At 43.4% G+C, this 72089-nt stretch overlaps 4 protein-coding genes across 4 annotated transcripts; 2 read left to right on the plus strand and 2 right to left on the minus strand.

The window, feature by feature from the left end:
- Window positions 1-3419: 3419 nt before the first annotated feature.
- LOC115366881 (probable tRNA(His) guanylyltransferase) lies at window positions 3420-8668 on the plus strand. The gene is given in 8 exon segments (XM_030062541.1): window positions 3420-3659; window positions 3955-4161; window positions 4289-4465; window positions 4646-4815; window positions 4923-4982; window positions 4985-5010; window positions 6947-7054; window positions 7518-8668. Coding segments are annotated over 8 exon segments (915 nt in total). The 5' UTR covers window positions 3420-3657; the 3' UTR covers window positions 7683-8668.
- A 1022-nt stretch (window positions 8669-9690) lies between these two features.
- adam19b (ADAM metallopeptidase domain 19b) lies at window positions 9691-31703 on the plus strand. The gene is made up of 23 exons (XM_030062540.1): window positions 9691-9927; window positions 10293-10408; window positions 10576-10646; window positions 17629-17707; window positions 17858-17934; window positions 19633-19846; window positions 19969-20034; window positions 20782-20853; window positions 20988-21154; window positions 21389-21473; window positions 22379-22518; window positions 22631-22808; window positions 22889-22978; window positions 24856-25051; window positions 26523-26631; window positions 27198-27411; window positions 27550-27627; window positions 28562-28670; window positions 28786-28915; window positions 29064-29166; window positions 29721-30110; window positions 30249-30343; window positions 30438-31703. The coding sequence occupies exons 1-23, from the start codon at window positions 9804-9806 to the stop codon at window positions 30442-30444; spliced, it is 2910 nt and encodes a 969-aa protein (XP_029918400.1). The 5' UTR covers window positions 9691-9803; the 3' UTR covers window positions 30445-31703.
- Window positions 31704-34709: 3006 nt separating this feature from the next.
- gpr151 (G protein-coupled receptor 151) lies at window positions 34710-37183 on the minus strand. Its single transcript, XM_030062118.1, has one exon. The coding sequence runs from the start codon at window positions 36735-36737 to the stop codon at window positions 35415-35417; it is 1323 nt and encodes a 440-aa protein (XP_029917978.1). The 5' UTR covers window positions 36738-37183; the 3' UTR covers window positions 34710-35414.
- Window positions 37184-37689: 506 nt separating this feature from the next.
- Window positions 37690-59540, minus strand: ppp2r2ba (protein phosphatase 2, regulatory subunit B, beta a). Its single transcript, XM_030061530.1, has 10 exons — window positions 58737-59540; window positions 50315-50412; window positions 48985-49150; window positions 47987-48099; window positions 45072-45249; window positions 44042-44206; window positions 41604-41773; window positions 40640-40731; window positions 40405-40528; window positions 37690-39872 (listed from the first exon to the last, which is right to left on the minus strand). The coding sequence occupies exons 1-10, from the start codon at window positions 58804-58806 to the stop codon at window positions 39717-39719; spliced, it is 1332 nt and encodes a 443-aa protein (XP_029917390.1). The 5' UTR covers window positions 58807-59540; the 3' UTR covers window positions 37690-39716.
- Between the last annotated feature and the right edge of the window lie 12549 nt (window positions 59541-72089).

The raw sequence follows: 72089 nt of genomic DNA on the forward strand, positions 1-72089 counted from the left end.
GTAAACTGCAATTTGACAGGTTCGTGGAGGCATGCAACTGGCGGTAATTCAAAACGCCCCCCCCCCCCTAGTTTTTAAGCATGTTGCCATGACAATCATGACACACTTTAGTCTGTTATTCTCATTGTCATTTATAGGAAAGGGGACAGAGAGATGGGAAATGGACATGTAACACGTGGCTGAAGCTTGATGACATTGTGGCATGTGGTTTGGCGGTGCAAGCTGACCTCACTCTAACCACAGTGGCCCCATTTCAAATTCTTGATGTGAATCAGAGGCCCTCTCCACCAAAACGCTCAGCGTCTTCTGCTGAATCCACCCATTCCCAGTGTGAAGCAGTCTGATGAGTACTTTTGATGTGACAACAGTGGGAAGCCAAGGAGGTACCTTCATGCAATTCGAAGTCAGTCGAGGGGGATGAACTGTGGTCGTGGTTTTCAGAGTATGACGTGTTGCACTGTGCCTCTGTTGGAATTCAGCAGCTCACTTATTTACTATGCTGTATGAAGCAGCGTGGTGTGGCCGCCATATCCTGCTGAGTTTAAAGGTTAATTATACATAACAGAAAAAGTTAATGATTTCAAACATTCTGTATTATAATTAACTTGAACTACACACATATTCAAAGAAAAATGTAGCTCATCTCCATCCAACTTACACAAATGTATCACCAGATCGTCCCTCGTCTGGACCTGATTCAGTCTCCATGTCAGTCTCACCCTGACAGGCAGCACTTAGCGGTGGTGTAGTATCTCTGTGACTTGTCTTTGTTGTCTCATGACAGGGTGCAGGATTCGCTTGATGCATTTTTCAACTTCTAATGAAACGTGTCTGTCTTCTGGGAAGCAGACATGACCCCTTTGAGCTTTATCTTCCTTGTGACATTCGCATTATCAAAAGGCATTTTTTTCATGCAGCATGATGTGTAGATCGACTCCCATACTCCACACATCAGAGGCTTAGGGACTGTAGGGAATTCTCTGCAAAACCTCGGGTGCTAAGTATGAGAGGGTGCTGCAGGTTCACTCAGCACCATCTACGCGGCCGTGTAACTAAGCCACCTGCAGAAGCTAAAGTCAGCAACTTTTAGGTTGTGCTGTCTGTCAAAGAGTAGGTTTTCACGTTCAGTGTGTCTGAACCAGCTCCCTGTCATCGAAGTTCTTCATGACCTTGCATAGCTGTTTGAATAATTTGCTGCACTACTTTTCTGTCAGGACCCTGGATCTTATAAATCCCTCGATGTTCCAACCTTCACAGCTCCATCACAATACAGACAAATCCAAGAACATGGTTTGTATTAGTAGAACATGTAATGCTGCTTATTGCTTAGTTTATAAATGTAGGGATCTGACACCGCTTCCCGATTGAGCAGCATCTGAATGAATAAGCATCAAGTGTAGTGACTTTCAATCAAACAGTCTGCTTAAATAAGCCACTGAGGTGCTCTTGTTCTGATGCGTGCCTGGGACTAAAGAGAAACCAATGTCCAGGGTATGTCTTTGGATTCGAGATTAATTTGTTTACTGTGATGAGCGCTCACCTTAGCATAGGTATTTTGCATTTGTCCGTATTCAATCCAAACAATAAAGTTTCCATTCATGAACTCAAACATCAGAGCAAACAAAAGTTCTACGCTGCCCACAGAGACGGTCAAAAAACTGTTTGCCTCCCATCTCACACACCTGATTGTCACCATCCCCAGCTTAACTACATGCACCTATATCAAACTGTTTTGTTGTTGTGTTTGCTTTTTTAATCCTCACACACATGCACAAATCATGTCTATAGAAAATATGACAAAGAGAAACTATCATTTAAGCCTAAATGATAACAGATCCAAACTTCACTTATTTATTTATTTATTTATTTATTTTTAAGTCAGTCTCTTGGATCCAAGGGACCAAGTGCCTAGGGACCACATGACTCACAGGGGCCTCAAGCCTCCACAGTCAGGGGTCCATCCACTGCACTCTGTAAGAAGGAAAGAGGACACACCTCAGTCTCATCCTCTGGCAGTGTTTGCTCATAAAATGCATCTGTCATCATTTTACATCATTCGTTTGTAAAATCTGGAGTCTTGGCCTTCATGATGTCACCAGCTCAATTAATTGGGATATGGTTTGTAAGGCAGTGGCCATAACCTTCTATTAAGACAAGAAGCCTTTGTGATTTTCACTTTTTTATGTTATGAATATTGCGTAGGCCTATGTCATGAGCCAAGTTGGCTATGAATTTATGTGCGGCCCCTACCCCATACATCTTTTCTATGATCATGGACCTTAAATTCCCCATCTATTTATTTCCTAACTGCTGTTTTATTCTGTTATCCAGGTTCTGAGGTTTAGCTAAAATGAATCTCACTGGTGCTTGTCTTTATTGTTTGTGCATAGAAAATGCTCCTTTGCTTGTATTTGACTTGTTTGACTTGACTGTTTTGTGGTTATTAGTAAGCAACAGAATTATTTCTCTATAGTCAGTGTGGGACTATGTGCCAATTTTTTTTCTTAGGCTTGTAGTGTGGCTAGATCACTTGTCAAAGTACAAGCTCTTGTCAAGAAAATAAGTCAAGTGAAGGTAGAGGAGAAGGTAACTGTCATTCCCAAGTGAATCTGATTGAACCACTAGGAGGCAACAAAGGACCATGTAAACTCTTCTTGATCGCTGATGAAGTTCAGTAGCAGGACTTAGAGATACACACAGACATACACGAGAGTATTGAACACAGAGCAGTGGTGGTGCTGTCAGTAGCTGAGACTGGCTTGATAGTGCTAGATTAAACAGTCCCAGACTGAGACAAATGTCTCACTGGAGTTTTAACAGAAGAAAAAAATCTGAATTTGTTCCAGTTTTACTGCTTTGACTTGCAGTTTAAAAAAAAAAAAAAAAAAAAAAAAGACTGTCAGATGGTAAATACTGAATAAAATAATGTGTCGAACACAGCATGAAATCTGCAGTGCTATCAGTTTCACCATTAAAGGACCATACCAGTGATTTTAAATGTCTGGCCCATTTACTACAATTTCGCTTCATTTTACATGGCCACAAACCATTTTGTAAATCATGCAGGTGAGTTCACATCATATAATCAAATTATGAATTTTTGTTTGAAATACCCACCTTCATAATGTTCCGCTTCCACAGCTAACTCTATCGTAACCATTCACAACTTATAAATACTAATCATGCAGAATCACTCGTATGGTTCTTTATGGGATGCTGAAGTGGCATCAAACTTTAATAATCTGTGTGTTAATCACCGCTGCAAATACTGTAAACAAATATCCCTCTGAATGATAGACTGTATTTTCTTTGCTCTAACTAAAGTTTAGTTAAACATCGTCTTATTCATAAACGATCTTTGGTCGCGACCTCCTTATCTGCCACTCGGTGGCGCGGGAGAACGGCTGAATGAGCCACAGTGAACGGATGTTTAGTAGGTTTTAACCTGTGATGAACATAGGATATATAGGATAATATACTGATATATACAGTTGGTAGAAACAAACGTCGTAGCTTCTGGTGATTCATTGTTTATACTTTGACATCTCTGTTCCGCCGGAACCCCCGTTTTCTACGTTCACAGCACCACTACGACGGCATTGGCTGATGGACTGTATACAAACCAACGTGTGTGAGCTGACGGACTGATAGGTGAAAATGTCATGCAATGTGTGGCATTTAACATGGTCAAACGACGATTGGTGACTTAGACACCACATGAATTGTCGATATTTGCACAGTTAACAGATTATCAGTGCATGAAATAAACGATGTCCCAAAAACGAGTTAGACCAAAGAGAAACATGACAGTCAGTCGTCAACAGTAACCTTATGGAGCGAGCCACGTAGCTGAAGAAGTGGAGGTGGAAATGAAATGTTAACTGATTGTTTTGGAGTGAATCCGGTTCATTCATTACATTTAACTATCATGTTCGTGTTTGCATCATCTTCCAGGAGGATCCTCATGCTGATTCAGAGGACACACAGAATCCGTCGCAGCATCACCTCTTGTTTTCTCCCTCCTTTGGTCCGTCTATTTCACAGCAGCAGCAGCACTATGGCCAAGAGCAAGTTTGAGTATGTCCGCAACTTTGAAACAGATGACACATGTCTCCGAAACTGCTACATTGTTGTGCGACTGGATGGACGCAACTTTCACAAGTGAGTTTCTCATTCAAGTCAGAGAGCTCCTCTGTCAGCACTGTCAAGATATCTCCCATCCAGTTTGAGCCCCTGATTGGCTTGATGTGATATTAAAATATACATAAACTGTTGTTTTGTGTTTCAGGTTCGCAGAGAAGCATAAATTTACAAAGCCCAATGACAACAGGGCCTTGGGCCTGATGACACGGAGCGCTCACTCTGTCATGGAGGAACTAGAGGACATTATTGTTGCGTATGGACAGAGTGACGAGTTCAGTTTTGTTTTCAAGAGGACCTCCAACTGGTTCAAGAGGAGAGCCAGGTACTGCTGCTGTGTACATCTCAGAATCAGTTCATTCGCACAGGGTTTTAAATACATGCAGGATATTCTTGATCCTTGGTTGACGGTTGATTTTCCTTCCTTGTGTCTCCTGACTTTGTGTGTCTCCTCCACCCCGACATCCCTCTGCCTGCTGTACTGTCAACGCTGCTCTGCTGGCAGTAAGCTCATGACGCATGTGGCTTCCCAGTTCTCCTCCTCTTATGTGTTTTACTGGAAGAAGTTTTTTGGGGAGAAGCCCCTCCTGTACCCCCCTGGCTTTGATGGGCGGGTGGTCCTGTATCCTAGCAACCACAACCTGAGAGACTACCTGAGCTGGAGGCAAGCAGACTGTAAGCACATGCTGCTGCTCTGATGTGCAGCCACATTTAACTGTCAGATGACTCTGTTCATTAAGCTGACTAGAGAAGATACATCAAACTGTTTTGGTTTCTTTCAGGTCATGTAAATAACTTGTACAACACAGTGTTTTGGACGTTAGTACATAAAGGAGGACTCACCACATCAAGGCAGAGGACCGCTTAAAGGTGAGAACTAAATTAGCTCAAGTAATTGCTCTGTGTCTTGGTGCATGTTTGCTCATATACACAGTACATGGACAAAAGTATTGGAACACAGCTCTTAATCATTGATTTCAGGTGCTTCATCCAGTCCCATTGCCACAGGTGTATGAAATTTAACACAAAGCCGTGCATGGTCGAGCAGCCGCATGCAAGCATTACATCACCAAGCACAACACGAAGTGTCAGATGGAGCGGTGTAAAGCATGCCGCCACTGGACTCTGGAGCGGTGGAAACGTGTTCTGTGGAGTGAGGAATCACGCTTCTCTATCTGGCGGTCTGATGAACGAGTCTGGATTTGGTGAATGCCAGGAGAACATTCCCTCCCTGACTACATTGTGCCAACTGTAAAGTTTGGTGGAGGAGGGTTAATGCTATAGGCTTGTTTTTCTGGGGTTGGCCTCAGGTCCTTGGTTCCGGCGAAGGGAAATCTTAATGCTTCAGCTCACCAAGACATTTTGGACAATTCTCTGCTTCCAACTTTGTGGGAACAGTTTGGGGAAGGCCCTTTTCTGTTCCAGCATGACTGAGCCCCAGTGCACAAAGCAGCTCCATAAAGGCATGGCTGGCTGAGTTTGGTGTGGAAGACCTTGACCGGCCCACACAGAGCCCTGACCTCAACCCAATCCAACACCTTTGGGATGAACTACAACAGAGATTGTGAGCCAGGCCCGCTGGTCCAACATCAGCATCTGACCTCACAAATGCTCTTCTGGATGAACGGGCAAAAATTCCCACAGACACACTCCAATTCCTGTAGAAAGCCTTCCGAGAAGAGTGGAAGCTGTTCTAGCTGCAAAGGGGGGACCAACTCCGTATGAACGCTTATGGCTTTAGAATGGGATGTCATAAAAGCTCCTGTAAGTGCAATGTGTAGGTGGTTATCATTTTAGAAAATGGACAATTCTGGACCAAAATAATTAGAATTTTGTGTGGCAATAATAATTACGATAATAACACATTTATTTATTTAACATCCTTCAAGCAGTACAGTAAAAAATGCTGTACTAAAGAAATGAGAAATTAAAAATAAACAATTGGGTGATATATGACAAAAGAGTTATACTAAACAATAAGGTAAATATAACGTGGGTTTTCACATTTGCCATATTAATCATTTCTTTCTTAACTGGAGACATGGAGTGTGTGTCCTCACACATGAGACTCAATGACAGTTTGTTTGCCAAAACCAATGTTTGTGAAGTACAAACTATACAATGACTCAGAAATATCTAAATTAATAAAGTGAGCTACTTCTCCCCATAAAACATGTGGGCGACCACCAGACTGCCAACGACTGAAGTAGCTCTGCGAGTCTTTTCATTCTCTGCTGACCTATAAAGGAAACTCAGTCCCTGTCATGACATTTTTTTTTTTTTCACCATGGAAATGTTCACTTTGGCAGAACTTTTGGCTAGTATGAGTCATCTGCAGACCATCAAACTTTGTGCCCCCTGGTTTCCAAGCCACTTTGAAAAAATAAGGCAAAGCATGTATTGTCTGAGCAAAGTGTACAGAAAGAAGCTGATTTTGATTGGTGTGTTCCTTTATTTACATGGCATGTAGAGCTTTCCTTGCAAATCCAACTCAAACTTGCCAAAATTTACACCTTTCAAGTGGAGAGCTTCCCAGAAATGCCAAATGAGTGCAGTTCTACTCCAATAATAATAACAGATGAAGTGGAAAGTTGTATTATCTTCTGAACTGTTCCTGACAACGCACCACTTCAGCGTTATCAGGAACACTGACACCACCCACATTTTGGAGTGGGTGACCAAGTCACATTTAGCAACTGGTGTTCTGTACACCCAGTGAGCCATCTCCTGTGACTTAACTGTGATATTCAAAGACATTTAAGTGAATTATTTCCATGTGTAACTCTGATTACTTGTATCCCTCCAGGGAACGTTAGCTGCAGACAAAAATGAGATCCTGTTCTCTGAGTTTGACATGAACTACAACAATGAATCCGCCCTCCACAGGAAAGGCACCACTCTTATCTGGGAGAAGGTGAGCTCTCAGATATGGTTTGACTCCTCTAAATTGTTCAAGTTAATGTATTTATTGATAAAATCTGTCACTATTAGAATGCATCAACATGTGACGTTTATTGCATTGCAGGACTTATTTTGCAGGTGTTGCTGTGTATTCAGACCAAATGTAAAGCAGATTTTTTGTGCAGCACGAGTAGTGCACCATGCATTGTGTAGAGCACATACCACATATTATTGAGGATAGCCTTAAGGGCAGTGGCCTGGGTTTGATTCCAGCGTGGCCCCTTTGCTGCATGTCATCTCCTTTCTCTCTCCTGCCTTCCTTGTCTTTCTCTAGTGTACCTGTCTAATAAAGTAGAAATACCAAAAATAATCTTTAAAATAAGGAACTGGGGAAAATATATACCCTTTATGAGTGTCGAACACTTCAATGATGATCTTTATTTTTCACTGCCCTTCTTCCCATTCCCTGTTCTCAGCAAGATGAAACTGTGACCAAACAAGTGAAGCTTCCAAACGAAGAGGAGAAGGAGGTGCATGTGACGCGCAGCAGGAAGAGGGTGCGTGCACTCCACTGTGACATTATAGGAGAGCAGTTCTGGGAGGACCACCCAGACATCCTGGAGGACGACGATAACTCCTGAACGCTGAGCACTGATTGGTTGAAGTTGGACCCACAGAAGCAGTGACTCTAACTGAACAGACAGCTTGATACAGACTGATGCAGACAGATGACCGTGTTACCCATGAAGCTTGTTACCCTTGATTGTCAAGGACTCAAGTTTTATAATGCTGATTGATGTTTTACAAGAGGTTTCTCACAGCTGGAACATTCATTTCATGCAGTTCATCAGCTGTGGCAGGCTTAAACAAAAACAACTGTGTTTCTAAGGAGGGAAATGCCATTTATCTATAGTGGGTTGTGGGCTGACACTGACTGACAGTAACTATTTCCTACAATGCTGCTTGCATCTGACACTCCTTAGTTTGCTCCTCCAAAAATATACCACCATTTGATATCATGAATGGCATTTAGACTACATGCTACTACATTTACATGGCCTGTAAGAGTGCTTAACACGACCCCGCTTGGACCGGTGCTTCTTGTGTTGAGGGGTTTTGATCTGTGTTGGTGCTTTGAACCTCCGTAGGTTCCTGGTGTTTGAATAATAGTAACAATAACTTGGTCAATATAAGTGCCAGTTTCTGGTTAGAAAAAGCAAATGTGCGGCAGCATTAAGTGGAGTAATGTAGAAATCAATACCTTGCCAGTAAAGATTAGCCTTGTCTTGCTGCCAGGACACCATTTAGAGGAGATGTGAATGGATTCATCCGCCTGCACCGTCACCAGTGCTAAGAATACCACACACACACACACACCCTGCATACACTCTATCCACCTGACATGTGGCCTGCGGCATATTTATCGCACTTATAAATGACCGGCTTCCTATGAATGGCTGCTGGCTGCTTGCTTGAAGTGAAAACGACCTACTGTATTACGTTACTGTAGTGGGCTTGGTTGCTGGGGGGCAATACAGCAATATGTTTTTGAATATCTCATTTGAAATCATTTACACTGTGCCAAATATGTGTTCTACCTAACCCAGATAAAGCTTTTGTGTTACCATTTGAAAAGTCATTCTTAGACACCCCACCCCCCAAGCTCCAATGTGTGCTCAAAACTATTGAGTTGGGCCGTTGCCAAACTTGGTATATATATCATAACTTGACACATGGACTAAATAGTTGCTCAGTGCAGAAGACATTTACAACCAGAATATGAGAGCACAACTGGTGCAGAGTTATTTTAAGACAGCTTGTGTTGACACCACTATCTGGAGCACCGTGAGGAAACATTAAACTTCGCGAAAAGAGTGGCACTGGTGCTTTTACGCAGAAATCTGTGACTGCAGAGGTCGCCGTTGTACATTTATGTGACTCATTTTGTCGGAATGAAATTCATAGGATGACAAGTCACCTGAAAACATTTTGTTTGGTGTTTGACTCAGTTATGCAGCAGCAGCCGTCAGTAAGGGTGGCCTTTGTGTTTTCAGGTGGTGTGTGAAGTTTTTCGTGCAAATGTGCACCAGCGTCCTCTGCGGCCAAAATTTCGGTGTAGCAAATGTACCGGATTCTTGGATAGGTGTCATAGGAAGCTGGTGTAACTAAGCCTGTCTAGTTGTACAACACACCTATTCATATCATCATCATTATCTTTATCATTATTGTCGCTGTCTTTATTATTGGTGTGCCTCTCATAGTCTAATATTGTGACATTTGCCTTTTATTCTGTCATGCATTATTATATTTTTAGTTACATTAATTCTATTATTATTATTATTTTACATTATTATATTTTATAAAGGCAAGAAGCCAGCTGGCTGTTCTAGTGTTATTGTAACTAGCTGGGGCTCTTTGCTGAACTGTATTTCCACTCCTCCCGCCGTGTCTCGCCTCACCTCGGTCCGGTGGGTGTCCCAGCCTCCTCCAGCGCCTCACGCCGTCTCTCTCTCTCTCTCTCTCTCTCTCTCTCTCTCTCTCTCTCTCTCTCTCTCTCTCTTTCCGTGCGTAACGGAGGGGCGGGGCTGCTAGAATGAAAGAGATTGCGCCCCGCGGTCTGCGAGCATCTTATTTAGAGGAACGGCGGCTTTATCGCGATGTGAAATCAATCACGGCGTTTTCTCCGGCGGATGTGAAACACCCCGGCGTCTGCACATTTATGTCTCAGCTGAAAAAACTGAGTTGTTGCCGCTTGTTTGAGAATGCGTCCAGGAGCGCGTCCCCCTGCCCGCTTTGATGTGCGGCTTGATGCGTCCCTGTGTCTGTGTCTGATAGTTTCCCTCCGCTGTGTTTTGTCTGCTGTGTCTGAAGGCGATGTTTACAGTGGTGAGTCCCGATATTACCCAAAGCAGTGACTACAATTGCATTTTTACGTATCTTACAGCAGATCACGATTGCATTGCGTTGGAATGTACGCTCAGTTTTAAAAGCATAGTCTGCCTCACTTGAATTGTTGAGCGTGCATAATGGCAATATTACATTGTTATTTTTTCCATTTAAGCAGACTCCAAATGCACGTTACTCGTATAGCTGAGATTATTATATGGCTTGTTTGTGTTTAGTTTTATTTGTTTCTTTTTCTTTAATTTCACACCTTATTAATCATGAAAGGAATAACAAAACAGTCAACAACAGTACTGTATAAGCTCTAAACTGCTGCCAACCTGCTAATATGATATATTTGTCTTCAGGGGAAAATAAACAGAGTTTCCTAAGGATGAGCAGCCTGGAGCATGTAGAGAGTTATGAGATTACCTATCCCATATGGCTGCATCCTGACAGACACAGGAGGTCTGTCAACAAAGAGGTCAGATCTCTCTCTACAGCTCTCCTTTTATCTCAAATTGGACAGTGAAGCAGTATGGAGAAAAAAAATCCATCTTTACTTTTGAATTATTATATTTTTCTTAGTCAATACACAGTTGCTACCAGATGAACAATTTCTGTCGCTTGTGTTTTGCTTCCTCATGGCAGCATCCCTCAGAGGCAGAGGTGCTGATCTCAGTGGAGGGCCAAGAGCTGCGTCTACAGCTGGAGAGGAACGAGTGAGTAACTTACAGAAGCACAAAATAGAGCTCAGCACAGTGAAGTGCAGTATTGCATACGAAGATGAAGCGATGTATTCAGCCACTTTTGGGGCAATGAAGAGGAGCAGCAGGGCATCACAGTGAGATCAGGTCTAGTCAAATGGTTGCCATGTGATTAAAGCAACAACACTGAGGCAGCACTTTGGGTATTTATCCATCAAGGTTACTGAAAACATTGGCCTTTGTATCAGTGCCTTTAAACCTCCACAAGATGTCTTGGCTGTTTATTTGAGCAGATGTTGGCTGTCACACATTACATGGATAAGGTCAGTGCCCCTGGTGGGGGCAGAGAGGGGGATGACGGGAGGAAGGGAGGGAGATGGTTTTGGACGACAGAGGGGTGACACCCGATCCGTGTGCCTTGGGCAAACAGGAAGTAAAGATGTCCCTTTGCACTCCACTTCCTTCAGTGTGATGAGGGCAGATCCTGCCTGGTGACATGGGATGGTGATAGGAAGCTTCCAGTTTGTGAAATGGACTGGGGCAGTGGAGATGACACTGGGGTGATGATGGGTTTCGGGCGGGATCGGAACTTTTTATAAATCTTAAAAATGAAGCCCGATTCTAGAGAGGTACTACATCCAAATGTATGCTTGCTCACTATTTCATTCTTTCAATCACTGGCATGTGTGTGTTAACAGACCATGACTCCGCTGTGTCTGACAGGCCATTCCCTAAGGGCCTCGTCCCCCTGCTCTCCCTCCCCAGCAGGTGGTCACACTGTTAGAGTTCCCTTCTGGACCAGAGATTATCATCCATCATGCATCTGTGAATGTGTGTTTGAGAGAGAGAGAGAGAGAGAGAGAGAGAGAGAGAGAGAGAGAGAAGGAAAGAACAGTCATTTTAGGGTGTGTGTGTGTGTGTGTGGTAGAAGTTTTGCAACCATTTATCTTCACTTTCCCACAATGTAAGTAAGGCAAGAATTGTAAAACAAAGACAGAAAAAAATAGTATTGACAGATAAATCCAACAAAATAAAATTTAATTAGATGACATTCAGAAATATACAAAATACACTGACACAGATATAGATATACACATATACAATGAACTAAAATATACAGTGCTATACATATGCATCCACATTAGAAAGTTTTCTCAAATTGAGATCAAGGTTCCTCAAATTGAGAGGTTCCTCAAATTGAGATCAAAGGCTGTTTACCATGGTATTACAAAATTGCTGATTGCTTAAAGGAAAAGAAATTGCAATAGATGTATTGAAAGTGTATTTGGTCACCACCAAGAAAAAAAGTTTCTAACTGTTTTTAACTGTTTTCAGCAGTTTCCTGAAACAGAAAAGCTGTGAATATTTCTTCACTGTTGGCAACTGCTTGTGTCACAATTCTAAGAACAAAACATTTGGGTGTAGATGCGGTGTTGCAGCTGAATAACTTTTACAAAATATTCAGTATGTTTTTGACCAAACAGATGAAATCAAGTAATCATTTTAATAATCAAGCATATACAAAAAATGAAGGTAATATTTTCAGTATGACCTGTTTTCCATTAAAGCTGTATGAAACACATGTCTGTCCTGTAGGCCTTGTATCGATCAATCAATGTAACATTAATGTGCTGTGCCAAAAAGCAGCAGAATATTGATCTTGAAATACCATGTGAATACTATACACTCTTCACTGTGATTTTGTATTTTATTCAAAGGTAAATTTCAAAACACAGCCCGTCTAATGCAGTTTTATTAACAATGATCACGTATCAGAGCTGCGAGCCTATTTATTAGTCAGAAATACTTAATGCATTCCACTCAGCTGCAGCTACATACAGTGTTGAAAGAAAGAGCTGGTTGTCTCTTTTTTGTAGAACCATTATTTAGTCTGTGTCTTACTCCCAGCCCCCCCTCTTCACCCCGCCACCCGCGAGTGTTTCCCCTGTCTCCAAGCCTACACAGCTCACCCCATACTGGGTCGAGGCGTTTTGATTTCATCTCCGCCTCCGCCTCTGTGTCCATAGGTCAGGGTGAGGAAGAGAGCAGTGTATGATAATCAGCAGAGTGTCTAAATCTGGAGAGACGCCAGAGAAAGTGCCATCAGCCCACGTCCTGTGCCGTGGCTTTTCCTCCGTGTCCTCATTGCCCCCGTCACTGTCACCGGATAGATCTGTTACACTGAGGGAAGAAAGCAAATTGGCTGTTAGGTGGTCTTTATCTTGCCTTGTCTTACTCTTTATCCCCTCTGGTGTTCGTCTTTGTCTTATTTTTTCACTCTTTCACTCTCTTAATTTCAGTCCATCTCCTCTGCGCGTCACTGTGACTCAGTTAATCAAATTATGGAGCAAAATGGAGCTGTGAATCTTTGCGGGCATCAGTACTCCGAGTGGCTGGAGTCCAGACTCGATCCATTTAGGTCCTCCCTCTCCTCGCTCTTCCATGTGCATGTGTGTACGCGTGTGAATGTATTCCTTTGGTGTATGCTTGTGCTTTTTTTAATCTGTGCATGAGTGTGTGTGTATTTATCTGTCTGTGTGGCTGCACAAGCTTTTATCTTAATGAAAGGCTGGGGCGCACCCAGAGAGCGGTGATTTGGTTAAGAGCCAGGCTGAGCTGTGCGCTGACTCAGAGAGGAGGAAGGGAAGGATGTAGACGCTGAGAGAGAGGAAGGGAGGGTGAGAGAGAGAAACAGAGAGAGGGAGAGAGAGAGAGAGAGAGAGAGAGAGGGACAGAGGGTGGAAGAAAGTGAATGACGGGCCAGAGGAGAAAGATTAAGGTGAGAAAATTCACAGAAAGGAGAGACAGTTGGGGTTCATCTGGCTGTGTTATGGTTCAGATGATGGATCGTATGTTTATGGTGGAGTTCATATCTTGACCTCCACTTCTGCATGTCTTTCTGTGTTCTTCTGTTCAATGCCCTGCCTGCACACAGACCCCGAATCCAGCACTCCCTTGGGAACTGTTCACCTCATTGTTCTGGTGTGCTTCTCCTCAGTCTTCTCTTCTCTTCTCCTCAATCTTCTCTTCAGTCTTCTCTTCTCTTCTCTTCCCTTTCTCCACCTTCCCTGTCCCAGTATTAAAAATGAGGACCTCATCCTTCCTCATTTCTCTCTCCCTCCCCTCACTTCATCTGTAATTCCCCGGGGGGCTATAGAACAAATATACGTCTCCCACACGTTCTCCACCGTCAGGGCGGGCGACCGATGGCCACACGCAGGCAGACGACACACACAGACACACTTGTGCACACACGGCGACGCAAAAGAACACAAACAAATGTGAAAGCACAGGCCGGGGTTCAGCTGTGATGGATAGCGGGTCTCTGGAAGAGAGTGAGGAAGAGAGAGTAAAATAGATGTATTTGCTTGCCCTCATTTCCCTTTGGTCTATGTTTAGTCTCACAGCACCACGATGGTGTGTGCTTAGATCTCAATTTATGCCTCTGTGTTTCACTGTCTCTTAGGGAAATACACACACACGAGCCTCCATAAAAAGTGCACACACCATCAGCCCCCCTGTGCAATAAAGGCCTCTTCATCATTCATTACTTGCGTCACCCCACTCCCTCCACTGCCCCTCCTTCCTCCTGCCCGGTGATGTCATCCGATACCATGAGAGAATGCGACCCACTGACCCTGATGCATTAGCAACCCTTATCCCCTTCTTTTCTTGTCTCCCTTCCCTATCTCCCTAGTACATTAGCATTAGTCCTACACATCCCCCAGCACCCAGCTCCACCCCCTTTCCTCCCGCTGAGACTGAACCGAGCCTTTGTCTCGGACTCACTGGCAGACAGGCCTGATTCAGCCTGCAGTGCCCTCCTCAATCACATCATCTGTCTAGATCCTGGAGCACATCCAAACTCATGAGAGCCCTTCCTCCATCACATAGAGAAATTTTTTTGCCAACTTGATGTGCAAGTCATCTTGCACTTACCAGGGTGCATTTGGGTGTAGGGGTTTGGGTTTTGGTGCAGAGGTTTGACTGGTTAACATAGGGTTCTCCAATGATATCCCACCCATGACCCTGCTGACATGAAATCGTACTGCAATCCATGTCTTGAAACCAGTGTAAATGGGTTACCCCAAACATTTTAATCCCACGTTTGGGATCCTGCAGCAGTCCCAGGTAATCATCGACCACTGGCAAATGGGTCACCCTACAAATTCGATGATGATCCGCATAAGAGACAGTGTTACAGGATATGCTCTGTATTTTATGAAAACAAAGCTAACCTCTGTAACTTTAACCTATGTAATATGATAAATCACCAATAAATCACCATCATTCGGATAGGACCTGAACTTGATGTTCATAGTGCGGCTGTAATGAGACACTGCTGGAATGACACTGCTGGAGAAAATGCTGGATTTCATGCAGGTTGGAGGATTGTGACATGTGTTAACCTGGAGGAGAATTATGCAAAGCAGGACCTCTGCTAATGTAAACAGTATCACCTACTTGTATTTTTTTTTCCGTGGGTAGCTTTGAGTAAAACCAAAAAATTGCCATGCATGCTTGACGTAAAAGTGGTACTGGAGCTAGGCCTCTGTGGAAGACGGATGAGATAAAAACTCTCTTGCAAAATACTTCTTACTACAGCCACTTATTACCTCTCAACATTATAAAAATATGTGTTTAGGCGAGATCTGTCAATGTATTTTCAAGCCAATGATCTTCCTTATATTGGCATGTCTTTATGAAGAATTGATGACATAGCATGCAAACACCTGCATAGTGTGTTAAAGCCATGTTGTATTGATGAACATATGAGTGTGTGACTACAGCCTTGTGTCACCATTTATTATACTCACTTCTCTATCAAGTATGAAATTGATGGAAAATGCTGGGACATGGGCAAAAGTGCTGCTTTAACAGGTATTTTTACACTTTATTAAAAGGTAATGATGAAAATGATGGGTTTTTTTTTGTTTGTTTGTTTTGTTTTTTGCCCGATCAACCGTCCATTGACCTCATTACTTGATCAATGGAGACTGAGTTCAAGAATTTGTGCAAGACATGGACAGGTGTAGAGGTTTGCATTCGCTGACATTGGCCATCTTTAACAACACATTTTAATATACTGGCACTTTGGAAATTCACAAGAAAGCACAACTTGTCCTTCCTCACTCAATCCCATGTCTTGCCAAATTGTCCTACATTCAGCAGAGCTCTCAGGATCTCTTAAGTAAAGGCTGCAGTTTTGTTAATGGCGTGTTGTGTCTGTGTGTCACAATAGTAGCAGGTCACATAGCTGTCACTCTGCTGGTGTACGTGCTCTGTTATCCCTAAGGACCAGCTACTCCTCAGGTTAGCGCTGCAGCTGTTGACTGGCATGTGGGAATGAGTGACAGGAGAGCCAGCCAAATGGACAGACACAGAAAGATGGGGAGTGATGGGAAAATGTGGGTAGCTAGAAAAACAAGATAACCAAAGGAAGTGGGAGAAATAATGAAGAAGAGCAGAGCTGGAAGTCTGATCACAGCACCAGAGGGTTTTCTCTGTTAAGTGAGACGTCACCCGGATACACTGCCACTCAGTGATCATTAATAAGTCAGCTGTTAAGAGAGCTTTAGGCTGTGTGTGTTTGTGTGTGTGTGTGTCCAAAAAAAGTCCAGAGTGGTAATCTGTTGAGGGTTTAAACATCCCTTTTCTCTTTGTGACTTGTTTCATGGCTGATTACATCAACAGGCTGCCATTGTTTCAACAGGCTAGCCGCCTGAGGGTATCTATAGTGTGTGTTTGTGTGTGTGTGTGTGTGTGTGTGTGTGTGTGTGTGTGTGTGTGTGTGTGTTGCGCTGGGTGGGGTTTTCCATGTACTGTCCTCATTTATCATCCTAATTTTAAACATTTGATCCTTCTTTCATTTCATTCGAAGAAGTTGAATAAGGAATCATTTGTATTTCCCTTATCAGATATATTTCCCTAATTGAAAGCCATATCCTGACTGAGATAAGTTAATAATGAATGAAAACACATAATGAATATGAACAGTGACTGATAGATAAGAAAAACCTCATGTCTGTTTCAGCTGCTGGCATGACACAGCAAAATCTAATATTCAACCACAACCAACAGACCGGCTTCTCTAGAGTTTGTCTCCCTGTGTTTTGCGCCGTGCTGCTGCTCTGGTCTATTTGATGGATCTGAGAGAGACTGTGGGAGGAAGGATGAGAGGAGAGTCAAGAGAGAAAAGAAAGAGAGGAATAGCAGCTGCGAGGCAGCGCTAGTTTATTAATGAAAACAGGAAGAATGGATTGAGACACACTTGGAAGGAGAAAGACAGGAAAACAAGCATCTGTAGAAGATGTAAATATTAGGGCAGTAGGCTGACATATAACTGTTTGACAGAAACAGCCCAAGACACACATGCACATACACATAGAGGAAGAAGGATGTTATGTCTCACCATGATGAAAATAACGGATAATTGTTCTTTCTATATGTGCATGTTTGCCAGGATTATCAGTCTTCTCCACACTGCACTTATCTCTTAGTTTGCTAATGGAGAAATTCCAGGATTAGAGAAAAAAAAAACATCTACTCCTTGGTCATAGGAGTAGTTGGGAAAGTAATAGCCCTGTCAAACATATGCAGCGCCCCGGACACACCACTAAACCCTTATGTCTCCCCATAAGTATGAAACCGTGCACTACCTCAGCTACACTTCTCATGAGGTTAGTAGAAGGTCACCTAGTTGAATTTCGCAATAGTCTGCATGGAGTCATTGGGCGGGGAGTTTCTGTTAAGCATTGTGCCATGTTTCTCTTCTTATCTCGGAGAAGATCTTTGTCTAAATCTTTGAAGCACTCCCGTTTTGTAGAGTGCCTCTGTCAGAATGAATGTTTTATGAGCTGTGGGCTGCCGGGGAGAATCTCTCTTTTCTATCTGCTCTGTTTCCTGCCTCGGTATAGATTAGTAGATTGAATTTCTCACACTACATATATTCGCCTGCAAATTGTCATTCAGTTTGTGCTGTCATTGTTTTCTATAGGCAGCTATTGGCCCCCGGATATCAGGAGATATGGTACTCTCCCAGTGGGACCCGCCTGTCTTCCTCTCCTGCAAGCACTGTAAGTCTGTGAGTCAGTTTGATGCCTGGAAGCTGGAGGGTGGATTTGTAAATGATCATGAAGTGGAGAAAACCGTTGATGTGTTGAAATGAAACTTGGTGGCCTTCTGCAATTTTACACAGTTAACCTCGGATTGTTTTTGTCTTTCAGGGACACTGTTTCTACCACGGGGAGGTTCTGGGTGTGGAAGGCTCAAGCGTTGCTGTCAGTACGTGCTCAGGACTCAGGTAAAAATAAATAAATAAATAAATTACTCCACCAGATGTTGTAGATTAGAACAGGGGTTTTCAAACTTTTTTTAAGGTTTTCCGGACCTCCGAAATGGCCCTCATTAGCTGTGGACCCCAATTTGAATGGAATTTGCCCAAGGGACCCTGTTAATGAAAAGATATTTTGATTCGTGTTAAAGGTGCACTATACAGATGTGAGGAGCCTTTAGACACAGCGGACAAAAATGTGGGATAAGCACATGTTTACGTTGATTGTTGAGTCTGCAGGGTTTTCATCTCACAGCAGATCCAACTCATTGATAGATTTGCATGCTTATTGCACATTTTTTGTTAGTTTTTCCCAAAAAGTGCTCACTTTAATCGGCAGGTTTGTACAGTGCACCTTTAGTTATTAAATGCTTAAATAAAAAAATACTTGAACATTGAAAAATTGATTTAAAGTATTGAGATTAAACCATCATGTTGAATACATACCTTTTTTGCATCACAGCAATTTCTAATGAAATAAATTATAGTGATTATATTATAGTTAAACTATTACATTTTGCTGAGGACTCCCTGGAAACCCCCCAACAATCAGTGGGAATCCCTGAGACCCCACTTTAAAAACCACTGGATTAGACGTCTGATGTATAAGCAGAGCGTGCACAGCCCAGGGGGTGATATTTGGGCCAAATTTTGAAGAGATAAGGTGATGGTAAGGGCTCTGAGTCATATGTAGGGCAGTCCAGTATGTTAGTAGGTCAGCAGCTCCGGTGGTGGTTCACTGAGTGCAGCGCAGGATGCAGATCCAGTGTTTTCTCCTGGTGAGGTTCCAGTGCAGCTGATATTTCCTGCTACAGAGACTCAGAGAGGACAGGCAGTCAGCAGGAGAACAGGCAAGCATTGACAAAAAAATCATAGCTCTGTGCGTGTCTGTGTGTGTGTGTGTGTGTGTGTGTGTGTGTGTGTGTGTGTGTGCGCGCCGTCATTGCGTTCCACTTCTGAAGGATGAGTGAATGAATACATCCTCCTACTAATGCACATTCTCTGGAGAAGTGCAAACACAGCATGGAGTGTGTGTGTGCGCACTCACACAAACACACACTCTCATAACCTTGTGGGGGTTTCATCTGGGAGAGGCATAATACTGGAGACATGTGGGTGTCCAACCTCTCCAGATGCTTTCCACAGCTGTTTGGCCGTGTGTGCATATGCATGTGGGTGTGTGTAATTCTGTCCGTGCTTATGAATGTATTTGTGAAGCAGCCAGAGAGTTGTATACTATGACTGTGCCAGCTGATCATGTATAAACACCAGTAAACTGCCTGAGGCACGCGTCCCTGCATTCCACTCATCCATAACGCCAACACAGATTTATACTCAGATTTATATACACACTTTTGAACTCATCCTATAATGCATTTGTCCAGATTTGGCACGAAAACATATGGTTTTTCACATGCATCGGTTTGACAATGCAATCAATCTTCAAATGGTGGGAAAAGATATTCAATCTGCTGCTTTTCTTGTTGTTAGTCAAAAGGATGGTGATCTTTTGATGCAATGGGAACAATGTTTTCCACGCTGTAGCATGACATGCACATAGAAAATTTATCAAATCGTGACTCTGAGCAGGAATAACAATGATTTTCACCAGCTTATAAGCTTCTGCATGTTTGTGTGGAACCACAAGGAGTGCCTTTGTTTCCCCAGGGGACTGATATCTCTGAACACCAGCGTCAGCTACCTGATAGAGCCTCTTCCTGTTTCCACGGATACACAGCAGCATGCTGTGTTCAGAGCTGAAAGCCTTCACCTACCCAAGGGTAGCTGCCTGCATCACCATGGTAACAAAGAGGAGGAGGAGGAGGAGGAGCAGGGGCTTAATACCTTCATCCATGGAATGATGACTCCATGGAGCGTAAGGGTGAGTCCAGACAGAAGGATGAGCAGAAATCACCTGAAATATGTTCATATTTTCCACAAAGCAGAACAATATTATCACCACATGTTCAGATCTGTATCTAAGTCTCCTTTGTCCACTTCCAGGAGCGAAGGGACCTGAGCCAAAACATGAAGTATGTAGAGCTGCTGCTGGTGGCAGATAAAGCTGAGGTAAGGACACTGTCATTTAACTGATTGGGTTTTTTTTTAGAGTTGCAGGGAAGTGGGGGAGTTTGGGATGTGGTTAGTGGTCAGAGTGAGTCATGATAATACCACTATCTTTATGTGTTCATATCCTAAAAATATTTGAATCTGTAATTAGATATGGGACAAGAACTGGGTATGACCTCAACAAAGATATGTAAAATGAAGGTAAAAAATCTTCTTTAATTACTTTCAAAATCAATGGTACCAAGAAAAAACTTGGAGCCCCACCATCACCCCAATCGGGGGAACAATAACAGTCAATTATGGGTTACATTTTTTCTGCTTTATACAATTCATGAAGTTAAAATGAATTACTCGATTGTGGTATAAAACAGGTTTTTCAAAGGTTTTGAGAAAGGTCATGAAAGGTCCGTGATCACTCAGTCATAGCTATGCACAAAAATATTAGCTGCGGATACAGATACACACAGAGACAGAAACACGCGACCAAACACAATATCCCCTAAAAATAATGATAATAATTATAATAATAACAATAATAGCAAACTGGGCAAACCCCACTCATAGATTTAAGGCTGTCCTGATCACCCACAGGGAAATGTGTTATAAGAAATTATGAAGCGCTGATTCATGTCACATCCAGTTTTTCTTTAGAATTTTGAAAAGTTCCCCTGTGATGTTTTGTGAGAAGATGTTTATGTGTGTGTGTGTGTGTGTGTGCATCTTCCTGCTTGTATGTGTCATTTTCAGTTTGAGAAGCACGGGCGTCATCTCGAAAAGACCAAAATGAAATTACTGGAGGCCGCCAATTATGTTGACAAGGTATTCTTTAGAGGATGTGTGAAAACCACATGCTGCATTATCATGACTATTTTTACTTCAGTGTCAGTTTCACTTTCTGACTCTATGTCTGAGTGCTGTTTCTGCCTCTGTGCCATTGTCCATCCCTGCCTCAGTACTACAAGTCATTGAGTATCCGTGTGGCCGTCATTGGTTTGGAGGTGTGGTCGGACCAGGACAAGATCAATGTTTCTGATAACCCATACAGCACCCTGGGAGCTTTCCTGGCCTGGAGGCGCAAACAGCTCCGCACGCTGCCCAACGACAACGCCCAGCTCATCACGTCAGTGGCTCTGCCTCTCCCTGCTTTCATCTCCCAATAGGAGTCCTGTTTATTTTTCTTTAACCCTCCCCCTCCCTGCCTGTTATCTCTTTCTGAGCCACCCTCACCCCCTGTCCTATGAAACAGATTCTCTCAAATGACTTCAGCTCGAGCGAGTAAGACTACTCCAGTAGCAGTTGTATAGCAGTGGGCTGGTGTCCAGCTGGAACTAACCAGTTCCATTTGTGTCTCCAGGGGGATGTCATTCCAGGGCACAACTATCGGGCTGGCACCTCTCAAAGCCATGTGCTCTGAGTACCAATCAGGGGGAGTCAACACGGTGAGAGACTCTGAATAAACACTACCCCGCTGTATGCACAGAGCAGGCCTTAGTCTTATGAAATGTAAATTAGAGATGGGGTGTGAATCTTTGTCTTAGCACTGATTCAGATCAATCCACAAATCACTATTTTGTTTTCTTTGTTTTGGCACAATTCAGTTTGAGTTTGTGAACCTCTGGTCAGTGATTTGATTCAGGACTTCTTGCCAGAATTTTATATCCATTATTACAGTTAAATCCAACTAAGGGATTGTATTGGACCAGACGCATTCCATGAGTCCTGATTTTAAGAACAACAGCACTTTTACATGTAACTATATTTATGACTCCACTTTAATAACCTTTAATAGCATTTGCTGCTGTATTTTACGTTGAATTCTGGTGGGACTATTTATGTTGGCAGATTAAATAAGTAAATCATAATCTGTTGCTTACTTATTAAAGTTAGCTGATATACTGGATGTGATTATCTTCAGCACTCGGCTTGTGGCCTCGTACCTATGACCGAGTCACCGTTGTGCTGATATTCAATATAATAAGAAAGAAAATGAAAACCTTAACTGGCAAAAAAAGTTGCAATTCATTGTGTTCTGTCAGATCACCATAATTTTAGCATAATTTTAAATTAAAAAAAAAATATGTAAGAATTATGAATGGCTCGATTCAAAGCATTCCATATCAAATCTGGCTCAAGTCAGAGCGTTTCAATCTATTTATTTCCGTCAGCAAATCAGTTCAGTTGAATCAGCAGAATTTATAATTGATGCATCAGTGCAGTGAATGAATCAAAACACCCTCACAACCCCTGGATAGATAAATTGATCTCCTGCTCGCCATACAATAGACTTCCTCTGATTTTCCTGAAGTCATGTTTAACCCCTGACCCCTGACCCTCTCTTGAACAGGACCACTCAGAGTCTGCTGTGGGTGTGGCTGCCACTATGGCACATGAGATGGGCCACAACTTTGGCATGAGCCACGATAGCGCAGGCTGCTGCCAGGCAAAAGCTGACGACGGAGGTTGCATCATGGCCGCTGCTACTGGGTGGGATGCACAAATTAACGGCACTGATTAAAATCATGTCAACAGTTATTACGGAGATGCTGTGCGTGAATCATGTCTTACTTGATTTATTTTTTTTTTCTCCTTGCTCCAGGCACCCGTTTCCACGTGTGTTTAATTCCTGTAACCAGAGGGAGCTGAAGCGCTACCTGAGCTCTGGAGGAGGGAAATGCCTCTTTAACCTGCCCAACACCAGAGCCATGTATGGGGGGCAACGCTGTGGCAACGGGTACCTGGAGGATGGAGAGGAATGTGACTGTGGAGATGAAGAGGTAAGAATGCCTGTGTCTGATAAAAGTCTATATTTGACATGTGCATTTATCAGTACTGATGATTTTGTTGTGTTGTGTAGGAGTGCACCAGTCCCTGCTGCAATGCCAACAACTGCACTCTGAAAGCTGGGGCTGAGTGCGCCCATGGGGTCTGCTGCCATGACTGCAAGGTACTGCCATTAAAATCTGTTAAAGCGCTTTTTTTCTTCTTCCTCTTTTTTTCTTCTTTTTGTCCTTGCCTTATACGGAGTGTCAACAACATGACACACTTGGCTGTCACCACTGAACACAGTTAACAAAAACAAAGCCATTTCAGAACAGCCATGATAAGACACTGGTGTTCTTCACTTGTTGCTGTTAATATTTAATGCTTGTATTTAGGATCCTTAGACCTTGAATCACTAATTAAAACAAGAAATGAATGCACATATCATATCATACAACAAGATTTCCTTAACCAGATCTCTTTTTTTTTTTTGGTTGGTAATGCCTCCCTAGGACTTTATTCCCCCAATTCAAATGCTGTCAATCTACTGAATGGACATCACCAGTTGTTATCACCTAATCAGAATTATCTAAATGCAGTTGTTAAACTACATAGGATTTCTTTAACTGGAAAACAGTTTTAATTATCATAACTAAATCTCAGTATCAATATGTTTAAGCAAAAGCTTTATCTTAATTTCATACACATTCTTCCATACTGTATCTTGGTGTGTATATGTTGCCTTGAGTCCCACAGCTGCAATGATAAGGAAAGTGCAGTGTTAATTCACTTGTTTACACTTGTTTTTCTGTCTTTTCAGTCACAGAGAAAACCTTTTATTGCAGCCAAACAGGTTTTGCAGCCAAGACTGGATGTTGTTGTTTTTTGAGCTCATCAGCGAACAAATATAATGAGAGCTGCACACAGTATTTGCCTTCTCTAATATTTGCTGTAAACACTGATTATTTTCAAATGTTCATGGTTAGGGTTGGCAGTAAGAATAAGCTCACAGTCATGAATTAGGTATTAGTTCCTTTGCTGTGTAGTGCAACAACTTAGCCCATCTGTTTTATTTGCAATATAAATTGTAGTCCTTGTGCATGTGATTATCAGTGGCTATCTTCACTTCAAGGGTTTGCTGACACTGAAACATGAAATATGTTCTGTTTAGAGCCTAGAATCGCTGACATGAAGTGTGGATTTTCCTCCCTGCTTTTTATGCGCGATCACAGTTCACATCTTGTTTTGGATGTGTGTAACAACAGATCGAGGCTTGTTGCTTGTCAGTTTGTTCTTGTTGGAGTGAGAGAGGCAGGATATACCTCTGCTCTTCAATCGATTCCCCTCCCATCTCAAGAAAAGGTGTTCCCCTGGGCCTTCATCGGCAGTAAATTCATTCTCTCAGCTGACGTACACAAGGAGAAAAAAAACACAGACCATCATGGAGGAGTACATCCTTACATCCTAGTCAGAAAGATGCAAACAGGAGTTCTTTGACATGGTTTTGATGAATTTTCATGTTTACCTCAGGTACTAGGGCTGGGCAATATGGACAAAATAAAATAACACAATATCTTTTATCCGAATACCTTGATATTGATATTGTGATGATGTTGTAGGGATGACTACTGGTGCTTTCATCAGATGTTTACATACGAGATTTTTTCTAAACAATCATCCGTAATGTGGATATGATGGCGAAGCAGGTAGAGACAAATAGTAAAATAGCTAAAATAGTCTAATAAGTTCAGAAAATTGCATCTCTTTACTTTAATGAAGCCTTTAAAACAAGGAAAAGACGCCATTTAATATCTGAAATCCCAGACGATGTCTAGTTTTACATCACAATAGCAATAAGATATCGATATATCACCTAGCCCCATCAGGCACAGAGCAAATGTCTGTATAAGTAGTTTTTTTTTTTCTTTTTTCTATCTATTTCTCTTCAATTTCAGCTCTGCTCCTCTGTTTTTCAGTCCGTCTCTTCCATCATTGTCCAGATTTCAGTTTCTCATGTTGTCGGCTAAACTGCCTGTTCGCTCTTCATCTCTCCTTGTGAAGCTAAAGAGCCCAGGTGTGCTGTGCCGTGCCCCGTCGGGCCCCTGTGATCTGCCAGAGTACTGCGATGGCAAGGCCGAGTCCTGTCCTGCCAACTTCTACCTGGTGGACGGCACGTCCTGTGCAGGCGGCCGGGCCTACTGCTACACCGGCATGTGTCTCACCCTGGAGCAGCAGTGCCAGTCCCTCTGGGGAGGAGGTGAGGAAACTGGACACTGATGCTGAGGAGATGTTTTTATAGCACTAAAATGTAATATCCACCAATTTTTAAAAATGACATATTAATTCAAAACAGTTTAAAAAAGCAATGCATAATTCAAATATACAGATGATCAGTCCTCAGAAATGTTAGGTTTGATGAATAATTTATTTAATCCATGAATAATCCATCATATTAAAAGCCCAAATTAAAAAAAAAAAATGCCTGTACTGTTAAACTGCATTCACTCCACTGCTGCCTTGGTTTACTTTTTTTTTTTTTTTACTTAACACCTTTTCTAAAATTTGTAGGATAATTTGAATTTGTAATATTTAACTAAGAGCACAAAGAGACATGTAGATTGAATTATGATGCATGAAGAAATTTCCATAAAAATCAAATTACAATGTTTGCAAAGTAAGGTTTTGGTTCTTATACTGGATATTTTATATATTTCCACTCACAACCTGAGATTGAATGCTGGCTAACTTACTGCCTTGCATTTGAATCAAAAAGAAATATGGTCGATCGGATTTCTGCTTTTATTCTCCCAGAATATGGAATAATCCATAGTACCTCTTAATATCCATTGCATGCAATGTCTGCACACATCTTCAGGAAACTACTCAAAACACATTTCTATGATCTAGCGTTTTATTAAGTCATGCTTTTTTTTTACACTGCACCTGAAGTTCTTATATTGCTATTTTTATATCACTATGTTTTATTATTATTTTTATTACTCCTCCCTGATACACTTTGGTCTCATTCATTTTTATGTTTTTAGGCTTTTATGTTTTTTATGGTTTTACACTTCCTCTTTTTTCTTATAGCTTTTTATGTCCTCCTCTTCTTTTTATCTTAAACTGCATTTTTATTATAGCTTCCATTTATGTTTGCCTTTAAAGTTTTTATGAAAAGCAGTTTGAGCCGCATTTTATATATGAAAGGTGTTCTATAAACACCATCATTATTATTATTAATGCTTTATGATATGACGGGTTCATAAAAATTACATTGGGATGATTAGCATAAATGAAGCCAAACTCTGCCAGATCAGTATGTGAATATAATCCCCTTTACACCATCAGAAAAAAATCCAGTTCTTTATGAAGATGCAGTATGCCTAAACCAAGCCTTTAAAAATCACCACCATCCAACAGTCTGTGAGTTACACAGTTTACTGTAACACTGACCGCGCACCAGGTCAGAGGATTAGGGATTGTTATTGGACGAACTCCATATTCCCTTTCACGTTGAGGCAGAGCTTCCCTGGAGAGGCTTTGTAGAACCGTAGGAACCTCACAGAACAGTATGGGACACCATCTGCCCTTCATCACTGGCTCGCATAACACTCTGTGGGTATGTGTGTATTTATGTGCGGGTGTGTGCAAGCATGTGCATATACTGTATGTGCACGTGCGCTGCCATGTTTATGGTTTTCTGTGCATTCTCTGTCCTCCGGTCACAGATGGACGTCCTGCCCCGGACATGTGCTTTGAGCGAGTGAACGAAGCCGGGGATTCCTTTGGGAATTGCGGCAAAGACCTGCTCGGAAACTACAGGGGCTGCAAGGACAGGTGACGAGTGAAACATTCAGCAACACCCACAAAACACCAAAGAGGGAAGCTGGCCACACATAACAAGAATCAGGTTTTATGTGCTAAAGGAATAGTTAACCTAAAACACACAAGAAAGATATTTTCCCACTTACTCATAATGCAGTCTGTCCATTCAGATGCTTTCTGTATGATTTGGCGAGGTTTCCGGTCTACTGTTGTCTTCACTGTCTCCCGGGTATTGTTTTGTGAATCTCAAAACATTTTGTCAATAGTTCCAATGAAACTGCTCGCCCCAAAGGCTGTGGATTATCTCAGGTTGTTTTTGGAAAATTGCTGTTGCTGTTGAGTTTTTCCACATGTAAAAACGTACATTTAGCTGCATTGTACTTGGCACTGGGAGACTTTGAAAATCACAGAAACCTTGACAGACAGAGCACCCCGAAACTATCAGGATGGATAGACTGCGCTAGAGACAAATGGGAAAAGATCTTTATTTTGTATTTTTATTTTGGGCGATCTGTTCCTTTAAAGCCTGACTGAGCTCAGCAAACTGATGGTGAGTGCTGATGTATTTTTCATACCAGAGATGCCAAATGTGGGAAGATCCAGTGTCTGAGTTCAGCCCCCAAGCCCATCGAGACCAATGCTGTTCCCATAGACACCACAATTCGCCTCGGCAACAGGAGGATCCTGTGCAGGGGGACTCATGTCTACCGTCCGGGCCAGGGGGACGAGGGGCAGGGGGATACTCTGGACCCAGGCCTTGTCATGACCGGCACCAAGTGTGGTGACGGTTCGGTGAGGACTCGATGATCTACACGCAGATTATTTTGTTGTGGTGTCATCTGTTTTGTAATTAATACAGATGGCTTGATTTCTCTCTTTCTTTCTCTGACTCTCTCTCTCTTGCTTATTCACACCACATTCATTCAACAGCTTTGTTTTGGAGGGGAGTGCCGCAATGCATCTTTTCTCCAGGCGGACGAGTGCAGTGCCAAATGCCATGGACATGGGGTGGGTTTCTAAGTGCCAGAGGAAGGATAGATCTGCTGCAAAGAGAGAGTTCTTAGGTGTCATGGGGGAAGGTTTGGCTGTTGGCCCACTGAGATTATGGACAACAAAATGGAGAGCAGCCTTGGATTCTTGTCTTGTTATAGTGACCTTGAATTACCGAAGCAGACATAAAACTTTCCCCAGTCAGATACCTGTAGCCAGTGATGAAAAAATACTCACATCCTTTTTATTTAAAGCAGCAATACATTATGGAAAATATCTCAAGTAACATTTTGAATGCAGAACTTTTACTGAAATAAAAGTATAGCAGCATTGGCAGTAAAATGTACTTAAGTATGGACAATAAAAGTTGTCATGTTGAAGAATGTCTCCTTTCAGAGAGTTAAATTATTTACACAGTAACCTGCAGGAAATTTTCTGATGTTGTACCTCTGCACAACATCAGAAACAACAACAGCTGCTGTTTGCTTGTCCCAACTCTACCAATGCATCATTCTTATGATTTGCATGTAAAAGCTTAAACTCCTAAGTAACTAGTACAGCCAACAACAACTGCAGCCATCAAATAAATGTAGTGCAGTTAAAAATGCAATATTTCCCTCTGAAATGTACAGTAGTGTAGTAAAGTTATACTGACTCACAAAATGGAAATATACAAGTAAAGTGCCAGTACTTCAAAAGTGTATTTAAGCGAGTAAATGTACGTTGTTACTTTCTAGCTCTGCCTGTAGATGAATCTGTCATTATGGCATAGTGAATATAAATAAGAAAAATACATGAGTGAATATGCACAGTGAATATAGTCCTGTTATCTTAAATTTAATAACATTTTTATCAATTGGGGTCAGTAATATAAACTATGTATTCCATGTATTTAGAGACTTTGAATAGAGACATAGGAGACATAAATTCTATAATTCTTATATCTTGCCAGCTGTGCAACAACAACCACAACTGCCACTGTGACTCGGGCTGGGCTCCTCCTCTGTGTGACCAGAAGGGGGCAGGAGGGAGTCTGGACAGTGGACCAGTCATCAGACACAGTGAGACACTTGATCATCTTGTTGCCATGAACTGCTTTAATATTTTATATCACGTAGGTGCTGATTGAGTTTTTTGAAATGACAGCATATTTTATATTTTTATTGTTTCTGACAGGCAGTCTCCTTCCAGCCCTGTTACTCCCCCCTCTGGTCCTTTTTGTGGTTTTGGCCGCTGTTGCGCTCTGGTACTGCTACAAGCATAAGCTCCACCCACTGAAAACCTCCACTCCATCTCCAGCGCCAAAGTATGCAGCTTCTCCCCAGCCTATATATACTGATAATCTGTGGGTTGGTTAACATCAGTAAACAGCAGATGTCTCTCTGGATTTCAAGCCTCCCTTTGTTATAGATGTATAAATGATGTGTCTGTTCTTGTGTATTCAAACCCCTCAGTTCCTCAGTCTCAACTGAAGCCAAGCCTCTCCATGCTGATGGCCATGCCACTGGTCATGCCAACCCCACATTCCTTCTAAAGCGACAGGACTCAGACCGCCTGGTAAATACAACCAATGATACATTACCCTGAAATAGGGTTTGGCAATTTGGCCAAAAAATACATTTTCAATTTTTTTTCAAACTTCAGACAATTCATGATTTTAGTCTAGATGTTTCTTGTTTTTCACAAACTACCACCACTACCTGATGGGAGGCTTTGCAGGCATCATCATGCCATCATGTGACTGGTGATTTGTGCGTGTGTTTCTGGGCACGCACATTGTATGTGAGCATGCACATTCATGTGAGATGAGTGATTTGGGACATAATGCAAGGGACAAGTGCATATGTCCCTTGCAGTCTAAAAAAATCATGGTCTGTCCAACCGTTGCACTGTGGAGAGAAATTTCCATAATACAGTGGACATGCACATTCCACAGTAGTATGTGCTAGTAATGCACCTCAAATTCTCATTACCAGTCACTGTTAAAAAGGAAAAAGTAGAAAAACAAGAAGGGTCCAGCATTCAGATGCAACCTGGTGAAGTTGTTTATCTTTTGACCTTCAAAATTCAAATGAGTCACTGATCTTTTGTGTGGTTCTGTTCATCTACAGGGTAAGTCCAGTCCTCGTCCAAGCCCGTCATGCCCAAGTCGGCCCAGACACGCCATTGTGCGTCCCACTGTGAAGCCTCCTCCTATACCAGCCTATGCTGTAGGGCACAGGGAAAAAGAGACTCAGGCCCAGAACCAGCCACAGGTTTCTTTTCAGAGGCAAGGTTCTCCTCAGTCTTGCAGTGCACCTCAGTCCCCTGCTCCCCTTATACTCCCTCACATGGCCCAGCAGAGAGGAGCTCAAGCCCAGGTTCCTCCACCACCTTCAGTACCACCACCTTTGCCTTCCTTGGACCCCAAACTCCACCTGTCATCTTCATCTCTACCTAAACCCCGACCAGACCCCCCTACCAGACCTCCACCACCTTGCCCTGTAAACAAACCATCAGCGGTAAGTTGAAATCTGAAAATAGAAGCCTGTTTTTAACCTATATCAACATATGTCTAGATTAACTCAATCCTGGAGCCATTAGCAAATTTTAAATTGAACTGAATGTGAAATATCGGACTTGTCATTTTTATTGAGCAGCAGCAACAGAAAAAAACACTGCAGGTTACCAATGACGCCCTGCACAGAGGAAAGGCTGCTCTGGCTCCATCTGCTGGTCAGAAAAAGCCAAACAGGTAACTCAAATAGGTGTTATTACATTTAAGCAATGTTTCTTATATCAGTGTACACAAACTCTTCATTAATTTCAGTATGCAATTTTTATTATAGATCATAAACAAAGAACTCAGGAAGAAGTTCTGGAGCAGCATTTACATCATGTAATAAGATGTCCTCAACTATCTTTTTGAATATTTATCACTGGCTGAAAGAGGGAACTTTGTACTCTGGGACACCCTGGGTCTGTAAAATTACTGATATTCACTGGTAATGTTTTCAGGGAGAACGGTTGAATTAAGGGAAGTCACAGACTATGTCACACTTTATTTGGGGCTATTCCCATGAATATGGTTTTAGTCTTAAAAATTTGGCCTAATATGTGTTTTGTTAATTAGCCCTGTGTGTCTTCTTTACCCACAGATATCCTCTATACTTGTGAATTTCTGAATGTTATCGTAACAGGTTTTGATGGGAATGTCGATTCGTGCCATGTATGTTGGCAGCATTGAAACACTGTCCCAGGAGTATTTATTCACAAAGCAAAGAAAAATGAGTGTTTACAGTGTAGTCTCTGTGCTTAACATGATGTTTGTACAAAAGCATGAGCTGTAAGGGGATATCTTATATTAAGAAAACATGCCTATGTAAGGTGCTTATGCTTCTGGTGTGTGAATACAAGACAAGATTTGAACTGAATTCAAAAGAACATTAGTCCTATACATGCATGCTGTAAGTATGGGCTTATGGTTATGGTGAAGGACACATGTCTGATATGTAGCAATAACTGTTTTGGATCGATTTTTTTTTTTTTTGTGACTGTTTATTATGTTTTTATATTGTGTGTAGTATTGCACTTTTAACAGCAGTGCTGAATCTTTTTAAGGTGACCATCTCAACGTGTATTGTATTGCTTAGCTCTGACACTGACAATCAGTGAGGTAGTTGTCCTTGTCATGGGCAACATTCCAGATTATTATGTTTTATGGACATAAATGAGCCATGGTTTGTTTTATATGCAGCTGTTGTTTGACCTCAAAGTGGCTATATAATTTCCAGTCAAATATTGCATCTTCTAGAAGGCAGTGAATTAAGTTATCTTTGTCCCAAAGATGTTAAATCAAACTCTTCAGTGGGGTTAGTAGGGTTTTCTCTGTTGACCAAAATGCCCTCCAGAGCTTAGGGAATGTGCTTCTCTTTCTGGGAAGGTTACACTGAGGCTACAGTGACTGAGGCAACTTTTAACGTTTGTAAGGTACTGTTTAAAACTGTGGTCACTATACATTGTGACCATTTTACCCTCTTGTCAGACCTATGCAAACTCAGAGACAGTATGAAACACTGTGCCTTCAACTGGAACTCAAATAAAGAGATGAAAAATGTGTACATTTTAGTTGGTTTTGTGCTTGTTTACATACATGATCTTGTTCATACCAGCATTTTAAAATGATTTTGTATCATCAGTTGCACATTTATAACACCAAAAACAGCATATTATAGGTGCACTGTGTAAAAAGTGATAACCCTGTAGACTCAATTGCCCCAACTGGGATATGCTGGAAGTTTGAAAATTGAATTTGCATGGTTCTCATAGGCCTGACTCCCTCATAAATAACATTCTTTATTTGACATCCAAGACATTACATTCATTCTAAACAGAAACACCAGGGATTGACTCTGCTCTGTGCTGAATTGAAAACATCCACACACTGAAAATACCATCACTCGATACTCACCACCATCAGCATGGCATTTGTTTCTGATTTTTATGGTATGTCAATAAGGACAGCATCATCTTGGCACCATTAGATCTCATTTTTTGTTCAGGCTTGCCGTGATTTAAAAAAAAAAAAAAAAGAACTCATTATATCATCTGTGGTAATCAATAAGGAGAACATGTCTGAAAACATGCTTGTTTTAGTAGCATCAACACTCATTTACAAGGAGTCGTCTCACCCCTTCTACTTATTCACGCCCTCACTGGAGGCTTCAGTGCTGGTTCCAATTATATCTCACTCTCCCATGCTCAGGATTGCAGCACGCAGATGTATCAGAGGAAGGGGTGTCAGGAAGACTAATGTACAGCCTGTCCAGCACCAGCTGCTCTCATGGAGCTCCTTGCCTGCCCAGCTTTATTCCCCTGCTCTAGTTATTGTTTCTGTTTTATCATTATTTCCTGTCACAAACACCTCTTGGTTCACCCACAGCCTGAAAATGTATTATTATTGTTATTATTATTATTACTGGCCAATCCATTTATTTGTATGTAAAGTCAGAGTAAAAGTTTCAAAAAGGCATATACAGCTGTTCCGATATTCCTTGCTGCTAAACTTCATTATGACTGTAGGAAATAATCATGCACACTTTTCGATGGAGGCACATTGACAGCGGCAAAAACTTTGAAAGTGGAGGATCAGGTTACATGCAGGAGGCTTTTAATGTTAAAGTGCCGGGAAAGCCACAGCACTCCTCAGCATGTGTCCATTTTAGCATTTGTTCAGCTACAGTGGAGCTTAACTGCACTCCTCTGAAGAGCTGGCATCCTGTGCATTGACCTGCAACCTTTTACTTTAAACTGATTGCAGATCAATAGGCAAGCAGATGTTGGGTTAAATGAGACCCCCCTCTCAATACTATTGCAGATGCTGAAAGGTGCCTGCCCTTTAGATCTCCATATCCTTTACCGAGATGAAAGGCTTAGATTTATTTTAATCAAAAGACTGCTAAATACCAAGGCCAGACCCCCTGAACCAACCCTCCCTCAGCACAGAACAAGCACACACATCATGCTTAGCTCTCTGTGGACCAAGGCTAGGGGTGAACCTCCACAGAACCAAAGGGAGGGAATAAGGGAGACAGGGCAATAGCAGAGAAAGGTTTAGCATGTAGCCTAATTGCCGTCAGCCTCGCCTGCCAAGCATAATTAGTGTTAACTGGCATGTCACTTCCTGTGGAGTGTCATTCATTAGAGATGATGATTGGCTGAGGGATAAAACACAGGGGTGACACCCCTGTCTCCCCTCACGGCAGGAGAGGGCACAGTGAGGAGAGGAGTAAAGAGAGGAGCTCACCTGCGGTAAGCACCCTGCCTCGCATAATGACCTAATTAAGTCTGACTTGTTTTTCTATTTGTGCAGATTTTCCTCCTGATCTTGACTCTGAAGTCCATTATCAGGTGTCATTTCAGTGTGAAGTCAAATTGTAATGTGACTGACCTCTTGTCTCAGCACTGCTATTGCATTGTTACACCTTTATTTTATACACAGAGCCCAAATAGAGTACAAGCACTTTTCTTGATACTGACCATACTGTTATTTAAAAAAAAAAAAAAAAAACTGTAAACCAATGTGTCCAGCTTTGCAATTAAATTGAGCATCCTCCATAAAAAACATTTTACCTGACTTAGGATTGTCAGTCCAAATCAATATCAATTAAAAGTACTTCAGCACAAACACTGGCTAACAAACATAGGTATCTTATGTTTAAATATTGTCTTCCACCAGAGGGTTCAACAATGTAGCAATAACAGCCAGCGTTGGTGGTGTATGATATTCAAATATGGTTGGGCTGCAGGCTTTCTCCAGCCTGTGTACTGATGGTGGGTTATGTGGTTAAGTGTTCCTCTGATTGAGGTACTTGCCTTTGGCAACAAAAGGTCACCATAAATGATTAATGAGAGGAAAATGTCAGCTATGAGGGGGAGGGAGAGAAGAGAGTTAATGGGTGGACTTTGGTATGATTCTTATATCCTAATTGTCCTCTGCTCTCTTTTCATTTCACTTTTCACCACTCTTTTATATAAACCTTTCCACACACTGTACCTATTCAGATAAAGCCACATAATGTCTGAATTTAGTTGATATCTTTGACTGAAAATGACCAATATTAGCACAGGGCTCCAGTGTTTATCACAGCTGGGTTGCTGTTACAGCAGACAGTCAAATCGATCACCCATCAGCAATGGCATATTTTCCTCTCATCTTGTTTACACAGTGATAACTGTGAGGTTTTGACCTATGAAGTTTATTAATATCAAAAATGAGAGAATCTCCTATTAGTCTCCCAGCAGTGAGTCCCCTCAAATGATGGTCCTTTGAGTTCAGAAGAGAGCCCTTTACCTCTAATTAGAGCCCACATCAATTCTATCGTGTGCCCTTATGAAAATGTATTTAATGGCCAAGGGCCAACAGGAGTCCATCCGCTGGTGTTTGATCCATGTCATTAGGACTGTGTGTGTGTGTGTGTGTATGAGTGCGTGCGCATGCGTGTGCGTGTGTTTGTATATATGATTTGACTTAATTAATTCGTTAACTTCTCATCAATGCAATTTTGACATGAAAAAAGAGTTTTACCTCACACAAGCTCCATTGTTAGGATTGTCTTTATTGTAAACTTTGTTTCTTGAAATTACATGATGAATACCAAACAGTCATCCTCTCAGAAAGAGGAGACTGAGCAGAGCTTCTCTCACTGTCACATCAAGAACTAACGTCCACTTCCACAGCACTTCATAATTATATACAAAAGATGATTTTCTCTCTGCAGACAGGTGCACAACACTTACACATACAATATTCAAGTTTTAAATATATGGTGACATTGTCATTGCACTCTATTACTATATGAGTGCTTTAGGAAATGTTCATCCACAATATGGCATAACGAGAGCATGCTGAATTTGCATTGTTTTCACATAAACTGTCATTTAATATATACTGAATTTATGCCATCCACCTAAAAGCTTTTTATTTACAGTCACCAAAAGTCAGCTCACAGTGAATAAATTATAGCCTAGATCTTCAAACTCCTCATGAGACAATAAGACCAAGCACAGTGTTATTGCAATATATATCAAGTGCACATAACATACTGCTCTATTTGTTATCCACACACTGATATCACTTATTGCCTTCCAATAATACCATAAACACAGTTGACAGATTATCAGTAATTACGTTCTTATGTAGTGCGGCACTCAGCAGGCCAGTAAAATGAACTTGTGAGGTCAGACGATGTAGCTGCTGTTGCTGCTTGAGGATTGTACTGAGGACAGGTCGTGTTTAAGACTGAATGAACTGTGGCCCTTGTTTCTTACTTCTTCCCTTCCTTGCTCTGGTGCTCCCAAGGGATAGGATCATTCTCCTCTGTGAGCGACCCAGTCTCTCTTTCGTGCCAGAACTGCTCCACGTCAGGCAGGACTGTCCCGTCTTTGAGGCTCACCCTGTCTGCTTCTCTCCCTCCTGTTCCACTCTGCTCCGGCTGGGGCTGAGCCTCTCTGCTGGGACCCTGACTGGTGCTGGAGCGGTCAGGTCCTCCTCTCTGCTGGCCTGAGGTCTCTGGTCTGGGGCAGGGTGACTGGGGAGCAGTGGGGTTGTGGGGTCCGGGTTTCGGCTTTGGTGGTGGCTGTTTGCGCAGGGTGAGCCGCCTCCACAGCCCCCTGTAGCCCTCCCTGAACTCCTCGGAGAGGGAGAGCACGATGAGCGGGTTCACCAGGGAGAGCGAGAAGATGAGCAGCTGAGCAGATACCGACAGGAGAAGGGGGGGAGAAGAGACGAGGAGCTGAGCTTCCCCGCTCTCTTTCTCTGCCAAGTGACGCTCCCACACCCACACCACCCACTGTGGAAACCAGAGGATCGCCATGGCCACGGTCAGACTGAACAGCATCAGTGTGAGCTTCCTGGATCTTATCTGGGTGCGCAGATTCTGCGTCTTGCTGGAGCGCCGCTGGCACCGGCCGTAAGCCCTCCAGAAGTACAGCAGCGCGAAACTCAGCGGTGCACAGAAGACGCTCAGCGGGTACGCCTTGACGTACACGGACATGAAGTTTCTGGCCTCGGGAGGAACCACCAGAATGCACGCCAGCCCGCGGCTCTCCCGCTGCAGCGTGGCGAACAGCCAGTGGGGCATGGTGACGGAGCAGGCGGACAGCCAGGTGAAGAACAGCACCACCAGGATGGAGCTCAGGCGGATGCTCACCTGCTTGGTAGGGTTGGACACGTAGCGGTAGCAGGCTTTGGCCATCACTGCCACCGTGAAGCTCTTGGCCGCCATGCAGGACTGAAGGAACCAGTCGGCCGTCTTGCACACCACCCAGCCCAGAGTCCAGCTGGCCTTGGAGAAAGCGGCGGCTCGGAGCGGCACGGTGAACGCCAGCACCAGCCCGTCCGCGAACATCAGATTAAAGATGAGGGAGTTGATGAGAGACAGTTTGCCCTTATGAGCATTGGAGACCAAGATGCCCATTGTGGTGAGGTTACAAGCCAGGCCCAAGATGCAGATGACACCCAGTATGGCCGGCACCAGGAGCCTCAGCTCCCCGGGGTCGAGGTGCTGGTATGACCCGCGGTCATTGAATGGCCACCGGTCTATGGAGCTGTTCAGCGCGGTGGCATTGTTCCCACTTGACTTATCCATCTTATCCGGTAAGATGGACAACTGTTAAAAAAGACTGTCAAGTAGCCAGGAGAAGAAGAAAAATACATATAAAACGATTAAAAATATGAAGGCAGTAACAGCTCCAGGAATGTAAAAATGTACTAAAGACAGATTAACAAAATGATCCCTCTGAATAATCGGATCAGAGAGCGGATCGATTGACAATCGATGATCACAGTCGAGCTCCTGTCTGTCTCCGGTCTTATCCTGAGACACAGGGACGTGGGAGCTCGTGCGCTTGGTTATAAAGATACTGTTTGATTGACAGCTCCTGTCCCCAGCTGACATAATGTGCGTCGTCTGCAGCCTCATGGGGCCAATTAGAAAAACTCACTGTAATTATATCCACGGTACGACATTATAATGTATAGGATTTCTAATTTTAGTGAAGGGTGAATTAATTAGTAGCTATAGCAACAAGGCTCTCACATCATAATACAGTATTTACAGATGCGCAGAGAGTTGAAAATATGTTGTTGCTGAAGCGTGAATGATGTATGGTTTTAGGTTCAAAATCAGTGTCATTACAGCCATGATAATTATGAATAATTTCCCCACCAACAGAACATGAAGTGGGGAATTATAAAGCCACCAGCAATACAGGTGTCTCTTGGTTTCTTACATCAGCTGCTTGGGCAGGTAGGCAAGCTTCATTTGGAAGTTATTTTCCTGCTTTAAAACAGAAAAAAAATGCCTTCTAAAACTGTAGGAGTGGCTAGTAATCTGAAATGAACCACTTACTGCAGCCAGTGGATGAAAAATAGTTTCCTTGTTCCTAAATCAAGGCCAGGAGACTCAGTGTCGTTTTCATTTTTCATCCACATGAGGGCGCCCTTGCACCACGAACAGCACCTTTTAATGACTAGCCTGTTTTGAGATCTCTGTGCAGCGTCTGAGTTAGCAGTGTAACAGAAGGTCCAACAATGCAGGATTTGAACTTGCACATCTTTATTCTTTTTTATTCAAAGAAAGTCCAGTAAGCATAAAGACTGCATGGTAATTAATTGCATTTCAATACATTCTGAGCTATAAAAGTTTTTGTTTCAATTAGAAGTTTCACAAAGGAGGTTGTTTAGAAGACATTACTGTTTAAAGGAATCACACTTAATAATTCCCTGATTTCACAGAGTCCCTTGTCTGCTTTCCTCAGTTGTGTCTTAGCACAAATCTCTGACAAGTCTGTCCCAGCCTCAAATAAATAGAGATAATTGAGTGGAGGGCTTGAGATAAGCACTAAAATACAACTTGTTGCTGTTCCAAGTTGCCCATCTTCAGCAAGAGGAGGAACATGGACAGACACCACAACAGTCAAATATCTTGAAACAGGCTACTTCTAGCAGTGACCGGAGAGAATGATTCTTTTACTTGCATAGTGCCTTAGATGATCCATAGATGTTCAAAGAACTATACGCAGGCTGTCAGTTTCATCAGATGCAACACATGCAACACCGACTTCAAGAGCTATGCTAGCATTATGTTATGCCAACAGGTCTAAGGTTGACGTTCAGGAATACATGATATGAACACTTTATGTTTTTTTTGTTTTTTTTTTTATCATCTACAGATCATTTTCAAAGTACTATCCAAGTAAGGTTTTAAAATAAATGGAAGAATTTGTTCATCAGCTCTTTTGCAAAGTTGTTTGAATGCGGCCTTGTGGTGTTTTTCTCTCAGACTGATGACATCAGATTGACTGCCATGTGGTAAGGGCATCAGTTACTTTATACACATCACAGCGTAAAAGTAGATGGGTTCAGCCCTCTGAACTCACATGTATGCAGCCATTGCTATAACGTAATCATGACCACATGGCTTCAAGCACTTCCTCCACTTGGGACTTGAGTGGATTTTTTTTCTTTGTTTATAGAGGAAAAAAAAAAAAAAAAGCAGAAAACTCCTACATTAACATTTCATTTTAAAAACATTCACACTCCTGCCTTGTACTCAGTCCCCCCTCCCACCCCCCACCCTCCCACACCCACTACATCGAACCCCAACATACCAAAAGAAGGCACCACAGCTTCTAAACAGAATCATTGACCAAGAGAAGGACTTAATAAAACAACAGCATTAAATAAAACCATTGACACAGCCTGCAAAGGGCTTCATTCACATTACCAACTACAGCCGTCTCACCAGAGAGCCAGAAAACCGGGACTAGAAAGACTGACCTTGTTATTTCACAGGCAGAAACAACGCTCAGTTTCAGTCCTGCTGAGAAGGTCATGGGGTCAGGGTTCAGAAATTAACAGTCTCTTCTTCTCCAGTAGAGATTTTGCAGCAGGTTGCACTGTCTGTTAGCTCCCTGGCTCCACAGTTTGACACCTTGGGGGTTTATCACATGCACCGTAGCATGAGCAGGTTCAAAGACAGGGGGCACTGTTGCTACATGCCACGAGCCATCATCATGTAAGCTAGATTTTTGTCTGTGTGCTCAGTGTTCACTGTACTCACATCCACCCCTTTCTTCCAGGGTGAGGTTCCAGAGGTCTGCTACATTAAATTATTCATGCAGCAATCCTCTTGTTGCATGAATGCACAGGATTCACTTCTTCATTTGTCCGCATGGCCAAATAAATTAAATTAAAAGCCAAATTGAGGAATACAAGTGTCTTGTATGGTGGAGTCTAGTATTTTTTTTTCTTCTTCATTCTGGATTTAGAGGCAGCTTTTTCTTCCAGCTGTATCCAGGGCTGAGGAATTCCCACTTGCCAAAATTCACCCTGTCCAAGTCTTAACCATCATTCCTATTTAGTCACTGGATACTCCCCTTCCGGAAAACTCTGCACTTCCTTGGCAGAGCGGTGAAACTTGAGACCAGCAGCAGCAACTAGACTTAAGGAGAGGAGGAAGAGGATATAGATAAGGGGTCCATCTCTCTCTTTCTCAGTCTCTCTCTCTCCTCTTCCTGCAGCCCCTCCTGTGTAGGGTCAGGGCTCAGCGGGGGCAGTTTGCCCTCTAGTTGACCTTGTCTTGGAAGATGTAGAGGTTGTTGGTGGCTGCTACAGCGATGATGTTTTCGTGGGGGTGCCAGGTGGTGTGGAGGATCTTCTTGCTGAAGTCTAGGCTGTCGACACTGATCTCATCCTTTCGACGTTTCCCACCTACACACACCTGTAGGACAGCAAGAGGGACAAGGGGAAGATTAGATTCAAGAGTATGTGAGAGTAATTAAATAAACAGTATCAAGTATCAATTAAAGCTGCATTAAGCTACTTTTTTGCACTGGCCATCCCAAATGACAGCAAGAAGTGCATGAAGTATTTGAATTTTAATGACTACAGAACCATGAAATTGTGTAATTGGACCTCAGTGAACTAAACACAGCACCTTAATGTTTACATACCTTGCACAGGCAAGGTACATAATCTTTATCTACAAAACAGATATGGAAGGAACAGGAGAGGAAACCAAGTGTTGCTGTTTATAAGCAAGTTTAATATTTCATCCTTAAGTTTTGCTGTATAGTGGATTTCACCACCAATATAAATGGCTCACTTTTTATTTAGGCTGCTAAGACTAACTAATGACAGTTTTTGCATAGTGCAGCTTTTAACCCGGGTGTTTTTTTTTTTTTTTTCCTGGATCATGTCAAAATGAATTACGAGAACCTTTATGAAAATTGTTCTGTGGAGAACCGCTGTACCTTGCGAGGCTTGAGAATGGCTCTGGGCTTGCTGTTCTCCCTGGACGCTTCTAGAGTGACGTCACGCTTGGTGTTCCGGTCAAACATTCGGAAGAAATTGTTATACGAGCCGGTCATTATGACGCTGAGGAGGAGGAGAGGAAAGAGGAGGTTTGTTGAGATTCACATGAAAATGGATTAAGTCGATGGCCGGATGGCTGGATAGATAGATCTAACCATGGGGAAGAGATCTCACCTGTCTGATCCATTCCAGACACACTCAAACTTGTCAAAGATGCAGTCATTCTCATACAGAGAACAAAGTTTGCCTCGTAAATAGTCATGAACCTGGAAAAGAAACACAAAAAACATGCATTAAATAATTTGTGGATTAAAAATGAGATTATCTTTTGTCCCATCCAGTGAAGGAGTGTGTGTGTATAGCAAAAGAATAACCAGTGTTTCTCATTGTCCATTGATTCGCATTACACTTTGCTATTACAGCAGCTTGAAGTTGCTGAATGACAACATAAACATGCATCTGACTGATGATGTAGTCAAGGTGTGACGGACTGATTAACACCTTCCTGGTTCCACGGCAGCATCTAACACGTCTCCTTACTTTAGATGTGTTTGTTTTGCAGCCTTAAAAGTTCATCACCCTGCCCTTCAACGCATAGCCGTACAACCTTAAGCTCCACTCCCATATGTTCCACTTTCAGTAATCCCTTCAGACCTACTGACCTCGGCTAAGATGCTCTGTAGCAGGTGGAACTGAACAGGGAATCCCCCTGAGCCCAGCTGATGACCTTATCAATCTCCACCTGTCCTAAGATGGCTTCCTGTGATCAGAGAGTGTGGGTCTGACCCTGATGACCACACAGTGGGAGGTTTTGCCCTTCAGGCTGCACCAACCCCGACACTATCACTCTTCCCATGGAAAGTCAGCTCAATAATCCCTCCTAGGGTAATTGCTGAAGATGACAGGGTTACAGATTGGCAGGGCGACAATGGAACCGGATTATGGTGAGTGATTAGTCTGGAATCAATAATGTTTGACTTGATCTGCACATAATCTTTATTTACAAACTCAACCAACTGAGAATGGTCTGTTGCAGTTGACCACCTGTCCGACGAGCAGATGCACAGGCGCATAAAAGCCGCAAAGAAATGAACATACATGAAACGTGACGCAAAAAGCGAAGGTTCGTCATGCGTACCTGGTATGTTTCAAGTGGTTTGTTCTCCATTAGAAGATCCCACACCTTGACAGTGAGGTAGTCCCTTGTCATCAGGTACCGCCCGCTGTGGCTGAACTTTACGTCTGAGATGGATGAGATGATTTCAGAAAAGAAGGAGCGCGTGGAGGGATCCTCTGGTTCTTCAAAATCTGAGAGAGAGCGAGCGAGAAAGAGCACAGACGGAGGGTAAGCAGTTATCATCTGACAGAGAAAACAGAATCGGCACTGCAGGAGGCCGGCGCTGAAAAAAAAAGAGATGCTTTTTTTTTTAGCCGCAAATCTTTTAATCATTCACTGCAAGAAAACATGAAGCAGATTTTGTTTGAGGACGGTGGAGGGTGGGTGGTCACCATTTGCGAACAATGATGGCAAAGCAATGCCTGAGTGTACAGTTTACTACAGCAGCTGCATCTCTTCGGAGGATTATATCTGTGTGTGCTTAGGGAGACAGCCGTGGGTCAACATGCTTGGTAAATATTAGTTATGATTCATATTGATTCTGGCAGCTGCTGATCAGTGTGCAGGCCAGCACACAGGGGATAAGAGCCAGGCATTCCATCGTTAGCTGTCAGGTTATTGTGCTCCCTCTCCTCCCCTTTTCCTCCCACCCTCCTCTCCTCCTCGCTTCCCTCCCCTCCACCCAGTTTCTCCCTCGCCCCCACCCTCCATCTCCATCCTCCCCCTGTGCTGAGACCTGGAGAATAGCTCTGTGATGTGTCAACGGGGAGTCTAACAAGGGATGCAGCGTGAGAGATGAAAAAATGGGGGGATGAGGAAGGGATAAGAAAAACAAATCAATGTCAAAGTGCTGGGCCCATTTGAGCCCTGCTGGATTTGTGTGTGGATGTGTGTGTGTGTGTGTGTGTGTGTGTGTGTGTGCGCGTGTGTGTGTATGAATGGGTGTGTGCAGAAGTGGGCATGTATATATGCATGTGCACGTGTGTGTGTGTGTGTGTGTGTGTGTGTGTGTGTGTGTGCACATCAGACAGTGAGGTACGTCCCTGCCCTCCCTCTGTTCCACTCCTGGGGTGTATAATAAGGTCCCTGGGGAGTCAGCAGGGGGGCTGTTTCGTCCCTTTCTCTCTGGCCTGGGGCTTAGTGCTTTGGCAAACCGCTCCCACCCCCCCAACCCTACCCATCCCACCCCACCCCACCCGCTCCCCCAATCCCCCTACTCCCATCCATCCTCTCTTGCTAACACTGATTGATTCCAGCAGTCTCCAGGACGCCTCCCAGATTTATTGGTGTGGGAGGAGATACAGTATGATTGTATATGTGTATGTGTGTGTGCTTTGTTTGTGTTGAGGGTTCACAAGGTTGTGTGTGTGTGTGTGTGTGTGTGTGTGTATGTGTGCATGTGCATGTGAGGGGGAGGAGGAGCTCTGTGTGCGTGGGAGGGAGAGTATTAGACATTGCTCTGAGCCATATGAGCTCATGCAGTGAGAGAGTAGGTCTGTATTAACAGACCTGTCCTGAGGCTAACGAGTGCACCTGCCTGCTGTGTATATGTGTGTGTGTGTGTGTGCAGCCTAGCACTGCATGTCTGGACAAGCACCTGTCAAGGAATGGCAAATGCCTGCCAATATCAAATAATCAGAACACAACACAGCGGTTGTGGCTACCATGACTCTGAATTTTGTTTCTTCACGCAGCTCGTTGCAAATCCTCCAATGCCAAATGTGCTTTTAATCAAACCCTCAAAATGCACATGTGAGTTTCAACAGGAGGCACGAACGCACGGTCCAGTGAACGCATCCACAATGGCTGAGAAAATATCTGACATTATTGAACAACAAGGTGTGTCCATCATGGACTAATGCAATTGCTCTTAAGCCATTGATTTCCCAGCTAAAATGTCAGTGTATCCATTATTCATGCCATCCAAGTGCATGCATGTGATGTTAAGCCTAAGAGAAGGTCATTCAGTCAGATTCATTGTTTGAATCTGAAAGATTTATTGATGAGCGAGTAGTTATCAATCCTCGCATATTGAGGCGGGAGGGGGCTGTGCATCAGGAACACACAAAGCTGCAACTGAGGCAGACATATTGAATGTGATCAGCCGCCATAAACAAGCAACTATCATCTCTTTGTGACTGTGTTATCATGTGTTTGCATACACCGGCCTACAACACTTCCAGATGCCCTTTCACCCTTATTTCCCTCTTTAAATATAATAATACTACTACAAAGAACAATAATAATAAAAAAAAAAAAACCTGAAACACTGAAAACTCAAAAAAATGAAAACAAGACATAATGTGTAATGTGCAAGCCTATAAAAGAAGTGTTTTACAAGACAGTACATTATACTGATTGTGCCAGCTTGGGCTCATCCTGCAGGCTTAACCAACCAAGCCGTCTCTTTTTTCGCTCCTCCCTTTGTCTCTTCCATCTCTCACACTGATGATACTTACATTTGCAGTGTTTGTCGCAGAGTGCGGCCTGTCTCATGTCACAGAGGCGTATGGAGCCCTTGCTGCTGCTGTAGGCGAAGGTGTGACACTGCTGGGGATGAAACTCTGCCGAGGTGATCACCTCCGTCAGCTCCTCCATGTTGGACGGCTTTATGTCCACAATGTCTGAGAGACATCCGCTAAGGAACGACCACGACTTCTGTATGGTGGCTACTTATTATTATATTGATTACTGTGATATGACTCTAGATGTTATCTGGGATTTTGGATGTCATCATATCATGATGTCGTAAAGGGCTGTCTGTGTTTAAAGGCTGTCTTACAGTAAAAGTATGCAGATTGTTGTAGCTTTTCTGGTATTTGCCTCCATCTGCTTGGTTAACATATGCACATTACTGATGATTGTTTATTGAAAATCTCTTTGTGTAAAATTGTTTGTGAAAGCACCAGTAGTCATCCTTACAATATCATCACAGTATCTATACTGAGGAATTCAGTCAAAAATATTGTGATATGTGATTTTGTCCCACGGCTCATTTTGCAAATAGTGTAGCAGCTGGAAACTGAACACTAGAAATACTGAGTCTGCTGTCAATTCATTTCTGCTTTTTTTTTTCTAATTTTGGCACGGAAATATCATCGCCAATTAGCTTTAAAAATGACCCATTTTATTTAGTATACAAATCATTTTTGGTAGTTTTTCAAAGGAAGGACAAGCTATTAATTATTAAGTTGATGCCTTTTATTTGACTGCTTGTTGGCCCTCTGTTACAACGCTTAAATCCACTGACCTCTGCAATGCACTGTTACACAACAAATACGATACATATGCATGTGTGTGTGTGCGCTCCTTCACAGCTGTTGTGCAAGTGTGTATGAGTGCTTGTATGTGTCACTGTTGTATGGGATGTATACGAGGTCGTAAACATAGAAATGACCCAAATTAAAAGACATAATTATTAATGTTTGTCAAGTGTTTTCCATGTGTTTATGTTTAGTGTGTGTGTGTGCATTAGGCAGCAGAGGATACTGAAGCTGCGGTCGGTGATCTCAAGGTTCCACAGGTTCACCCTGAGGTCGTCTGTGGAGATGAAGGTCTGAAGGTCGGAGTTGACAGAGATGGAGTTGATGTGGTAGGTGTGAGCGTTGCTGAACACGCGCCGGGCTGTGGCCTCCACCATCAAGTCCATCGGCTGCAGCACAGGCACCTAGAGGTGAAGATGATGAAGGAGGAGAGAAACGAGGAGACAGGGAGAACAATTAGAAGGACTGGGCTTAATGGCTTTGATAGGAGTTTGATAACAAGGAGATGCTGTTTTATGCACTTTGAAGCCGTTTTCCTGCTGGGCTTCTGAGATCTTTTGCTGTGTGAGTGTGTATATAGAGTGTGTGTTCGTTTTTGTGCATGTGTGACGCAAAAACCGAATGACTGCAAGGATGCGTATGACATTTGCCACACAAATCCTAATGAAGCAGAGACTGCATTCAGATAGTGTCTGTGACTGAAGGGCTGCAGGGCTGTTTGATGAGCCAGTTTAATCACACTGCTGGTACATGGCTTCTGAATGTTGTGGTCACGCCTCTCTCTCTCGTACACACACACACACACACACACACACACACACACACACACAACACACACAGCTGCAGAAGAATTCACTCCTGTTTGTGTGAGAGAAGAGAGAAAAAGCAAGGGAGGAAGAGAGAGACACAGAGAGAGAGAGATGGCCCGAGGGCATCGCTAGGCCCTGCTGAGGAATGATAACTGAACTCCGCCGAATTGAGATGAGGCTCACACACAAACACACACACACACACACACACACACACACACACACAAACACACACACTGCACATTGCTGCTCGGCTTCAAAGACGCCCAGCACCAGTCTGCATGCAGCCCCCCGTTGGCCAGATAAAACCCAGACAAAGAGAGAAGGGAGGGGAGGGAAAGAGGAGAACAAATCGACTGCTTCTTCCCTTTTTCTCTCCTCCATTGCTGGCACTGAGAGAGAGACATGGCAGCCCAGCAGGCTGCTGTATCTCCATGGGTGTCACTTCATTTCCATGTCTTTCACTGGCTGTCCACAGAGACATGGACCGTATTAACCCATAACCCCAATTCTGACAGTTACACTGTTCAACCTGCCCTTTCTTCCTTCTCCTTCTTCTCAGGGACGATTCGCGTCTTCAAATTATTCACAATTGAATATTTTACATTTGCACTGACATAGTTGTAATTTGTGATACATACTCTACACACACTATCTTTTGGGAGCACAAAATTAAAAAAAACTTCTTGAAGGGCAGACCTGTAGTGACAAAACAACTTTTTTTTTTTTTTTTTTTTTTTAATTTCCTCCCAAATTTTGGAATAACACTTTACAGCTCTTCCCTTCAGTTATTCCTGTCGCTCCTCCTCTGGTTTCTCAGCCTGCACTGATTTCACGGCCCCTAAACAGGATTGCCACAGTCCCGGCCTGTCCTCCAGGTTGCTATGATCCCCTGGCCAGCCAGACAAAGAGGGACAGACACGCTGAACACAGCACTAATCTATTATGGCAGGGACGGAGAGGGGAGAGCACCGCACACACACACACACACACACACACACACACACACATTGCCCTGTCTGCCTGGCCTCTTTGTGTGAAAATTAAAGACCAGGAGGTAGTGGAGTGATAAGGATGAGAGAGAGAGAGATAGAGAGACAGAGATGGTGGGGAGGGGGGGACAACTGAGAGAGAGAAGACAGAGGATGATTCCCTTCATGGTATTCATCTCAGTGCACATATCGATCACTCATCCTCACTTTCGTCTGTCGCTCTGAGTCCTGAGACAGTGACTGTGTGTTTGCTGGTGACAGGGAGCCATTCATCAGCACCGGCGCAGAGCGTATGATGCATTTAAGTGGAATAACTAAATCAACTGTGAGACATACTGCTGTATATGTGTGGCTGGAATTACAGGGATATCTGCACGTGGTTATGATTTAAGGCCATTACGGGCATCACTGTGTTAACATTAAAACCAGACAAACTGCAAAGTGTTTACACAGTTTGCCGTGTGTTGGATCCAGTTTAGAGGCTTTTGTGGCTGCACAGGTTAATTCAAAACCTTGACGTGGTAGAAAATCAAACCACAAACTTCTTTCTTTTTCTTCTTCTCAGACATTAAATCCCCTTTAATTAGGTTTTGGTTAGGATGATGGTACACCAAGATTGAACTGGCACCATACCCTTAAAAACATTAAAGGTGCACTATGCAAAATTGCAGAAGGTCTATTGAAAGATTGAAAAACTGATAGATTAACATGCTTATTTGATGGTTTTGTCAGCTGAGTCTAAACAGTCCTTACTTCAATTGCATAGTGCACTTTTAACCAGATAAAAATCTGAAAAATAATAATAATAATAATAATCTAAAACAATTTAGGCTACTCTGTTTTTTGCCTTTAAGAAATAACTGGAAGATTTTTTTTTCTGTGTCACAGATAACATTTATGTTACATAATGACCTAAAACTATGTGGCACTTGAGTCAAATGGGCTTACAGTATTAAGTGTAGTGCATTTTGATGATTCAAAATGATCTACTCTCATTTAATATTTATAGGAATAGTAAAAACTACAGCGCCCGCACCCTCGTGAAATACTAGCACATCACACAAACAGCTTTGTGAGCATCAGCTTCCTAAATGGCAGAAAACCAGTTTACTATTAAGATTTTTAAAAGCAAGAGTGATGGAGGGGCACTAATATTGACGTAACCGATCGAAATTGTTTGATTTGTTTTCTTTCATCGGGAATTTTTGATCAGGAGCTGCCATTTGCCCCTTTCCCCCAACAAACAGGGAAAGACATAGATGGGAATATTTTGCGTCCATAATATCAATTTCCCATGAGCCATTTTGAGGCGTGTTACACAGTTTTTTGTGACCTCCTACCCGTAGTGAGGTGATGGTCGACGGATCTCGGATTCGTCCGTCCTCATCTTTCAGGTTGTAGCCCTCTGGACGCTTGTCTCTCTCACTGATCTTCCACAGCTTCACCGTCTTGTCTGGGATAGATAAATTAAGCACACACAAACAGAAAACACACTCAGAACATGGCTCGCTACAGCGAATGTGAAATGAAAGAAGGATGCGGGGGGTTGGGTGGCCAATCTGGCATGTGGCTGGGCAAGAGCCAGCTCGGATGATGAATGGTGGCTGCTGTGTAGATTTTGATGTCACTGATATCAATCTACAAGTTGACTACATTTCCCTGCTGTACGTTTCCCTGAAATAAACATCAAATCAGGGGTCTTTTCAATTCTGTGTGGCATAAACACTTACATCCCATTTTCTTGGTCTAGTGAATAGGATGGTGGCAGCAGTCAGGTTGGTGTGGGTTTTTTTTTTTTTCTTTTTCTTTTTTATATCTCTGCAGTGAATGTCGGTGTCAGAGCAGTGAGGCCATCGCCACAGGACCCTCCACCATCTGCTCCAGCCACCACTAGCACTTCTGTGGCAGCCATGCATGAAGCTCACAATCTGCAAGACGTCTCTCTGTTGATGTGTGTGTGCGTGTGTGTGTGTGTGTGTGTGTGTGTCCCTGCTGTGGCAGCCATGCATGAGGTTTTCAATCTGAAACGCGTCTGCTGGTGGCACTAGCTCAGTCAAGTGGAACACATGTAGATAAAATAGTCTGAAAGACATTTTGTGCGATATTAATAACAGCTATTTCTGGTATATGTATACACACACACACACTTTTACACTTTTAAGAGGTATCGTCTTTGCATCTGTCCATTCTATAAAGTGGGGATTGAACCCTGCTCTGGTCTGACGTCATTACTGACGCGGCACAGTATTAATCCAATCCTTAGATCTTAGATTTGCTTTCCATCTTGGCACAGGATATTGCCACTTGTGTCTTCCTCACAGAGTCACTAAGTGCCTACCGTTGGTGGAGAGCAGGAAGTAAGCGGCGTTCTGCTGTGGAAGCCATCTGATCTTGTTGATCTTCTCCTCGATCTCCAAACTCTTCAGGTAGTCGAACTCCGGCTCGTGGCTCTGGAAGGTGCTGTAAACATTGTACTCCCCTCGACGCTGCGGTTGGCTCTTACTCTGCGAGGTGGGACAGAAGGAGATGATCTTGAGATGATCTTGAAATCCAAAAAAGTTTTGAGCTGCTTGCTGTGCATCTCTCAAAGCAAGAAAACCAACATGAAGCCAGCTCTCACAAATTCATTGCTGGCATGAATGAAAAACTAATACTTTTTCTTGCAGAGTTACACTTTTTTGAAGATTAGTTTTTTGGCATTTCTGCTTTATTTGAAAGTCACAGTAGAGAGAGAGAGAGAGAGAGAGAGAGAGAGAGAGAGGAGAGAGAGAGGAAAGGCAGGGGAGACAGAGTGGGGATGACATGCAGCAAACCTATGGTTGGATTTGAACCCAGGATGCTGTGATCAGGAGTCAGCCTTAACAAGTGGTATGCAATCTCACACTGTGAGCTACTGGGGTGCCCCAAGAGTTACATTTAAAAAAAAAAAAAAAAAAAAAAGTTATCTACAGTTATCTACAGTTTTGAAATGTTAGCTGATGAATTTGAGGTAAGTGACATTTTCCCAAAACAGATATACACACATCATTTTGAAATGAAACTCTTAAGTTTTAAGGATGGCCCTTTGGTATCAGCTGATATTGGCTTTAAAAAGCAGGATCCATATCAGTCCAAAAAAAAGATTTTTCTCTGCCAATAATAGTCTGACTGTGAAGTTTGGCTATTTTGTGACCATATTTATCTAGAAACGTGTAAAAATGAGAAAGAAAACAAAACTAAAAGTGTCTTCTGTTACCATAATTATCTTAAGATACGCCTGTCTGAAAACCACAACCTGCTTCGCACCAGCATTTCTATTCCACTACTTATAAAAATAAGATTCACATTTTTTCCTATTTTCCTGTTTTTTATTTTTTTATTTTTTTATTTTTTTTAAGAGATGGGTTGTTCCTTATCTGATGTGAGGAAATAAGGACAGAAAATGTTGAGGATGCTGTAAGGCCCACTGAGGCAAAATTGACTTGATATGACTTGATATGACTTGAATGCCAGCTGTTAAGATACTGGATATCAGTATTGGCCTTAAATAAACATATCGCTCTATCCCTACTGTATTTGCCAGTTGTTAGCCGTTTATCGTTACTCCAAGTTTAATGTTTCAAGTCTCTGCCAATTCCTCAAGGCAGTGGGGCAGTGAGATTAGTGCTGCATTGTGGGCATTGCTTTACCTCCTGCTCCCTCTGGAAGACAACCACTCTGCCTCCTTTATCCCCGGTGGCCAACAGCTCCCCCGATGAGTTAAACTCCACCGTCGAGATAATGTCAGCTGCAACACAGGAAGCAAAGGAAATGGAAAATGTCAGTGTTGGGAGGTGCACAAAGCTATCAAGATATCATTCGGACACAAAAGAAAAAAGACCTTTTAGCAAGATCCAGTACAAAGACTTCAGCAACATACGTCAGGCGGAGGGGGAATCTTAGAAATGCTGTGACAAACCCACAGAGAACTCTCTAGCACAGATAACCTAGTTTGGCAGAATATGGGTTAGGAGAAACCGCTGGGTGAGTCACTGTATGATATCAACTAATTCACCCCCGCGCCTGATTGAAGCGAGCCAGTCTGTGTCATTTAATTACACTGCTACTATTAAAACACACTGCCGCCGCCGCCACCACTAACAACGCCATTCATCTCTCCTCTCCTGGCTGCAAGAGCCTACTGCCAAGTGACTCTGCTGCTTCATTAGAGCAGGAATCCCCACATTTGAAATATGCAGCTGTGAACCTTTAAATCATACTCTTTATTGACACAGAGTAACGTCTCGTCGTGGCAAAACACACTTTAACACTTTCATGACAATGCTGCACAGTGGCGTCAACAAAATGCGACGTGATTTCTTCACTCACCATCTGTCACCACCCTTTCTCGGTGTCTCTGCATAGCTACAGTTTGACTAAAAGGTAAATAACAGACACCTACCCTTAAGGTAGCTTTTCCTCTCCTCCTCAAAGACATACATCTGCCTGGATTTAGGAGAGGCTAATGGTGACTGTAATTATTATGTAGCCCCAGGCTGAAAACGCATAGCATGTCTGTCACACACCACAGCAGAAGCTAGCCCTCTGTTTAACTATGACAATAATATGAGACATATGAGAGAGAGAGAGAGAGAGAGAGAGAGAGAGGGAGAGAGAGAGAGAAAGTGAGAGAGAGCTTGTTGTTTTGTACCCCCCACGCCCTCTGTGGACCTGCTACTGGCGGAGCGCTGAACAGGAGAGGGGAATGTTGCTATGGAGACCGTTTCCGTCTCTAGCGGCAGTCAGAGGGGTGTGTGTCCGTGTGTGTGTGTGTGTGTGTGTGTGTGTGTGTGTGTGTGCCAATAGCTCTCAGACTTAGTTGCTGATGCTAGCTGTAATTCAGCAGACAGAGTGAGAGAGAGAGAAAGAGAGGGAGAAAGAGAGAAAGAGAGAGCACTGCAATGGAGTGAAAACCTACTGCTGCATCTGGGGGAGTGCAAGTGCAGCTCAATGCAGCACCATGCCTTAAGACAATAGAGTCCCTGTAGAGACGCTCATCTCTCCAGATAAAGCTGCTTCACATGGTGGAAATGCTAGGAGAGAGTGAGTGAGTGAGTGTCACGTCTCTCCAAGTGTGCATGTGTGTTCCCCCCCTGGTTTTAATTTACAGCTAAGAGGCAGAGCCGTATTGCTCTCTGCGCTCAGCGATGAGGCTTCAAGCTGAGCAGCGGGATTCTCATGACCATGTGTGGATAATGACGTGCAGAGGGGGGGCGATCCTAATCATATTTGAATCTAGAAACTAATAACACTTCCTAGACGCGGCACACTCTGACCTAATTACAGCCTGCGAGTACCCCACTGACACACCATATTGGTACTGTGCACGCCACACACAAACTCATCCAATAGTTATCTCTCTCTCTTTCTCTCTCTATCTGCACCTACAGTTATCATGCGTGCACATGCACAACACATGCACACACCCAACGATATCTTTCTCAACACTATCAGTCCACAGCTGCCAGTGTGAAGTCAAGGGAAACGGCTTAGCAGTCGCTATTCTTGAATCCAACTCTCTCTGTCTTTCCATCCCTCATATTCCTGTCTTTTCTTCTTCTTCCTCTTCTTCCAACATCCTTTTTCCTCTCTCCCCGACTCCCTTCCCCTGTCTTCCCTTCCGTCATCATCAGCACATTAAGCCGCTGAGGAGAAACAGTAATTGATGGAGGCCGTTTAACGCGTTTACACACGAATACATCCTTCAATCATCTCACTGAATGAACAGCCAGGGAGAGCCAGCGAAGCTGAAACTAAGAATAACGTTACGGAACGCCTCCCTAAATGAGTTTTCCTCATGCAAATGTATTCAAAGATAGACAGGCAATCTATTCAGCCACTGATGGAATTGTGTTTGAGCGGTAACATGCAGTTTTTTGAGTGAAAATTCATTATAAAGAATAAATGAATTATCAGCAGTGTCACAGGTGGGCGGGGCCTAGCGGATGATTTGTGTTTTGTATCGGCTCAGATTTGGTTGGCTGGCTTCGCATCTGAGGGTTGAAGTGGTTCGAAATTAGAAGCAGGCCGGTGACTTGGCTGATCACATTTGTACTTACAGACTCTCTCAGGCACACACACACACACACATACATACACACACATACACACACAGACCTTCATCAGCGGACCATAAGTGGATGAAGGCCATAAATCCTGTGGGCAGCCAGGTCTGACACAGGCAGGTCAGGGCTTCTGGATGCATCAGAGAGACGCGGCAGATAACACACATCCATCACCAGTAATAACACAGACAAGCCTGTTGGCCTGCTGCTGTGCTGTGTGTGTGTGTCTATGTGTATGTGTGTGTGTGTTAAACTGTCTGCATACATGCATGTGTGTGCAAATTGAAAGAAAACAGGCTGTTATCTGTTTCTGTGCACCCATCTGAACCTCAATAGCCCCTTTAGCATGCAATACAGAATTGGGAGTCAAACCAATGGGATGGAAACTTAGATATGCATTGATTCTGGAAATGAAAACCCTTGTATGAGAAGCCAGAAATGCAGAGAGGTGAGCAAGGATATTGACACTCGAGCGTGCAACGTCTATCATGCATAACAGAGAGCGCCACTATTGTGAGGCGAAAATAAATCATTTGAGAGAGAAAAGGGGGAGTCTAGCCCAATCTGAGAGAGGTGCAGAGGGGGAGGGAGGGAGGTGTGTTGCTCTAACTAGGTCAATAAAAGATTGTACAGCGTGTCTCATTGATACAGACACAAACAAAGACTAAAATAGGCGCACCCCGGCTAACATCTACACAACATATAATCCTGGCAGGGGTGAACACAAACAGGATAAAATCAGGCTTGATCCAGTGGCACCAAGACGGTTGTGTAAGGCCCACAGATCCAAAATGGTGTGACTGCATGGAAAGCTAGTTGCATAAGTGTGCAGTAATTCCAGGTAGAGGGAGGGAAACTGGCAACATGGTGTCGTGTAAATGCTTTGTTAGCATCAGACATGGAGGGAGAGGATTATGGCACTTGTACTGAGCTGCCTGCGTCAAAGGATCAGGCTGGGGGATAATTCAGGTCCGGTCTCTCTCTCTCTCTCTCGGCCTCTCACTCAAGTTTCCATCTGTGTTAACAGTATGCATCAATCTACACTATTTCTGTGCTTCATACAGGCAGTAAACACACGTTCTATCATTTAAATGTATCGTCATTTGAGTATCACATTTTCTGTGTGTTGCAGTTGTAAGCTCTTCAGATCAGCATATTCAGCACTGAATACAACAATGGAGATCAATGGGAATTTTAAATATGCCCTACCACGAACTGGTGTGGTATCCAGTCATATGATGAAGTCTCTATTAGACTTTATTAGCGCCACACAATGCAACACAGCACAATGCAGCTCTCTTCATCTCAAGAGCATGACTCTTTGTAAGATCTAGAGTGAACAAGCTAATTAACCTGGTTTCTCCAGGATCAGTCCCTTGAGATTGAGACAGGATGTGTGTGTGTGTGTGTGTGTGTGTGTGTGTGTGTGTGTGTGTGTGTGTGTGTGTGTGTTCTATGCGTGCATTTGTGCCAGTGTGTAGCCTATGTGTTCGTGCTTTTGTGTATCCACACACTCCGGGGAGTTGAGGGTGAAATGGGCGAGACGTGTTACTGCTTCACTTCTCACACTTCATTAACACATCGCTATGGCTTACATCTGACTACAGACACAACACAGGATCGAATGAGACAGAAAGAGAGGTGGAGGCAGAGAAAGAAAGTGGGCTTGAAATCAGTGATCGATTTGTGCACTGAGATGAACACCATGAAAGGGATCATCTTCTGCCCTTGTTATTTGCTATTCTGTTAGAAATTGAAGAAAGAGATGAGGGGGGGTGCATATTATTCAGTACCAGAAAAAAAAAAAGCTGTCTCCTCCCTCTGTTGCTTTTGCACAAACACTTTGATCTCCTCACACCATCTTTTTAAAGCTGAGCTGAATCAAAGTTGAGGTGGTAGCTGTCTGGAATGAGGTCCTCTGTCTGTGTCTGTGTGCACAATAACCTTATCATCAAAACATGAAACACCCTGTCCAACACCGCTTCCTCGACAGGCCACAGGAATTAGCTATCAGAACTTACAAATGTATCCCATTACAAAGTCCAGAAAGGTCAAACACTGCTTAGCCTTCAGGCTAGTGGCACACCGCATGACTCACACACAGCGGGCCACATCTATCACAGCAACACCGCAAATCCACTGACCAGGGAGTCTCGGCCATATAACAGTTGAGAAATACGATATTTTTGTCATCTTCCTACTGTAGAAATACCAAGGGTATTCTTTAATAAATTCTCATTAAATTTTCATGGTGCTGCAGACTTAATAAGAAGCTAATCAGGGGATGAAAGCAGCTGCTGAATAAGTGTGACTCGCCCCAACTTCACAGCTTGCCATTAACCAACCCCCACCCCACACATACACATTATCTTTCTTCTGCTACGTGCCAAAGGCGGGGCCCAGCATTTTGAGTGTTTCCTAGTGAATAATGGATGGGACCTGGGGGTATGGTGGGCTAAGTCTTTTTATGCTGGGGTCCTAAAGTGTGGCCCCAGGCCGTTTGCCTTGGCACCGGCAACCAGGCACTGCTCTGCTCTCATCAGCAGCAGCAATAAAGGCTGTGAGCTCTCTGTTATGAGGCTGCATCAGTATTCAGCGGGGCTGGAGGGGTCACATCACACACAAGCTTGTAGCAGTATCAGACAGACGTAGGCAGTGCAGAATGGACCGAAAACCAGAGAAAGAGGGGGCAGGGAGGAGAAGGAGGAAGGGATTACATGTCCCACCAATAGATCTTTAGGGTCATTGTTCCGGTGGCTAAATTGTAAAGGACCAGAAATCAATACCAAAGCCGACATTAGGTTAGGTCCTGCCTCACAGCAAGGAAGCTATTTTCATTTTACATCCAAGCACTCTGCTATTTGACAATTTCATCCATTATCAAAACAGCCACGGTGGGGATTATGAAAATTAAGTGATACCCATGTTGTAGGAGTGTAACAGTCCATTGACTCTACATTGCATTAGTCTCTAGCCACGTATATTGATATAACTGCAGCCACAGACACAGAGTCATGAAGCCCAAAGCCATCCATCCTATCACCATTAGCAGTGTGTCATCTGCAGGCAGTTGGTGTATGCAAATCAGATAGGAATGTAATTTTCCCCTCTCTCCAGATAGCGACGTCTCTGGGAACTTTGCTTTTAGATGGAACTGTCTATGGTGCTGAAAGAGAGATTGAAATTTTGACAGCATGTACAAGAAAAGTGCTCACGCCAGAGCGTGACTCGCGCACACACACGCACACACACGCACACACACAGAGTCAATGTAATGCCCACGGACCCACTGAGGCGTGGGATTGGTGTGAGGCAAAGGTCAACGTGAGTGACATCATTAAAATGTGACATCATTAAAATGGCCTGCTGCTCTGGGCAACTGCGGCCTGAGGGAATCCCTACCACCTCTCTGCTATGATCAGGGACCTGTGTACGTGCATGTGTGTGTGTTTGTGCATGTGTCAGCATGTGTGGTCTGAGTGCACTGGAATCAGGCCTGTCGGATGATGTGTACTGGTGAATTTATGAGGACAGGCTGCAGACCCAGATGCTGGCTGCATACTCTTTGGCTGCAGACTTCAGACCACTTAAGAGGCGAGGATCAGGAGAGTGAAGGGACACAGTTACTCACACTCTCACACACACAGTCATTCATGATATACGAGGTTTGACAATTGGTCATAAATTAAAGTAATAAAAAAAATACAAAGACAGAGGCTCTGTGTTTGAAAAGCACAGATGGGCTGCAGACCAGACAGTCCTTGTCTTAAAACAGACACAGTTTACAACCTGTATAACTCTCATCCACGCTCTCCTGAAAATCTACATTTGGGCTGGGCGAGCGAGAGAGAGAGAGAGAGAGAGAGCTGGAACACACTCTCTCTTGCACACACACAATATGGGTGATATTTGGAAATGTAATGGGGGGTCGGTTTTGTGCCAAGAAAAGGCTGTAACGTAGCCCTTCATCCTCCCCTAAACATCAGCCCTTCATCAGCACACACACACACACACACACACACACACACACACACACACACACACACAAGATACATATACACATACATTTAGACAGTTTTTGCTGCTACTACATTTTAGATAATGCTGATTAATGTTGAGGCATTGCTAGACTTAGTGTTTTTGTGTATTGTCCAAATATTTCATGTCAATAAAACCATTAAATTGAAAAAAAAAATTGAAAATGAGAGAGAGAGAGAGAGAGAAAGAGAGGGGGGAGGGAGAGAGAGATGCAAGATGAAAAAAGATCCCCTCATGTTTTTTCATTTCAACCAACATATCAAACAACCTCCCCCACTCCCCTCTGCTCGCTCTGAATCAGTGACTGTTCGTGTGTTTAGCAGTGATAGTAAATCGTCATCATGACCATCATCATCATCACCATAAGGAGTCATCCATAGCTGCTGGAGCTGTGCAAGTGATCAATGTCTCTCATATTTAAATGAGCAAAAAAAAAAAAGAGAGAGAGAGGGAGAGTGAGAGAGAGGAAAAGCAGCTTGTTGGAGTGCATGAGGGCAAGTCTCTGCCTCCCCAGTCCTTGACTTTGCCTCTCCTCCAGCCTGCAGTGGCATCAGAAACCTGAGCTGCTCCCTCTTGAGCAAACGGTGGCACTGACCCACCTTGCAGCCGAGTGCCCTCCATGTATCCTTCAACTATTTATTCCATTCTATTCTATTCTAATCAAACAATCAATGATCGAACAGCATTGCAATCCATTAGAAGAATGCAGAGATGCTCACTACAGAGATACTAATCGGTTCCACTTACTGCCAGGATAAAAAATTCATACTCCAAATGGTTTTATTATCTTTCCTGCTGATATGCATATAGCAGTTCATCTCCATAGTCAATGTGTGTGATCAGTGAGGTGAGGCATGAGGCTGTTAATGAGATTACAATGGCCTTAATTGTTTCTGTAAATCACTTTTTTTAAATGCTGATCGGGGAGGGGGAGGGACAGGTGGAGCAGGTTGGGTGAACATGAGGGAGCCATTAGCCATCAAACAGTTAACAGAATGATAATCAGGAGCTGATGTCTGGTCATTGAGGAGGAAACACACATGTGCAGTAGCAGCATTCGCTTTGGAGTTGGACAAAACGGCTTCGTCCCGGGTCCAATTATGTACAATTTAATTAAAAAAGGCACTCTGTGTGTGTGTGTGTGTGTGTGTGTGTGTGTGTGTGTGTGTGTGTGTGTGTGTGTGTGTGTGTGTGTGTGTGTGTGTGTGAGGCTACTCTGGGCTTGGCGCTGAGTGTAACACACAGCTCTTTCTCATATTTCAGTGCACCGTCTATAAATGAGGCGGCCCGCCACCTTTACTGTCCTTGCCCACTGATTCCAGCGCTGAAAACACACGACGTGGCATCATTTATTCATCAGCTGTTAATTTCATCTATAGCTGCATTACATGTTCATTTGGCTCCGCATCTTGAAGCAGCTGCACCTAGCGGCTTATTCCCTCGCCGGCCATGAAGCCTGCACAGATTAAAGCCCTGATTTCCCCCGGTCAGTGTGGTCATCCTAAAATAACCAGGTATGACGAGAGGCCACCTCATCATCCCTTGTAATCAATAGGCCACCACACGCTACTCTTTGAGATGCATCCACAACACTAACGTGTTCCTATAATATTCCTATAACATCCCTATAGGAATTTACAGCGTGTCTTCAATAGTGAGTTTACAGACACCGTATCGCACTTTATAATATATTAAATCTTTTATGCTGCCAGTATAAGATGCCTGCACGGACGTATAATGCTGGGATATATTTATATTATTATTATCACTATTGCTTTTTATCTCCCTTAATATTCTTGTCACATTTATATGGTGATTTGTGGATTTGAAGTGATATTTATAGCCTTCCACCTAAAGGCCAAAATCATACGCGTAAAACTGGCCTTATCGGCTGCTCCATGATATGACAACTTTGAGATGTAAAAAAGACTTAAAAAAAAAAAAAATCAAATCAAATCAAATCAAATACCTTCGGTTGCATAGTTGTGATCGCGAAGGAAGCTGTTGTTGATTTTCCGGGTGTCACTCTCCTCCTCCATTGATAAATCGGCTGGTTCGGGATCCTGAAACCGGCAGACCTGCTCCCATCCTGCCCGGTACCGTCAGCAGGCGGGCTGTGAGACCAGCGGGGGGCCTGTCATGGCTCCAAATCTCCGGTACAATCAACAGAATGATCAAATACCTGTTTTGTATTGGCAGGTCCTGTCCGCACCTCAGGACGCATCAAACAGCCCACCGCAACGCAATGACAGTGCTGATTCCAACAGTGCCGTCTACTCCCAATTATTTTAGTAGGCTAATATCCTAATTACAGCGCACCAGGCTACGTCCTCTGATTCGGATAACTCACCGGAACATGCTGTCTGTCAAACAAAAATTAAAACGTGCTAAATATCGCCTAACATAACGCCTAGGCAACCGGTTGACAAGCAGAGCAGATATTTCGCCTCTGTGCCTTCTTGAAGGGAGCTGAACCCGCAGCGGCAGTCGGTAAATCTCTTTTGGAGGATTTGAGTTCAGGCAGGCTAGATTTGCCCCCCTCCCAGTGCCAGCGGGGCGGGCGGGATTATGCGTCAACAAGCTTGCTCCGTTCACTTCAGTATTTCCATGTCAGACTCGCAGCTCCGCGCATCTCCTGAATGCCACTTTGCGTGTCCGTCTCCGGATCCAGCAGAGCTCCCCCCGCCTCATTCACTAGAGCGGACCGGCGCCTCTGATCCCAGTGGCTCAGCTGACTCACTGTACTGGATAGCGCAGAGCTGTGCCCGCTCCTCTCTTACCGACGCGTTTCAGCAAAGGGCCCCTCCCATGCTGCCTTGCGGCTGGCTCTTTAAAAATGACACGCAGCGATTGTGACGCTCCCTCGAACCACCAGGACAGTCCTCTGAGAAACAGCTCAACCCAAAATCTGTTCATCTGCAGGCCCGCAGACCTCGAGCCAGGCTCATGCTTATAAATCTGATGCCCGCCTTATGGCCAAGTAGCAGGTTGCTCCCTAAGACTGATGCACCAAACATCTGCATCCCTCCACGCTGCTGCAGAGGCATCCACACTGAGCCTACTTTCTGCTCTCTCCCCTGCGCAGACCCAGTTCCCTGACTGCTGCTATTCATACCAGGAGAAGACAACAGATGCTTTAATGGAGTGTTGTACTAAGTGCATGACATGGCACATTTTAGTGTCTGCAACTGTGCAGACACTTAGAGAGGGCTGAAGAGGCTCAGAAATCAGGGCAGAGAGAGAGAGAGAGATGGAGGAAAGGAGAGGACTCTGAGCAACAGAGAGGGCCAGAGAGGAAGGGAAGAAGGAAAATGAGAGAATCCAGACGCTGATTAATTAGATTAGTAGGGCCGCCGTCTGCGCCTCTTTCTGGAAAGATCTCATTTCCATGCCGAGTTTAATAACACCACACAACATGTCTTCTTTTGGAAAAACTACAGTGTGTGCATATGTGTATGTGTATGTGTGTGTGTGTGTGTGTGGCTTCTCTTTTGGTGTATATCCTTGCCCTTATCTGCACACTTTTACCCAAATCTTCAGCTCCACAAAGGGACTGAATATCTCCTCTCCAAGAGCCTCAACACACAGCAGCAATAAAGAGATTGCAGAGCCCCCTCTCGTAAATGCATTAGCTCCTAATCCACAGGACCATTTGCACATACAATCCCCTGCTCCACTGCTAATGGGGATCTGGCTGTGAGGGAGGCACGCTGCTCATAGCAAAAACAGGGCCTTCCTACACATGCTATTTTACACCCCATCACCCTCCGACCTCCATCGGAATACATTATGGGGTATTATCCATGCAGGGGTATAATGAAGGCTGCTGGAGCATCAGCGAGGGCCTGTGATTCACATGCTTCCATATTTACAGTCCTCTGCTCCCCTAATGAAATCTGCAGTGAAATGCTGCCATCCTTGACCTCTCAGATCTGACTGAGTGGTCAGCGTTGCTTCTCATCTCTATCAATATTTAAACAGGGTCTACGAGGACAAAAGAAGCATGGGATGCTCTTCTCCCACAAAGATTTAGGCTGAGTTACAGTTGAGCAGCGAGGACAAACGAAATTGAAATGGAATCAGTGAAACAATGGAATTAAAGGAGTCGGTAGAATGAAGCCACATGGTTGAAAGATTCAGTTTTGTCTGTGACTGTGAGAGAGAGAGTGAGAGAGAGACAGAGAGGGAGACAGACAGACAGATGAAGGGCGAGAGTGGCAGTTAAAGGCATACAGATATTTGACTGTATAATGAATGGGTGAGTGGAAAATGCTGCTCGGAGCCAGAGCCTGAGATCAATGCTGCAGCTCTAATAACATGTACCATCTCCCTCCCAGCCCTCTGTCCCTCTCCCTGTGCATATATGCCAATCCCACCTCCCCTTACCCCCCTTTCACTCCTCTCTCATCATCCCTGCTCTCTCCTGCCAAATGACTCTTTGCTTCAGCCTCCAAAATGCTACACCACTGCCTCCCGGGCCAGCAGGGAGCACGCTAGAGCAGCAGCACTGATTGCAAACTGGTTTAAATTGATGAAGTCACGTGACCCAACTAGTGAACCCAGGTCAATACACATTTTCTTGGTGCTTTTACTCATGAGGCGTCAAGTTTCTGTAACCCATACCGCTTCGCTCTCCTGCTCCAAACCTCCAGCTTGTTCTTCTCCTCTACTAGCTCACTTTTATCGCTCATTAAATCTCATCTCCCACTCCACTGGGTAGAGACCAGTGACAGCCTGTCTACAACCCAGCTGCAGTGTGTCAGACTTGCAGGAAATGCTCAGGGGGCCACCAGAATTGGAGAGCATGTCCTCAATTCTCCTCGATCGTGTGGACAAAGTGGGTTAAATTAGGCTCTAGCAGCCAAACATAGGGCCAATCACATGGCAAGGATATTTTAGTCATGCCCAATTGCTTTCCTTGATGTGTGGTAATTGCTTGACCTGGGGATGCCTGTGTAGGGCTACAGGCAGCAGTGACACTCTCTGCATACCAAGCAACATACATGCACACACACACACACACACACACACACACACACACACACACACACACACACACACACACACATGCACACATGCATACACACACACTCAGAGAGAGTATAGAAATTTGACTTCGTAGCAGCTGCAATGTCTATAATGGCAGTACCTTCATATCTCTAGATTGCAGTGAGTAGTATATTGACCTCTGGATAATGTCTGGTTTAAATAAGGTAAGGTATTGATTGCCTTCATCCAGTTAATCCAATAAAAATGAGTTAAAGGTTAGACTTATTCAAAATCTATACTGTTAATCATATTCTGAGGTAGACACACTACAGGCACCAATATGTGTTCTGCAGTTATTTCCACAATGGCTGTTTTTCAGAAACATGGAATATTTGTACTTTCACAAAAAAAAAAAAAAAAAATCGGACTAAATATGAATCTATTCTCCATTGGTTCCAATAAGAAGAGGGTAAAATCTGTCTTACGATTTATAGATGGTGAATAGACATAAGATACCACACCCAGTGCTTAAAAATAAATAACAAAAAGAAATACAGAAAGACAGAAAGAAAAAAACAATTCTGTTTCTCCAGTTTTGCAAGACCACTAAGGGAACAAAACAATTTCTGAAAAGCTTATTTCGTAAGTGTCTTCATCGGACTTAGACTTTACTGAGGCAAGCTGTAGTGCAGCTGCGTCAGCTCCTCCGGTATTAGATGTCCATGTTATCAAACAAATCGAGATAATAATCATTCACTTGCATGAGATTCTCCTTCGAAACCTCCATTGCCTTCCATTAGCCATACAACCCACCCTGGCATTAAGAGGAGCTAAACACATGGGGGTAATAGGATTGGCCTGGCAGTCCATCTGTCAGGGGACTGAGCAGCAGCAAACCCCAGGGACAGAGCACCCTGGCCTGGATACACCTGCTCATTCTGTACCTTCTTTGCACTCTTTGCCGGAGATATTTAATCAGTATTAATATATAACCTTTGTGATGAAAAAACATGGTTACAAGAGTATAAATGTCAAATTCTGAGCAACTGGCAAAATGCTGGAAATGCAGACTGCAGGGTGAGTTTATAACCTTCTGGCATTAAAAAATTGTAAAAGGCGGGTAGCTGCTCTGTAATAGAGTACAGATGGAGATGCATGGTAGTGGCTGGTGCATGAATGGAGTGGGAGACAGGGTGGGGGAGGGATAGAGGAGAAGGAAGGGCCTGGGAGATGCAAGGAGAGAGAGAGAGATAAAAAGATGGATGCATAGTTTTGGTAGAGGGCATTAAATCAAGCCTAGAGGCTGTCCCTAAATCAGCAGGCTTTACTCTTGGTGTCATTCCAATTACATCAGGATGAGACTAATGCTCCATCGCTCTGAGACTCAGACCAGCAGGATTGGATTTCTGTTTCCCCTGACTCTCTTTTCCCCTCCCCCAATATCCCCTCTCCACCTCTCTTGATAATGAATTAATTGAAAAGAATGCATGTACAATGATTAGCCCAGAAAATTTTGGATGAAAATTAGTCAACTGAAATTATTCTGTTTGCAGCAACATCGATATTTCATGGACCCTACAAGACCTTGAGGGTACACGGCACACACACACACACACACACACACACAACACATATGAATGTCTATGCAGGCATTCTCTCTCTCTCTCTCGCTCTCTCTCTCTCTCTCACACACACACACACACACACACACACACACACACACACACACACACACAGGCACACACAAACATATACCCATCTCCCTGTTTTCTTTCTATTGCCATGCTATGGTGATCAGTAAAACTGCACATTTAGCCTAAAGGTTCAGACTGACACACACATCATGGATTTACATTTGTTTTGTGAATAATATATAGAATAGTCTTGGGGAGGGGAATGGTACCACTTAACAGAAGATCATTGTACCTCTCTGGTTGCTAGGAAACTGCATATGAACTGGCATTGCAATGCAGCACAACAGCTGTCTACATAATTGGACCATTAAGATCTTAAAATGCCATTATTTCGGTCATATTCATCTCAATAAAGGTTCGGGCGCGCCCCAACATATTTTCTACCACTTGGGTTAATGGGCAGAACATGGAGAGCTCATGTATGGAGAGGAACTGGATTTCTGTCATAGGTGAGACGCAAAAATGAGTCTTTATGACTGCCAATTAAGGAGTAAAGATGTAGAGATGCAGCAGCGGAACGTTTGTGTTGTTTGTGAAGGCTTACACAGATACTGTAGGTGTTGTTCGGTAAGCTATATTTATCCTACACTTTCATCTCTGTGGACAGATGAAAGAGCTGCAAGTAGAAAGTAGGTTAAGAAGGTTAGTGAGAGACTACAAAGGCGTAGCCTCCTCATGCATGTCCAGGCCTCTGTGTCCTGACTCGCGCGCATGCCTGCTCGTTTCCAGGACCGTGGACAGCTCCTCCGCCTGACAGAGACGCTGACACAAACAGAAACAGGTTAAGGAGTAAACAGTGGGACAGTTTCAACAGCTGAATGCCAGGATGGTAGCATGTGGATTTTCTGACCATGAGGACGTACCTAGTTAAACTAATATAAATGGCTCCAAATGAGTACAAACCAACTGCATGAGGGACATGTCACTAGCAGCAGCTTCAATCTTAGAACTAGAAGAGTGTGGTCCATTTTCCCGACTATAGACTGCTATGTGTTGAGCAACACTCAGGAAACACTCAGCTCCCCATTGTATTGTACTGTCAAACCCTTTTCAAATTACAAATTAAAATACTGCATTATTCAAATATAATACAGTACAGTATAGAAAATATACCGTAAAACCCCCAAAACCTCTCAAGTTTAGCGGTTTCTTCTTCTCTCTGTTAGTTTGTTTGTTTGTTTTTACTTTAATAGGAAACTTACAGCTCACAGGAAATTTCTGATTCTTTGCCAGAGGCCACATGGCTTTTAACAGAGACCGTGTTTCACAAAGAGCATGAATTAAACTAGCAAAATTCAAAATTACAACTAAAGGTGTCTCTCTCTCTCTCTTTCTCTCTCTCCCCCCTCTCTCTCTCTCTCTCTCTCACACACACACACACACACACACACACATACATGCACACATGTAGTAAAGACCCGTGAAGATTAGGCAAATGAGTCTGCTGACATATGAAACAGCGATGGCTGTTTTACATGTCATTTTTACAGCCGTGAGGCATCAGGATATGTAGCCCATTTTAACCCCCACTCTGACACTTTTTAAAGGTTTTTTTTTTCTCTCATGTGTCTGCTCTGTGTTCTACTGACTTTCTTCATCAGCAGCATGTTTTATGAACTTGCCCAAAAAATGTAACACACATTCGGAGCAAATATGGCCACAATAGGATAAAAAAAAAAAAAAAAAGAAAAAAGAGCGAGCTAGACAGTGAATGAAGTGAAGGAGCAGAAGTTTTTGAATTTGAACTGTGCACAAAACATTTTAGACAGACAGGCCCAATAGTACACACACACACACACACACACCAGTCCAAATGTATGATCTCAGGTTGAATGAAATATTCAAACACAAGATGACACTCACATTAAACAGAAAATATCTAGACATCTTGTGCATAATTTTATGCACATTTCCCTATTTTTTAGCAGCACATATTTGGTATCTTTGGAAACCTTGTGATCTCCACTCTAATTTCAAATAAAATTCTGTGGGTTTGAACAAAGCTCAGCCACACAGCAATGACAAACCCACCCGTGGGAGTGGCGAGGTTGAGGAGGTTAATGAAGAACATAAATATGGAACAATTGACAATAGCCTGTAGATCAGGCACACAAGGGCTAATCAGCATGAGTTAATGTTGCTAATAAGAACAGGGGCAGTGTGAATGAAGCCTGACCGCACATCTGAATACCTCCCCTCCCTTTCCTCAGTACAGCCTGCCAGAGAGGGTTCCCCGCAGCCATCCTGCCATGTTGCAACCAGCCCCATGTGACAGGAGAACATGTTCACTGTGCACTTCAGCTCAAGACACTCTCCCTCGCTCTCCCACTCACACGCACGCATACACACAGAGCGATATTACAATAGTGCACTCTGTCAACAACAAAGACAAATAAATGCATGCGTGTCACACTCTGAAGCCGTAATCTCCAGGAAAATCCCATTTGGCAGAGCAGCTGCCAGCGTGGATCACAGATAGAATGTAGTCCTGGTGCCCACAGGGTGGCAAGCTGTCCATCCGCACTTTTCTATAAACCAGACACACACACACACTCACACACACACACACACACACACACATGCACACACGCACACATACAAACAGACGCACGCACATACACACATTTAAAGAAAAGCTTGAGGTGGGATCAGCCCCACTGCTGTGACAATAAATGTCTGCTACTTTTTTAATAGCAGCATGTCAATAGGCTCATCCGGGCAGTTACTCATTGGAACCGGGCTTAATTTTTATTGCTCAATTTATTGATCTGGCACAGCTATTTACTGAGGACCTCTGTGGCAAAGCAGCCTCAGGGATCCTCCATTTCTGTCATGGTAGAGCATGAGGAGGTTGGCTGGGCGGAAGCAGCCTGTCCATCTGTCTGTCTATCATCCTGGCTATCAGACAAAAAGTCTTTCTTCTGTAGATGGGAAATTATATGCAGGCATTATATTTGACATGCTGACATATTTGCAATTTAAAATTTAATAATTAATGTAATCTAATGTCTATATGCATTATAGGAAATACAAATTACACTGTAAAGCGCACAGTGTTTTTTTGTTTATATTTTATCTATCTATCTACCTAATATATGATATATACTTTGTGTACATTTCACACACGCTAACCAGCATTGAGCTTGATGACATGAGCAGCAGAGATCTGGAGCTTCAGCACAATACAGCTTATCTTAGAGCACCACCCCCTGGTTAAAGGAAGTATTACATGGCTAAATGACAAATCTCAACAACACCTTCAGCACACAGATACACACGTATTTGCGTTGGCCCGTTTTAATTGCTTTAATTATTAGCAATTACCAATGACAACATAATTACAAAGACAAGAGCTAAGCTTCGTTTGCCTGTCATATTATCTGCTTACTGTTTACTGTGTTGTGTTGTGTGTGTGTGTGTGTGTGTGTGTGTGTGTGTGTGTGAGGAAATGGGGTCCACTAACATTTCTGAGAAAGCTGATTTTTTTTTTTTTTCGCTATATCCAAAAGCTGGAAATATTTTGCCAAAATGCATTATGTATCACATGTTATATACATATATGGGTGTTTCAAATATTTTTATGTTACAGGCCAACAAGTTGATTTTTCCCTAGAGACCCCTGGTGTGAAGCATAAGATGTCATAAATGGACAATGACAAATACATTCAAAGTGGTAAGATTAAAACATACCGTTAAAATAATCACTCATTCATTTTTCATATCATAAAAAATTCTAGTGAATTAAATTCTAGTGAAGTTAAACTATTTCTCATTTCTCTGGAGACCCCCTGGAAGCCTCTCAAGGACTTCTAGGGACTCCCGGACCCCATTTTGAAAACCACAAACCATTATTATACAGTACATATAACTATCATTGGAGATTTAGATGAACGATTGTGAGAGAATTATGAGACGAGCAATTTAATTTAATTAAATGTGTGTGTCAAACTCTCTGACTTGGAAAGGAGCTCATGTTTGTGCATGTGCCCTGAGTCAGCATCATAGATATGTTTTCCCTGCATGTGACAACATCAATATGGGATCCATATTTTGTCTATCCCTGGCCTCAGACACCAAGCATGACTAATTACTCTGGCTGCACAGCGGCCACAACCTGCCAGCCAAGGGACGGCAGGAAAGCTCCAGGCTAAACAAGCTGTCAGCGATGGAGATATACACAGCATCCCCTCCTGTGGTGCCCAAAACATCCACTGCAGATTAATATATTAACCAAGTATTAGGTCATACACATGCAAGCCTGTATCCACACACTCACATGCAGACACGCATATCCTTGGGGGGAAGTGGTGCTAAGCGGGCATCCATCTCCACAGACAGACAAGCCAGTGAAGCAGCCAGAAGAACGAGCAGCGAGAGGCAGAGTCAGGCTGGGAGTTTTGCTCTACAGACACGCTTCAGTAATCATACATTGAGGAGTCAGACAGAGGGGATATTTCTCCATAAAACAGCCATTTCCACAGTGCCAAGCCCCTCCCCGGTGCATCCAGCTCCTGGAACCAGACTAAGCTGCCTCAGACTAAGCTTAGACAAGAGCTTTTTTCATCAGACAATCAGAATTAAATACTTTCTTCTATCTGTTGCCTGTTCATTCATTGTTATCCCTGGCTGAATGTAATCCAAAGGGAAACAATTAGACAGACAGAAACACGTAGTCACACACACACATGCACACACAAGCCAAACACTGAATGGTTTAAGTTCGGGGTAAACAGTAAACAGCCTCTGTGCCAGGACAGCTTGGCCTAGCTAAACCCTCTGCACACCGTCAATACTAATGACATCAGGACACAAAGTATCACTATGGAAACCTCTGGGGCTTGGACCCATCCCACACCCCTCTGTACTACCGGAAGGCAGCAGAGAAAGCCCACCGGGGGGGAGAAAGTGGAGAAGGGCAGAGAGGGAAGGTGAGAGAGATCGAAACTGGGGAGTAAAGAGACAGCCAAAGATTGTCGAAGAAAGGAAGGAGGCAGTGAATGAGAGTCACAAAGATGAAGAGGGGGAAGGGAGAGAGAAAGAGAGAGAGAGAGAGAGAGAGAGAGAGAGAGAGAGAGCAAGAGAGAGCTGATTTGTGACTCGTCATGTGACAATGTGTGACATCCATTCAAGTGGGTTTTAGAGTTTTGTACATTTTGCACTGTGTGCGTTGAAAATGAGAGGCAGCGCATGTGAAAAAAAGACGAGAGAGAGAGAGAGAGAGAGAGAGAGAGAGAGAGAGAGAGGGAGAGAGAGAGAGAGATTGGATGGGCTGTGGGGATCCAGGGGGGTCGATGGAAACTGGTAAGCAGCCAGAACAGAGTGCTTGGTATGAAAACAGGCAGAGCAGTGTGCCGCAGCCAAGGCTGAGATTCAGCTCTGCCGGAAAAGAGCTCCTTTCTCCCAAAATCTGCACTCTCATCTGCTCCCCTCCTCCAGCATCCATCACCCCATCCATCACCCCCTCTATTCCACCGCCTGACCGTCTCTCATAGACTCAGCAACACTTCTACACAGACCAAATGGGCTCAGTGAAACACACCCCACTGTCTACGACCATCTAAATTACCTTAATACCACTGTTATCCTGAGTTGTTTATGTTTCCTTTTTACAATTTTGCCAACTATTTACTAGCCACCCGCTGAGCACAATGTCACTTTGATTGTGCCCGTTTGTCCTGGTAAGCGGGGCTGTCGACATAATTAAAGAATAAAAAAGAAAGGAAGAAACTTGATGCCTCTCAGAATGGATTGGTCTGGTCACAGTTGGGTCTTGGCTCCCAGAAACATTCAAGAGTGATTTCTAAGCCTTAAATTAGCTGCTGCTGGAAAACAGAGACACCAAACTTAGGCGAAACATTGGACACTGTCAATAACCAGCAGGCATTCAAACACCTTTCCTGCTAGTGCTCAAGGGTAGGTGGGTCACACAGCCATCTGATCAGATCAATCCTAGTTAATCTATGGCACGAAAGTCCTTGTATACACACACAGGATGGGAACAAACTTCCTCTACTTATTGAGCGGACCTGTAGCCAGCACTGCGATCGATTCAGTTTAATGTCAGGTTAAATATTAAATGAAATCTTTTTGCTGCATTGCATAGCTGTTTAAGGACGATGTGATTAGCAGCTTTGCGTATTCAATCATAATTTAGCATAAATTCGCACTTTATTCTGCATTTTGTTTGTATTTAAATTGATGTAGTACTGTTAATGCAAAGGGCCACTGACTTAGAACTGCACACTGGAAACCACATTGGAAATACATGTCTGACACTGATATATCATTGTGAATACTATTTTTTTCATGTGTCAAAATAAAGAGGCTGATGCAGAGGTTGATGTGTTTGATCTGCACCTGTTTACATTAGCACTTTTGACAAAATGTCCTCATCGTTGACTATGATGGCTCATCACTAGTTAAATTTTGCATGGCTCAGGGTCTGTATCTTATCATTCGTGATGAAAGGCAACAATATCGTATGCTTATAAAAAGGTGATTCTTTTTTTCTGTCTATTCTTTTGAAGTACTTGGCCGCTGACTATAAAATGGGTCTTGGATCCCTCTCTCTCGTGCCTGCCTGTGAATATTTCTTACAGATGAGATGACAAGTGCTGATCCCACAGAGTCTCATTCAGTCATGTCTGCATAATCCATAATCCCACTGGAGTAGAAGGAGAAGTGAATCCAGAGTACGGGGATGGTGTCTACGTGTCAACGATGGGATTTGAAAACCTCTTTAAGTTACAGTGAGAGAAAGCAAAGCTCCTCTCCAGAAAACAATTAAATCGACAAACAGGAACATGTTTAATTCACTTTATCCATTTACAAGTGTCTGCTTCAAAAAAGGCTACACATTAAGTAAAAAAAAATACTGAGAGTGAAATATACTCTATACTACACTATATATAGTTACAGTAGTAGTAATATCCCATCATGCTTCAATTTACATCTAGCCTGCTCTATATTTGCATTTCAGTGCTGCAACCCGTTACTTCCTTAATTTTTTAAATAAAATTAAAACCATAACTGTATATTTTATCTTGCTAAAAAGACTAGTTGGATAACCTTTTCTCGCCGCTTAAAACAAAACATTACGCAATTTTAAATTTTCCAGACAAATCTTCTCAGGCACAGAGGAGCTAGAGCAGTAGTGTGACATGTGAAATGTGAAATGTTGTACTTCAACAATTGGTAATACATCTGTATGTCTTGTCATTTGTCATACATTTGTCATAAATCATACTTGATGAATTGTTATAAGCGTAGGTGATGCTTTCTGATTCTGACCAGTGGCTCACAGAGGATTACACAGGTTTAAATGGGACTAGCTGATGTCTAACTGGGATCACACTGGGGAACTCCGCAAGCTTCCCTCTGTGCATAATAATGTCTATAAATAAGGTGAGCCTCTCTCTCACTCTCTGTGACTCAGTATGAATGCACTGTGTACAGACGCTGTATATCAGAAACTGTGAATAATGAAGACCTAAATCCAGAGTCATACAAAAAGACAGAGAGAGAGAGAGAGAGAGAGAGAGAGAGAGAGGGTTAGCTGATATATGACTCATGTGACATCATGTGACATCCATCCATTCAAGTCTCTTTCAGTGTTTTATATATTTTGCACTGCGTGTGTGTGTGTGTGTGTGTGTGTGTGTGTGTGTGTGTGTGTGTATGTGTGCTGGGACTGGGAGATAGAGCAAGTGAAAAAGACCGAGAGAGGGAGAGAGAGAGAGAGACAGACTGGTACTTTATGTACTACTGTCTATTGCCTCACACAGCAGCATTAAGCTGCATTATCTATTTATCCAGCACAGCTGCTGTTTGCAACCCTGTCTAATGTGTAGAGCACCATTCAGATTGAACAATAAAAGCCTTTACTACAGTATGGATTGAAGAGCAACTCTCCAGAATGGTTAACTGTTGCTCGCTCTCTCTCTGTCCTGCACACACACACCACTACACCCTGTCTGTTTGGCTGACAGACACACTACAAGGCAAAACAAACACCTCATACACCTCACCTCAACAGCTTTCTATGTATAGCCATCCCTGCTCCGGACAGTGTTTGGCTCAGAAGCGGCTCCGTATTACCCGTATCACCTGAGATACATACACTGCACAAACAGGACTGTGATGACTCGGCACAATGGGAGGCTATTTTCAGAAGGATACTGGAAAGCTGTGCTGGGAAACTATAAAAGGCAACCTAAAGCGAGATCTAATCGGACCGCAGCCGTTGCTCCTGTGGGCATGGCGAGGTCTCCACGGTCCATGGAGATAAATCCCCAGCAGCGTCTCAGGGCCCTGTAAATCACTGAGAGCCCCACAGCCTCAAGAGCAGATGACATCTTTATCTCGCACTCCTAGCTGCACCCCTCGGGTCCCTGGAGAGCATTTTGTGTGATTATGTGTGTATGATTGTGTATGTACATGTGAAACAGGGGGAGAGAGGGCGCATATGCATGTATGTGCATTCATGCCTTGCCATGTGCCATCCCACAGAGGTGCAAAGGGTGTGACACCAGGAGAGGAAATGCAATTTTGTCCCCTCTCCGGTCCTCCCAGAGGAGTTAGGTGAGGACAGCGTAAACCTTGCTCATCTGTCCTTGTGTGAATCTGGGACAAGGGCTCAT

The sequence above is a fragment of the Myripristis murdjan genome, chromosome 10, assembly GCF_902150065.1.
Source record: "Myripristis murdjan chromosome 10, fMyrMur1.1, whole genome shotgun sequence".
Classification (NCBI taxonomy): domain Eukaryota; kingdom Metazoa; phylum Chordata; class Actinopteri; order Holocentriformes; family Holocentridae; genus Myripristis; species Myripristis murdjan.

Coding starts and splice junctions, on each gene's coding strand:
- gpr151 (XM_030062118.1), bottom strand. CDS start 36,737: ATGGATAAGTCAAGTGGGAACAATGCCACCGCGCTGAACAGCTCCATA.
- ppp2r2ba (XM_030061530.1), bottom strand. CDS start 58,806: ATGGAGGAGGAGAGTGACACCCGGAAAATCAACAACAGCTTCCTTCGC. Junction 49,151..50,314: donor TCTTCCAGAGGGAGCAGGAG/GTAAAGCAATGC, acceptor CCCACCTCGCAG/AGTAAGAGCCAACCGCAGCG. Junction 45,250..47,986: donor CGACCATCACCTCACTACGG/GTAGGAGGTCAC, acceptor CTTCACCTCTAG/GTGCCTGTGCTGCAGCCGAT.
- adam19b (XM_030062540.1), top strand. CDS start 9,804: ATGCGTCCAGGAGCGCGTCCCCCTGCCCGCTTTGATGTGCGGCTTGAT. Junction 20,854..20,987: donor CCGCCAATTATGTTGACAAG/GTATTCTTTAGA, acceptor TCCCTGCCTCAG/TACTACAAGTCATTGAGTAT. Junction 22,979..24,855: donor TCTGCTGCCATGACTGCAAG/GTACTGCCATTA, acceptor CTCCTTGTGAAG/CTAAAGAGCCCAGGTGTGCT.